At 38.0% G+C, this 72089-nt stretch overlaps 4 protein-coding genes across 9 annotated transcripts in view; 3 read left to right on the top strand and 1 right to left on the bottom strand.

The window, feature by feature from the left end:
• The window catches only part of LOC307004208 (nuclear GTPase SLIP-GC-like), a 6765-nt gene extending 983 nt beyond the window's left edge, over positions 1-5782 (top strand). Inside the window, exons 4-15 of the mRNA XM_079623314.1 lie at positions 76-254; positions 428-458; positions 669-752; positions 881-974; positions 1117-1253; positions 1343-1516; positions 1600-1754; positions 3578-3701; positions 3947-4055; positions 4671-4804; positions 4887-4971; positions 5110-5782. Coding sequence (XP_079479440.1) covers positions 76-254; positions 428-458; positions 669-752; positions 881-974; positions 1117-1253; positions 1343-1516; positions 1600-1754; positions 3578-3701; positions 3947-4055; positions 4671-4804; positions 4887-4971; positions 5110-5156 — 1353 coding nt within the window. The 3' untranslated portion in view covers positions 5157-5782. The remainder of the gene's footprint in view (positions 1-75; positions 255-427; positions 459-668; positions 753-880; positions 975-1116; positions 1254-1342; positions 1517-1599; positions 1755-3577; positions 3702-3946; positions 4056-4670; positions 4805-4886; positions 4972-5109) is intronic.
• A 2081-nt stretch (positions 5783-7863) lies between these two features.
• On the top strand, positions 7864-14017 carry LOC307004529 (uncharacterized protein; the record flags this gene model as incomplete). Its single annotated transcript, XM_079623848.1, has 7 exons — positions 7864-8707; positions 9383-9666; positions 9773-10107; positions 10302-10721; positions 10847-11001; positions 11128-11388; positions 13960-14017. The coding sequence occupies exons 1-7, from the start codon at positions 8100-8102 to the stop codon at positions 14015-14017; spliced, it is 2121 nt and encodes a 706-aa protein (XP_079479974.1). The 5' UTR covers positions 7864-8099.
• A 27196-nt stretch (positions 14018-41213) lies between these two features.
• LOC307004081 (fucolectin-like) lies at positions 41214-50671 on the bottom strand. 6 transcript variants are annotated; one of them, XM_079623025.1, is made up of 8 exons: positions 49965-50671; positions 44863-44927; positions 44472-44489; positions 44004-44289; positions 42848-42984; positions 42741-42767; positions 42387-42444; positions 41214-41949 (listed from the first exon to the last, which is right to left on the bottom strand). In XM_079623025.1, coding segments are annotated over exons 1-7 (558 nt in total). In that variant the 5' UTR covers positions 49967-50671; the 3' UTR covers positions 41214-41949; positions 42387-42421. The 6 variants fall into 6 exon arrangements, with proteins under 6 accessions (XP_079479151.1, XP_079479153.1, XP_079479154.1 ...); XM_079623027.1 differs by lacking the exon at positions 49965-50671 and adding an exon at positions 45224-45727 and having other exon boundaries at positions 44863-44986; XM_079623028.1 differs by lacking the exon at positions 49965-50671 and adding an exon at positions 45224-45727 and having other exon boundaries at positions 44863-44932.
• A 5303-nt stretch (positions 50672-55974) lies between these two features.
• LOC307004261 (uncharacterized protein) lies at positions 55975-65921 on the top strand. Its single transcript, XM_079623354.1, has 3 exons — positions 55975-56089; positions 56575-56716; positions 64531-65921. Exons 2-3 carry the CDS (start codon positions 56638-56640, stop codon positions 65400-65402), a joined length of 951 nt encoding a protein of 316 aa, XP_079479480.1. The 5' UTR covers positions 55975-56089; positions 56575-56637; the 3' UTR covers positions 65403-65921.
• The last annotated feature ends 6168 nt before the right edge of the window (positions 65922-72089 follow it).

The raw sequence follows: 72089 nt of genomic DNA, 5'->3' as shown, positions 1-72089 counted from the left end.
TTTCAAATCATTATGGAAACAATATAATATTCTGCTACAACGATGTAATCTAAATCACTATTTCCAATCTTGTAGAAACTGAGAGAGTGTTCTTTTGTTTGGATTGTAAATAATATCAATCGAGCAATCACTGACAAAGACCCCTGGGGGATTTTAAAGCACTGTACTAAAGAATTGGGACTAGGCGGAGAATGCAAACGCATTAACTTCATCTGTACAAAGACTGATGAGATCAATCCAGCAGCCTATGTGAGGTATTTTGTTAAAATTACACACATAAAGTGAAGGGGAAGTATCTTATTGTAAGCCTTATATTAATAACATACCGGACCTCTTAGTACAGCATGTTTTAATCTTGTACGGGGAAAATATCAAACTTTCAAAAATAACAAGTTGTGACTTATTTCCTTTGAACATTTCTTTTTAGATCCGCAAGGCTTATTACAGACCAACTCAAGGTTTGGAAAATTTAAAAATGTTATACTGTAGCATACATTGTTCCAAGTAAATTTGCTGGGCAGTGAGATCTTTCATATCATTGAAACTGCAATTTAGTTAATTTACCGAGAGGAATATCTGCCATGCATTATAATGCATAATCAACCACTAAATCAGAATTCACAATACAAAACAACTTGTACTCATTGGTGTTTTTAATCATTCTTCAGGATCAGGAAAAAGTATGCATACTCCATAGAAATGAACATGCCAAGATGAAGATTAAAGAAAAGTTTGAAAATTCTGATATTAAGGTTTTTGTATTTCCGAATTCTCTGTATTGTTATCAGTATTTTGAATTTGAATGGGTTTCTTTACTACATATATTTTATTCTTTACTTTTTTTCTTACCTTTTAAATGTATTCTTATTTTATTTTTTAGAAAATAGTTACCAATGACGATGATTTTCTAGTTTTTACTGTAAGTTCCAAAGCATTCTTTGACCCTAACTTAAAGCTGGAGCCTAGTGAATCAGGTAAGGCATACCTATACCACATTTTACCACATTATTCATGGAAAAAATATATTTCTGATTAATCTAAAGTGAAATACTTTATAAACCAGACCACGCTCTGATCACATTAATCCAAATGTGTTTTTGGAAATGGTACCTGTAGAAATCCCAAAGCTGCAGGATGATCTGAGGATGCTTAACAAGAACATAACCAGACAACTGACCAGAGATTATATCAATGAAGCAAAGGGACTTTTGTCCTTGATCCAGAGTGTCCAGCCAGACACAGACAAGGAAATGGTACGAATCAGAATTGCTGATATTTCACATGCATGTCTACAGAATGCTGCCAATATATTCTGTAATTCACTGTTAAATGGATGTTTTAGGTTAAAATGAAAGAGAAAGTCTTCATGGAATTTGAGGAGAGCCTAATGAAGGCACTAAAGGAGCTGGACATTCGGTTTGACACCATTTATAGTGTTCTGGATCAGTGTCTCTCAAAAGGAGTGGAAAAATCAGTCGAATTATGTGATGCCTCCACAGAAGCAATGATAAAAACTGTGAGTGTGATTGAAGTGTTGTGAATAATCAGTCACAATTTTCTAGCCTGTTTAACACTGGTATTTTTTGTGCTGTCACTTAGAATAAAGTGAAAGTATGTTATCAAACCCTTGGAGCTTTGTGCAGGAATGGTGGGTGCTATTTCTCTAAAGGGAGGGATGAACTCCTAGACCTTAACAAGGCATTGTATAAAAACCTACATGAATGTCTTGAAGAAGATTTCACTCAGATTTTTCCGTAAGCACTGATTCGTCATTCCATTTCTAGTCCTCTTTTGTTCAGCTTAGAATAAAATGAAAAGAAAATAAACTACAATGTTTGGTCAGTGACTTGGGATGTTTAAAGGGGTCATATAATGGTACACGCACTTTTACAAGTTGATTGCACTGAAATGTGTGTTGGCAGTGTCTGTACACAACCATCATAAAATGATAAAAATCCATCCAGTGGTTTTTTTTTTTTTTTTTTTAAATCTCCTTATATGTTTTACCCTGTCTCAAATTGAGCTTTTCGATTTTGTGACATCACAAAATCGACGCCCCTCCCACGATTGTTGATTGACAGCAGTGTTTCTGTCATTTTAATGTTCCTAGATCAGAACTGCTGACGACGCAGTGGCTGAGTTTCGCTTTAGAAGGGAATATTCCCCACGATCAACACAAATGTTTTTTTGTTTGCACGCTAATCATTTTTCACCAGACTGCTTTACAAACGAAGGTCAGTATAAAGCTGGTTTTGCTGAGAAGCTGCTCCTGAAAAACGGATCGGTATCAACTATTCGTGTTCTTGCTGAACCTCCAGAAGAAGTGAGAAGTTATTAACCTTTATATTAATCTTTGCAAATCGCTTGCAGCACGCTTTACGATGAATGCGGCTAATGTTTACACTATAAGGGTACATTACGGCATGTTTTCTATATACAACGTTCTCAATATAATTCATAATCCCACGTTTATTATGAAACGCGTTATGGTGTTATTAAAAAAATTCTACACAGGTGTTAAAGTTAACGTGGTTATACTACACTAAGCTTACTTTTGTATATGGTTTATAACAGTGTCTGTTACTGATTAAGAAGTAATGTAAAAAAAAAACTAAACGGTTATAACTGCATGAACATGAATGTTAACAATACCTACAAAATACTGTTTACATCCTGCAAATGCATATGATTCAAAACTATAAATACTAATTGATGTTTTTCAATATTACGGCGGAATAAGTTATGTAATCTGATCACTTATTTGCTTTTGTATAGGCAAGCACATCTGAAGACATGCTTGCCTATACTGAAGGGGCGGGGTGAGCACAGCTCATTATAATTTAAAGACACATGCACTTAAATGGCGTTCTGAAAACAGAGCTGTTTTTGACCAGGTAAAATGAGAGTTTTCTTACAATACTAATGAGAATTTTTAATTAAAGTATATTACAAACTTTCAATTTAGACCCTAAAGAATCAGCTTGTACAAAAATGGCATTATATGACCCGTTTAAGGAATCAGCATGCTCAGTTATAGATAAGTGCATATGATTATTTATTTCCTATTTCCAATGTTATACGGTTACATAGGTTTTATTTTTGCCCTTACAGCTACACAATGCATAATCCTTTAAACAATCTGTATGATGAGGGGGGAAATTTTCATTTAATTTAGCAAGATGCCTTGATTGTAGCCCAGTAATAAACTGTGTACAGTGTATTAACATATTTTACCTTCCATTCAGAAAATAACAAAATATAAAAGCTCTCTCATATGATTGAATAAATTGTAATATATTTCCCCCTCATAATCCCCTTGTTGTTTGGTTTATGCTTTGAGTAAGTTTAAATGTTCTGGGAATTTGGTTATTGAAAATTTTATATTTTAATTGAACTCTTCCTAAATGAATGACATGACTTGAATTAAGATTGATCTCTGAATATTGTTCAGAAAAATTAACCAATGTCAGTAAAATAATCAAAAATTACAACACTGTTTCCTTCATTATTTCTCAGGGGTTACAACCATATTCTGTAAATGTTTTTAATTGAAACTTTTGTTTTCTCTTGGCTTCAGTGTGAATAGACAAACAGGGAAGTCAGTGCAGGAACAGATTGACAAGTTCAGTATCATGCAGACTCACTCTGATTATTTCAGATCTGCCATGTTAAATCACATTCAGAAATTCCTCCAAACAGAGGTGAGTTCAGTTGTCCGTAATCTGGGCCTTTTCCTCTATGCCTGTCTTTACTTTCATTGACAAATATGTGAATTTGTTTCCATCCTACAATTAAACATTCAGTTTTTATAAACCAGTTGGTGTTGTAATGTACAAACTGTTAATGTACTAAAGTAAGCAGGGTCCTTGACATAAAAAACACTAACATCCTCTCGATGTTTCAAGATTTTTCTGACTTATTTGTGGCTTTTCCCCCTTTTTGAAAGGAAACTAAACTGAAGGCATCGCTCAACAAAGAAGTTATTGATAAAAAGAAGGACATCATCCTATCAATCCAAACAACTATTGAGAATGTAATGGCGTCTTACTATAAACGTAAGATAACATTAAGGCCTGGTTTCATAGACAGTGTTTAAATTAAGCCAGGATTAGACCTTAGTTAAATTAGGACATTTAAGTAGCTTTTATATACATACCTTTTAAAACATTACTGGTGTGCATCTTGAGAAAAAACAATGGCACTAACATTGACATATTTTAAGTTCTGTCAGTACAAGTTGATTTCAGTTAAAACAGCTCAAACATGCATTTCAGACTGAGACTAGATTTAAGCTTTGTCTGTGAAACTAGACTAGTTTTAATTAATCACAAACTATTTAAATTTTTATTCAAAATCAATTATTCTAAACACTATCTCTTTTTATGTAAAGTAAAAAGCAGGAATTAAAATAATCACTATAAGAAACAAAACCATGAAGGAAAAAATTTAGTTACACTTGAATGCATTGTGTTCACAGAAAGATAAAAGCCAGTTCAATTTCATCCCTAGTATTTCCCCTAATGATTCAGTCAGACCAGTAGCTTTTACTTCATCATTTTCACTACTATTTTCACAACTATGTCCACTCGTTTTATTGTAAACACATTTCTTTGTTCTGATGTGTGCCCATGAAAAAGAAATGAGTGAATACTGAGTGTTGCTGATTTTAGAAGCTGCAGAAATGAGAGGAGACGGAGCCCGGAAGAAAATGCAAGATCTGTTAATAACCGCAGTCAATAATATAAAACAAGACATGTTCAACATGGCAAAAAAAGAAGTGCTTAAAAAGTTCAATAACTTAAAGGTATTAATCTCACAATCATTAAGACAAACATGCATTAATTTGTACAATGACTAAATGGACATTTCTCTTGTTCTTTGTGAAGCTCTACATAAAGAATGCTCTTGAATCAGGACTGAAGACATCAATAAAACTCGCACTGTCCCAAACCAGCAAAGTCTCATTGATGGGTAAGAGAGAATGCCATATTACACCACAGAAACTAGTAAAGAAATATAGAATGATTATTCCCAATGACGACCTCATCTCAATCATAGCTCATAAATGTTCATGTAAAATTAACAACATCCTGTATTATGGTTTTCTAGATGTCTCCAGAGAGATTGAACAGCTGGAGAGCCTGACAGAGCAATAAAAAGCTCAAGAGAAATGACTTGATTAGCAGAAGAAACAAACACATTAGTTTTACAACAAATGTTATATTTATTTCTTTTTGTTTTTCTCGCATTTATTTGTCTGTGTTGGTGGGGGTTTTATCAAATCTTGATTTTATTTTAGGTGACAATGTCTGATACACAAATAATACTCTATTGATTTATCACAACCGTTTTACAGCAAGAAACTGAAACGACATTTCAAAGCTTGATATAGCTGTCCCATTTTCAATATCCTTAATTGGTGATATAGATAGAAACAGAAATTTCCAAAACCTATATGTAATAGAATCAAAGTAACAAATCTGTAGTTTCTTTACAGTTAATGTAAAGAATGTGGCTTTATTCTTATCTCATGTACATCTTTTCTTTTCTTTTAGCATGAAAGTAAATGCATATCATACATTTTTTAATCCAAAGAGTGTCTTAGCAAATAGAAACACTCATCTGAATAGGATCAGGAAGGCTGAAACACAGCAGTCAAGACAGAGATGACATGATTAGATTTCATGTGAGTGACAGTGACAAGTTGATATTTTGGTATACACATTTTTTTGGAACTAGTTATACTTAATTTTCATTAGTTTTAACCCTCTGGTGCTCTTCGCGTTTTTTTTATTTCAATGAAATTTAATGGACTATATATTAGTTCGATAATGTTTTTTATTTAATATTTTGTATTTTAAGGTAGCCTGGCTCCGCACTCCTACGTGCTTCTGCTCAATTTTCATTTTCCTTCAGAACTACATCTGGGATTGTGGTATATTCTTGGGTTTTCTCCGGTCAATTTTTAACCGGTCCAATCAGCGGGAGTGGCTGAGAACGATGCCGTTGAGGTCGTACGCTAGTTTGAGTCGTCATACGTCACGACCAAACGTTAGCGATTGGTTAAGGCAGATCCTGAGTGGCTCTGGGCAGATCCAATAGTTTTAAACTTAAACAGAGGACCCCGCCTTCAAGGAAGTTAAAGGATTAGTTCACTTTTAAAGTGAAAATTCTGTCATCATATACTCACCCTTAAGTTGTTTCAAACCTGTATGAATTTCTTTCCTCTGCTGAACACAAAGAAAGATATTTAGAAGAATGTCAGTAACCAGACAGTTTTTGGTTCCCATTGACTTCCATAGTAGGAAAAAAAATATACTATGGAAGTCAATGGGAACCAAAAACCAAGGGTGAGTATATGATGACAGAATATTCAATTTAAAAGTGAACTAATCCTTTAACGCTTGTCAATGGAGAGAGGCCAGACTCTCTGTACAAATGAAATGTACGAGAGTCTGGTAGAACCAGGCTAATTTTATGGTACTAAATTATATTTACACTGTATTTATAATCCATTTATTCACTTTTTGAGCATAGACCTGAAAATTACATTTCCAACTTCTCCTTACTGTCGTAAATCTTAAATGCTTTAGAGCACAGAAAGTCAAAGTTTGATCGCTTTTTAAAGACGACACTTGGTAGATTTTTGCTGAAGTGAAAAAAGTTTTAAAAAGTGAACTTAAAAAAACTCACAGAATATTACGTTTATTATTATATAAAAAATATGCAAAAATACTATTTTAAATTTGAAATATATATTTTCAAAAACATGTTTTACTCTAAACCTGTGAGAAAATCAAACCATAAATCGAAACAAGTTGTGTTCAACATTTGATCCTGATATCTAATAAAATTTGCTTTCAGTAAAATTTTGTTTTGGACGCAGTACCAAATGTCTCCACTAGATAATTGTTTTGTGTGTGTTCACATGTGCCAAAACCTTTACCAGGTTTCGTACCATTCCAATGAAGAAAACATTTCAAAAATAAAATGTAAACATTTAAAAGACAGAAGAGCACCTGGGGCAGTGGAAAAAACAAAATGTAGTTTGTCATGATTTTCATGCATGGAACGTCGGCCTCAAGGCAACAACAGGCCTGTCCAGATACCCACCCTTGCGGTCTCTGCACTTGACCACTTGTCTAATTACATGACGTATTTCCTGTATTTGGCCCAAGTTGTCTTGAAGACGCAAATGTTCGTGAATTACTTTCGATTACCTGATGGGACACACTTATAGTTTTGCAAAAATACATGTGTTTCCAGAGCTTTATTTTGATTCTCAATACTTAGCCTTTTTAAATAAACTTCTAAATGTCTGTTCATTAGTACCTATGTTACAGAAAAATCTATTTAAAAATTGTAGTGATTCTGTTAGATTCTGTTAAACAACACTGTTAAAATACATAATGTAATGTATATTATGCATTATAATAAATGCCTGCAAATTTATATTACTTATACATTTATATTTCTTTACTATAGAAATGCTACAGCCACTGTAATTTCTTGAACAAGAACATGTGGATCAAAACATGCAAACTCAGCGCAAGGGATTGAACTTTTATTTCAAAATCGCGTTGAACACAATTCTCATATTTAGAAACATTGGTGTTTCCTGTTCCTGTGTAAGCGTAATTTTATAAATTATGCTATATTATGATTTTAATCGGTTTTAATAATCTCACTTATCAACTTCAATAGCCAAGACTTTCACATGTGTGTGAACATATGTGACCCGTCACGGAAACCAGGGACACATGTCGGCAGCACAACTTACGAGCAAAACGAGAAAATGTTCGTTTTTAAAAAAAATGGTGATTTTCGCTTTTTTGCAGAATCTGTTAGTTGAGATCACGAAGAAGCATCTCCATGTTTGAGATAGCAGTATTGGTATATTTAAAATCAAACATTTTGATGTTGAAATCGGCTTGTTTTGCTGAGCTTCTATCGTGCAGTAGGGGCGTGTCATTGTCTGTGTGTATTTCCATACTGGATAAGCCGGCTTTTGTTTCTTTTGTTATTGACCACGCCCTCCAAGGGATCAGCGTGGCTACTTATGCAGTGCTCTGGTCGGCTCTATCTGATATCAAACTTCAATGAAGATGGACGCCGCAAAGTTTGTCGCAGACGAGCTGAACCGTGGCCGTTACACAAATGTTTTGAACTACTTCTTCGACAAGCCGGATGCTTATGAACAAGCGCTCACTGATTCGGAAGACGATCTGAGCGACGATGAAAGCGGCATGATAAGACTGAATAGTATCCCTAATCTACAACTGAGCGAAGATGAAGACGAGGAAGAATGTATCGGACTGGCGTCAGACGAGTTGGACCGTAAGATATCAGAGGCTATATCGATAGTAACATTTGATGGGGATACAGACAGAGAAATGGGGAAAATCCGTAACTTTGACTGTAAATGCTACACGAGGAGAAAAGAGAGCTCTCTGCATGGGAGACAATCCTGTAGCCAGAAGCTTTCTCCAGACATTATCTACAACATACGGCTGGATTCTTTAGCTGCGGAAAAAGAGTGGCAGGACATGCGAATTATTGGACATTTAGAGGCAAACAGACGCACAGTGCAAACTTCTGAGATGGTTACATCCACAAAGAAGACCCCGACAAAGAGAAAGTGTGCCCGAACGACTTATTTCATCGGAGGCAACGAGATCTGCAAGAATACTTTTCTGTTTCTTATGGGGTGAGTTTCCACATCAAAGTTTGACGTTTTGTGTTCATTCTAAGAACACGTACACGTTATCTCATGTTTAGACCTTCCCATACTTAACGTTACCTATTGTTATTAGCTAGCTCAGGACTGTCGTGTTAATCGTTAGCATCATATCACTTGCCAAAAACCCCCATTACTATAATGAGCTTTTAGATGGTAATGTGAGCATCTGCTATTGATTTGAATAATGCTTCAATTACTTGAATTGACTGGTGTTAATGACTTAGCCCACGTAAACCTGCCTGTTAGCATTCTTGAATTGAATGTGATGCTAATAAATTTAGCCAGTGGTGGAGGAAGTACTACTAAATATTCTTACCAAGGATTTACTAACGTAATAGTAAATGTATCACATTAAATTCCTACTTGAGTAAAAGTATAAAGTATCCGTAGTCGTAAAATGTGCGTTATAAGTCAAAAGTAAAACCAGGTCTAACCACTAACTGAGGTCTAAACCAAGACTAAACCAGGAAGTACAGATACAGACTCTAAAATGTAGTGAAAATAAAAAGTATTCGTCATAAAATTTACTTCAGTAAAGTAACAGTACCTATAATTTGTACAATCCATTCTGATATAGGTGACAAGATGCCTGTTAACAAGACCATGATGTTAAACATTTTTTCTTCCCCCCCTTTTTTTCAGCATTGGCAAAGACACCCTGGCTGATATAGTCAAACACTATGAGGAGAATGGGGCAAGACCACGTTTGAGGAAGAGGCACTCCCTGCCACGTCCACCAGCCAGGTTCATCAACCCTGAGGATATCAACAGAGTTGTGGACTTCATAAAAAACTACGCAGAAGACAATGCCATCATGCTGCCTGGCCGACAGCCTGGGCATAAGGATTGGCATGTGAAGTTGCTGCCAACCCATGTGTCCAAGGCCTTAGTGTGGCGTCTCTACGTGAAGACTGCTAAGGAGCTTGGTATGTGTAAACATTCATTTAGAGTTGAGTGCTTATAATGTGAAATAATGCGAAGCACTATTAGCAATTACAATACAACTAACCATAAGCAATATCTGTTTTTCAGGTGAGCGTGCAGTTTGTAAAACCAGCTTCAAAGCACTGTGGAACCGACTTCTCCCACACATCAAAAGTTGCCGGCCGCGCACAGATCTCTGCTGGCAGTGCCAAAGCAATAACGAGCAGCTGATACGAAGTGCAAACCTCCCAGATGATAGAAAGTCTGAAGCAGTAAAGAAGCAACAAGATCATCTTTCCCTTGTGCAGAAAGAGAGGGCTGTGTACAACGACATTACTGCTGCCTGCAGAAAGATTTGCTCTGGCTCTAACCTGTCTTTTGGACCGTCCCTACCAGCAAGCAAGAAGATTAGGATGCATTACAGTTTTGATTTTGCTCAGCAGGTAATATTTCACACACATTTACATTTACTTTATTAATGTCCCTTAAAGGGCGATTTGGTGCATGAGAATAAGCAGCCTGATAATAGCGGAAATGCAGAATAGCATCAATATAGAAATTATCTTTATTAGACAGTTATGAATAGACACAAATTTCATTCTAATCCAAGTTCCCTCTCTCCCTCTGTCTCCTACAGTTACACTTTCCCTCAAACCCTCTCCAGCCAGGACCAATGTACTTCCTGACCCCACGGAAATGTGGCCTTTTTGGTGTTTCCTGTGAAGGGCTGCAGAAACAGGTGAATTACCTGATTGATGAAGGCATGTCATCTACTAAGGGAAGCAATGAAGTCATCAGCTACATGCATCATTTCTTCGGCAACATTGGAGTTGGAGAAACAGAGGTGGATCTTCATTGTGACAACTGCAGTGGGCAGAACAAGAACAACTTCATGCTCTGGTACCTTGCCTGGCGGGTTGGACACAAGCTTCACGATCAAATTGAAATCCACTTCGTTATTGCTGGCCACACCAAGTTTTCCCCAGACTGTGGCTTTGGACTCATCAAGCAAGCCTACATGAAGACAAGAGTCAACACTTTGGCAGACATCGCTGAGGTACTTTAACTTTACTTTGCTTTAATGACTTCAGTGCTGTTTTCTGTTCTGCTTCAATGGAACATTTAACTGAAGATCTTTTTTTTTTTTCTTTTTTTTTTCTCTTCTTTTTTTTTTGTCATCAGGTTGTGGAAAACAGCTCTCCTGTGAGTCACCTCAATATCCCACAGCTTGTTGGAACGGCAGAGGGCAAAGTTTTAGTTCAGACCTTTGACTGGCAGCAGCATCTGACTCGCCACTTCCGTAGACTCCCACAGATCAAGAGTTATCAGCACTTCAGGTACTTATTGAAACTTTCACATTGTGTACATACAATATAACATAGCAACAACATACACATGACAGTTTTTTTATGAGAAAATACTTTGCCATGTTTAAAATGTCTTATGTGCTTATTCTGTCACAGCTTTGACGCCAAGAGACCAGGTGTGGTGCTTGCAAAAACTCACTGTGATGCACAACCTGTCGAATATCAGCTACTGCGCAACGGAGCAGATCTGCCCCCTATTGACGGTCTTCCTGTCCTGGCCCCACCTGGACTGAACATTGACAGGCAGACCTATCTGTATGAAAAAATCAGGCCATTCTGTGCTGACGAGGCAAGAGACATCACATGCCCAGCGCCAAGGGTCACAACACAGAAGAGTCCAGAGAAGAGGATGCGAATGTGATATCATTTGGACTGTGTCACAAAGACCTTTGTCTTATGCTGCTATTACCAAGTAAAAGTGGTCAAGAGGGCCAGCTCTGTTTTGATTGAATAATATATTTTATATTTTTATAATACATTTTTATTTTTATTTGTGTACTTTATGTAGCCTAACTAAAACTACATTTGGTGCCTTCTGCACTGTTTTGCACTTTTTACTGTCTATGGCATGACGCTAAGTGAGATATTTCAAGCCTTTATTTGTTATAATTTTGATGATTATGGCTTACAGCTTTTTGAAAACCCTTTCACAATATTCTAATTTTAAATTTGGGGGTTCATAAGCTCTAAGCCGTAATATAAACAATGCCTACTTAAAGTCTCTGCAGCTAGTGTACTTGAATTTTATTTATCTGCAACATTGTTGTATAATTACAGATTTTCCTGACCTGTTTGCTCCAAATATTATCAGATTTCCATGTGTGACACATCGTTGGAAAGCTTGGAGACTACACTTTCAGAATCTGTGAATAACTCAAAATGTCCCAGAACCGACTTGTGTCCCTACTTTCCGTGACTGGTCACATATATAGGCTTCCTGAAAGTGATGCACAGGATTCATCTTGGCTTTCCCCCCGCTTCTCAGCGCCAGACAGCTGTTGTATTTTCCTTGGCAGAGTTGTTGTTTTTTAGCAACGGAAATGGTGCCCCCCTGGGAGTTATGGGATAGAACATAGCTACTGCTTTTTTTCCCAGTGAAATCAAAATGGAAGCAGAAAGGGCATGCTCCATTATATGTAAAGCCGCTGTGTTGCACAAGATCTGGAGCCGCAGTAGTAGCCGCGTTTCCACTGTCGGGCTAGAGCGAGCCAGGGCTTTAAACGGGCCGTGCTGGGCCCAAAATGATAAACAAACAAACAAACAAAATTTTTGTTGTTTACTTAAATATTTAATACCCAAGCATCAATGTTTACCACAGGTTTACCTTAAAAAGTGATACATTGATCGTAATTAATTTATTTGAGTCAAAATTGCACATTAGTCACACAGAAATAAAGTGAATGTCTGGTTTAAAGAGAGTATTTGTCAAAACCCTTTGCTATTCTTAATTTTGACATTAACCTACATTTTTACACCAGACATAGGCTATATATCGGTTCAAAAATCGGTCTACTTGATATGTAATAATCGGCATCGGTCCTAAAAATCACAAATCGGTCGACCCCTACCACGCATATTGTCACGGTGTGGGTTTTGTTCCCTGTTGTCTGTCATGTGATTCCCTGTTTGCCATGTGTCTTGTTAATTGTCTGATCATTGTTCCCATGTGTTTCTGATTAGCCACGCCCCCTTGTTATCTTGTTTAGCTTGTTTGTCTGTGTATTTATACCTCTGTGTTTCAGTTGTTGGTTGTCGGTCGTTGTTTGCTGTTGCTTAGCTGTTTCCATGCCCCATGTTTCTGTCCTGAGATCCGTGTTCCATTGTTTGTCCTGGATTAACTGTTTGTTTCATTAAAGTGCTTGCAATTGGATTCTCTCTCCGCTTCGTCCTTGCCTCAGCGTTACACATATTGCCTTTCCGAACAAAAAGTGTTTTACAAAATTTAAATCAATGTATTGTTTTATGTGAATGATTAGGCAGGATGATTTTCAGATCATCCTGCAGAACTCTAGGTGACAACATCCATTAGTCAAAAGTCTTGTGGACACATATTTAGTATGTGTTTTGTGGCGTTATTTCAGACACTTTAATTTTTTGTTTTTTGAATAACCACGCATAAACATTATTCTCTCAAAAATACAAACATGTACATACATGTTGCTCACATATTATGGTAGCCCTGTTTGTGATATATAGAGTGTAATTACACCGTTGCCATTAATATGTTTATAAGCAACTGAAAAAATCACAAATGTCAGGGCATGTCAAAACATCTCAAGGATCACAAAAACACCTTAGACCCCAGAGGGTTAAAAAGGGAAACCTTAAAAGCCACATGAAAATTCACACCGGAGAGAAGCCGTACGTATGTCTTGCAGATTGAAAGGAAACCTTCAAAATCAAATGAGAGTTCACACTGGGAAGAAGCCGTAAGTATGTCTTGTAGCGACGGAGACAGATCTGACACAGATATTTGATATATTTAACAAAATACTTTTTATGACCCTCTTAATTCTCATTGAAAAGGACAAATAAACCCTTGTATGTTAGATTAGTCTGAGTGTTTAGTTTAGTTAATAAAGTTTTGTTTGCGTCACATATAAAGTTGTTTGTGGTTTATTATGCTCATATGATCATGCAGATTTTGGCAACATGCTCTGAGTAGTAATGTACAGTAAAAAGATTCCCCTTTCCCTGGAAATGAACATTTCTTAGAATTAATAAATAATTAATACTGAGTGTTTGCTGGAAGAACATGTTAGTTGATTGTGATATTAATTTCCGCTACATCAATTTAATTGTATTAATTGATTCATATATTTATAATTAATTATGAGTTATAATTAATAATTCATATTTCCTTTGAGCTAATTTGTTACAGTCTTGAATGTGAGTTGTGTTTCAAATGTCTTTTGTGTTCCCGGACAGCAACATAGTGTCAGCCCAGATCCGGTCCATGTGTGGAATCCACGTGTACCAGATCTAGGTCGACACTATGTTGCTGTCTAGATTATTGGCTCTGTAGTTTAAAATGGCACCAGAAAATACTAGCGATGCACCGAAACAAACGCACCTTCAGAGAAGATCTAGCGATATTTCGTACACACAATGTGGATAAGGTACAACAGTAAACATGTTATCTGTGTGGATGTTCAACCCGTTGTCATTCCCAGGGTGTCATATACTTACGCTTTTGTCACGTCCGTCGGCGCCTACTACCAACGCACATGGCACACTTTAGCGTCAATATGAGACGCACAGAGCTTTCCACTAACTCAAATGTAAACCCATCCGTCGTGGTACTATTGGACGCCCAGGGCATGGCGAACTGAGTGTTGACGTAACCCCCCGGAAGTGTCCTTACTGTCAATTCAAACGTTTTTTTTTAGATTTAAATTTATATTATATATATATACATATATCATTTTATTTGGATATATTTCAACACAAAAATGTGACTGATAATTCTACAATACAATATAAAAATGTTATGTTTTTTTTTTACTTTACAACAGCGTCATGAAAATTGATTGGTTTAAAGATTATTTTATTATTAATATTTATATTCCGCCTACCATTAGCCACAAACGTTACCATTCCACCATTAATAATCAATTAATCTCAATAAAATATTTGGCAGAAGAGAACTACCCATAGTCCGTTGCTATGGAGACACTGACAGGGTCAGTGGATTCACCCAATCAATTGACCCTTCGCAGGGAGCTTGATTGACAGGTGATCTGACCAATCATACTTCGCCATCCGCCATTTTGTCCGACAAAGGATATGAAAGGATTTGAAATTGAAAAATGGAGTGTACTGACACATTTCCGCGGTTAAAACAACATTCCTTCTTATATTCATTCATGTTTATTTGATGCTATAAATTAACTAGAAGGAAGAGATGATCGGTTCACGAGCAGCTTTTACTGATGCTCTACAAGCGATCTGTCACGACATATTAAAGAGCCACAAACCGGTATTTATTGTTTAAATTTCTTTTAAAAAATGACCAAATTTGAAAGGTGAGACTTTGTTTAATATGTTTAATATCAAAAGTTATCGAAAAGTAACCTGGCCTGTCCTGTCTGTCAGCGTGTTGTCAGTGTCCTCTCTGCTCCGCGATGTGTTTTTCACTGCTTGAGAGCGGCGTAGCTTGTCGGACATAGCGACAGTAACTAAGGGGGGCGGGTCTTTGTGAATGGTCAATTGCAACCAAAGCACCAGAGTTTGATGGGAGTTTTTTCTTCGTGAGCATTTTTTTTTTTAAACTGGTAAGTCAAACTTTGGCTATTATTTAAGGTCTGAAGGTGATATACAGCTGTTTTAGAAAGACAACGTGTCTGGCTTGATTTGCTAAAATCTCGCAAACCTTTTTCAAGAAGTAATTTTTTTTAATGCAAATCTTTGACTCGTTCTCAAAGTAGTTTAAGCCAATTTAAACTATTTTCAGCGCCAACTACCAAGCAACACCAACGCACAGGTAAAGCAAAAACACATTTTGTGATTAATGAAAAACTAATAAAGATTGATATTGACATGGTTTTAATCTCCATAACCTTATTTAAGTCTGTGAAAAGGAGTTTCAAAGTTCCAGATTGTCTTTCTTCTCTCCTTATGTCATGTTGAAGGTATTGCAGTCTCATCAGCAATCCCATCAGTTAATAAAACAGAGAAAATGTTATTGTCAGAATTGTACTGAAAACTGAGTCTCCCTTATAAAAGCATGCCTGTCTTTGCTACCTGTATTACCTTTAAACAATTATTGTTAACAAAGAACAGCCCAGATGTGCGGCACCTACTGATGTTGTTGCCAGTGTCAACCTAACAAAAGGTACATAATTAAAGCATAGTGTATTGTAATTGCCTGAATAGATTATACTTTTAATTAGTCTAGATGTCATTTCTTGACAGGTTTGGTTTAGGTAGAAATGTATGAGCTGTTGTCAATTTGAAACAATAGAGTTGGTTTATTGGCAAAGTTTATTTATTTTATTCTTTTTCTGTTAGGATCTGAAACTGAGGTGCTTCGTCAGGAGCTCCCTGAGCTGCTTGAGGATGGAGTAGACGACGAAGTAGACAGTACATTAGAGGATACAGCAGTGACTTGTGAGGCGCACCTGAGTCAGCTGCTACTGACTGGGAGATCAGAAACAAAGTGTCCTCACAAAAGTGGAAAGAGGCCAGGCCATTTCTTGTTGAAAATATGCTGGCTACCTAAAGGCGCTTTCCCACTACACAGTACCAGCTCGCCTCGACTCGCCTTTGTTTGGTTTTCCACTGTGTAAAAGTTGTACCTGCTTCCAGATACTTTTTTTCGTATCACCTTCGGCGAGGTTCTAAGCGAGATGAGGCGATACTAAAATGTGACGTGAAACACAGGAGACTGCTGATTGGTCATAGAGAATTGTCACTATTCACTGCGTCATCATTGCACGCGCCAGACGGAGTATCCTGAATAACCCCGACATTTTTAAATAGTTTGGCCAGAGACTGCGTGATATACCCATTACTAATATTATGTAGCAGCATACACTCGATTTCCTCCATTGTCCTGTGTGTGTGGGTAGCGGGTGTGTGTCGCGTCGCTATGACGACCAGGTACTATTGTGGATGTACTATCTGGAATGGAAAACGGAGCGAAAAGCGAGCCGAGCCGAGTTGAGTTGAGTTGAGCTGGTACTGGTAATGGAAAAGCGCCATAAGATCCACATCCACATTGTGGGTACCAGTGCGGCAAACAAGCTGTTGTGAGGTGTCTGGACTGCCTGCCTTTCCCGTTTCCTTTGTGAGGACTTTGATACTGTGTTCATTCACGCTTTGTCTTGCACAACAGAGAGTCACTAACTGGAGGGTTTTTGCAGCCTTTGTCAGAGTTGCGCAAGCAAATGGGTAAGACCATTTCCAAGTATTATGCCTTACTATGTATGAAACATGTGCTATTCCTGTTACTGGATTCACATTAAGAAACCAAATGTTGATGTTTTTCAAATTCTCTATGCAATGCATCTTTTTAGTTGAAGAAATACTTGATATTTCCAGAACAATTTAGTGTGTGTGCTTTTTTGGGTATCTAAACAATACACAATTTATTTATTTTTGATAGCTTGGCTGTTACCTATACAGAGACCAGACCATGTGTGTGGCTGTTCAACAGGAAACATTCATGCGTCACCTGGCAGAAATGTGGCGTTCATTACCATAAATAGTAAGTGGACATTTTACACATGGTAGCTTCACTTTAATCTTGAGAAGCTGCAGAGTTGCAGTCTCTATTATTTACTCACTGTAACTTACCCTGTACACTTACAGAAACTGAGGCATATTGTTGACATTTTTCTATATGCTCTGCTCGCTTGCCAGTCTTGTGCCCGCTGAGAATTGCATGCACATCACGGTTTCTTGTGATATTTAAATAAAAAATCCTGGGTATATTCTAAGTACTGTTTAAAAACGATATAATAGTCTTTGCGCGGTTCATCAATGGTGATAAATGATTCAACCATCCCGCGAGGTGCGGAAAACTCTGCACAACACTGACACAGCTGGTGCTCCGTCTCTCTTTCTCTTCTGTCACACACACTACGCCCACAGGTGGAATACACTTAACAGGGCTTAGGCCCAGGCAGTTAGCAGACTACGCCACGATGGGATTTACACCCAAAGAATTTGTTATTTTGTTCTAACAAGGCACTCAAGTTCGTTGAAGGATAAGCCAGAGACTGGTCTGTACTGGTGCAGTACAAAAATATAATTTTTATTTTTCACTTTCAGACTCAATGAACACACACATAATATTCACTCCACACAAATTATTGGGATTTCACAGCAACCAAAATGCACTGTACACCAAACCAAATAACAAAACACACACACACACACACACACACACACTATACTCTATTCGCAAAACACACACACCCCCGAAAGAGGAGGAAAATAGGGTGGAATCTTACCAGTGGGAGGCTAGTGGCTCGAGCAATGAGCATCCATGAAAAACACCCCAATCACACGTGCCGGATTTCACACACGCACTGCAAGGGAAATGACCACACTTGGTGAACACGCAGCCACAACACACTAAGGGACCCACCACCGCAAGGGGCACTGCTCTCACTGGCAGTTCTCAGCACCTGGACAGAGGGCGGACATGTGAAAGTTAAACAAAGTTACACACACAAAATTTACAATAAACCTATGGGCGACAGTGTAGGGAGAAGGATAAAGCCATGCCAGCCAATCAGAATCGACACGAGAGAACCTAAAACCCCGTTTCTCCCAGTTGACACGGCAACACATAACCGGCGTTTTCAGAAATCTTCACTTTGGCTGGAGTTTTTAGAAATAATCGTTTTCTGGGATAAAAAAGGGTTTTTGTGTAAATGAGAGGGCAAACCGCAGGGAAATATCTGCGTTTTCCTTTCATGTAAACGGGGCTTTAATTGCTCTTTTGTCAGGTTGTTTGTCTTCCACCTGACTCTATTTGATGCAGGCGTTTCAGCAGCTTGTCCTTATTTTTTAAAGGGGTCATGACATGGTTTTTTTTATTTTATTATTATGTTCCCTTAGGTGCAATTATAGTATTACTATAGTTTTTTTTTACAAAAAACTTTTAAAATGTAGTGATTTATGACCTTTTCCCCCCTGTTTCTCATCCTCTGATTCAAACAGTCTGTTTGGGGGGTGTTTCCCCTTTTAGAGTTCAGTGTTAACGCCCACTGTTATGATTGGCTAACGTCAGTGCCTGTGCATCAATTATTAACGCCCCCAGCCAGAACATTTGCGGATTCGGCGCAACTGTTTAATAGCGGGTGATGCATGCGAAGCGATGGCTCTTGCAATGATAAAACCTTATTATGTTTGAGCCGGAATCAGAGGAAAATGAACCATCACCACAACAACGAAGACTGGATCAGCTCGTGTCCACATGGAAAGTGAAACTATTTTGAATTAATAAAAAAAAATTAACCCGAGACACTTGAAAACGGATTATTGTTGCATAATTATCCTATAGCTTAATTTGCTAACAGTTTAACATTATTTAACTAATCACATGTAGGCCTACTAGAAAGGCGACATATTTTCAAGATTCTCTTATACAAATCTGTTTATATTAGCCATGGTAAAAAGTAAGTTTGCGTTGTCGTTGTTGAGCCCAGAATAGTCGGCACGGACTTATCTTTGAGCAACAGTTTTCTGGCAAAGCCAAGCATCATATTGGGATTTTTTCCTCAAAACAGTCATCCTTAAATGTATAGAACAAACGCTTAAACTAACACTGCCGTGACTGGGACGTCCGCAAAAAATAAAGTGCATCCATTTTTCCCTGACGACTGGATCTTTCAGCGTATTTAAAAAGTAGTTTAAAGTTTTAAATACATTACTTACAGTTTGCGCCGTTGATGTTGAGCCCAGAATAGTCGGCACGGACTTATCTTTGAGCAACAGTTTTCTGGCAAAGCTCAAAACAGTCATCCTTCAAATGTATAGAACAAACGCTTAAACTAACACTGCCGTGACTGAGACGTCCGCAAAAAATAAAGTGCATCCATTTTTCCCTGACGACTGGATCTTTCTGCAGCGTATTCAAAGATGTTGTTTGTCCACAGCCAGGAACAGCACATCTGCGGCATCGTAATTTCCCTGTACACAGACCCACTCGCTGTCCGTCGACTGAACACTTGTGAGGCGCGCAGCGCGGGCGCGACAACGATACGAAATGAGCGTAGTTGCCTTGCGCTTAAAGCGTAACTGTCTTCTGCTGGAGGCGGTCATTATGCAAACGCTGGTACGTCACTTCGTACCGTGACGTCACTTCTTACCATGGATCCAGAACGAGCTGTATTTAGAGCTTGATTAAATAAATGATTCGTTTATAATGGGGAGGACGTCTTAAGCTATGAAACTTGCAGGACGTTTAAATGGTACAAAGACCTCTTATATACCAGAAGATCAAGGCAAATTTGGTTTCTCATGTCATGACCCCTTTAAACAGGACTAAAATCATTTCCTTGCCTTAATGACATACATAATGCATTAATAGAAATGTAAAAATAATTACATTCTGAAATGTTAACTGCTTACCACTCAGCTTCAAAATAATTGCTGGAGAGCTTACGGGACAAACCTACGGGACTCCTGCAGGTATATAAAATGAAATGTAGAGGAATGTACCTTGTCCTGTAGGATTTTAATTCTGTCTTGCAGGATTTATTTTTGTAAGGGCAAATTCTTCATAATCAATGCAGAATATTAGATGCCATTGCATTTAGTTAGGCAACTTGATGTTTTCTGCTAGATTTAGCAGTTGTGGCATCTTGTGAAAGGGATTTTTCGGGGTGAAGTCCTTTGGTGGGGTGTGGCATTTTGGACAAAGTTTCATTAGATTGATTACATGATCTTCTAGTCGTGAGGTCAGATGGTTTAGTGTAGTCTGCTGGGTCATTCTTGGGGCAAGTGAAAATGTCCAAAAGAGTGATGGTGGTCTGTCGAGCTGTGGTGAGTGTAATGTTTCCTTTGAAATTTCTTGTTGTGAGGTTGGTGAAGGTGTAGGAGTGATCAGTTTGGATCAAGTCGATGTGACTCCCACAGTGACAGTTCTATAGTTGACGTTGAGTCAGAAAAAAAGCAATTTTTGACCTCACACTCTGTCTCTCTAAATGTGACTGTCCTGCTGGATGCTTCAATTCTGTAGACAGTAGCTTTTAATGTGGAGACCTGCAGGGGATAAGAGATATTCATTAACATGTTGAGTGTGTTTAGTTAACCCTTAACCGCATACCTCGGGTCTTTAGTGACCCGGGACATCATTCACTACCCTCCTCCTCGTTCATTTTTAAAGTTAGACATCAACCTTTTTAGTATTTCTCAATCAATTCATTATAAACAATTTAACAATACATTTTTTTTTATACAAAGAATGCCTGTTTTCCCATTCATTCCCACAGAAATTGTATAGGGTTGCTAACGACCCAATGTGTGTAAGTAACAGTGTAAGTATATTTTTTCTGCACAAAAATAATTTAATCTTTGATGACTGAATAAGTGCAATTCACCTTTATTCCACAAGGTAGCAGTGTCTGATATACAACGATGAAGTGACATTTCACTCATTGGGTCTCATTCATGAAACATTCGTAAATATACGAGTAAATATGTGAGTGATTTGCGCGTAAAGAGACCTTCCCGAAAACTCTTCTCCTGATTCACAAATACTTCGTAAACGTCAGATGTGATAGTGAAATGTGTGTGTGTGTTAATGAATTCCAATCAGGCATAAATGGGACGCGCGTGCACGCTCATTCTCAATTACTATAAATCCCGCCCATTAAATCCGACTGACAACCATATATGGGCATCATGACACCAAACGAAGGATTTTAACATGTCTTCTTAAAAGCGAATGAAAAGAAAAAAATTCTCATTATCAGATAATATTTTATTATCAGAAGTTCATTCAAAACGTCACATTTTATTTTCAAGCGTACAGGTCCTAAAAAAAGGAAGCTTGGCAGCATATCACAGATGCACTGGAGTTTCATCTGTTAATCGAACAGTTCCAGAAGTGAAAAGAAAATGGTTCGACATGAAGCTCGACTGCAAAAAAACGAATTGGTTCACTTCGAAAAAATATAGCCCAGCCCTATTAAAAGCAATTCATTATTTGATTAAAGTGTTCCGTTTGCATATGTTATTACTGGCTCTCATAATAAAAGTAAAAAGAAAAACCGAATGTAATTACTATATATCATATTTTTTCAAAATGCTGTGTAAATATGTACCCGATTAAGGTGAATTAAAATGCAGCCTTAATAATGAGCAAACGTTCGGATGTTAAACGCACTATTTACGCGTGGCTGGGAGCAGGTGTAGATTTCTTTCGTACCAACTAACATTTGGAAAATACGAACATTTTAATGAATCCGAAAATTTACGCCAGAACCACTTTACACACGATTTACACAAGAATTCGTTCTGCTCGTGTTTCATGAATGAGACCCATTGTCATGATCAGGTTGTGTAAACACACACGAAGAAAGTAAATAGGTAATCTTTAATAATCCACATAGGTTAAGTCCAAATTAGTTACACGATCCAACACAACCATGGTATAGACGAGACCACACAAAAGCCCTATTCGCACGGATTAGTATTATCTAGGGACCTCTAGTCATTTGTAATAATTGCGGAGGTTGTCTGTGATCTTAATCCTGTGCGAATCGGCCATGTCTGTGAATTGTAAAGTAATAATTCCCCCGCAAATGTCCGACCATATTTTGCCGAACACCGACGTTCTGTGATAATATTAGTCCCGTGCGAATCGGCATCTCTGATTTTGTCCAGGATTTGGCGGGGCTGTATATAATCTTTTTCAAGGTATTTCTTTCCTTTGCGCCTTTTTATTAATCTTTTGCAAAGAATGGAAGCTGCGTTGGAGTGTTTTGACAGTGTTTTGGGCACTGGGTCATATCGCACACCGACACCATGTACAATTTGCAGAAAAAAGAGAAAGCTAAAAACCACCACAGAAGAGCGAAGACAAAAATAATGATTAGATGGATGACATATAACAGCATGCGTGAAGTAACATTCTTCTGTTTATGATATATCATGCGTACATCTAGAGATAACGACAAGCCATTTCCAATAGCCTATCAAAAATAATGCACAATCAAGCAAGGGGGTTTCACATCATAATTCGAGTTTAATGTTACAAATAAATCAAACGTAAACCTTGAGCTATTAGATTTTAACCTGGTGAAATGTTTTTTTTTTTTTTTTTATCCATCTAACCAGACCCTCAACCATACGCAAAAAGCCATCTAGTCGCCCACTGAAAACCGATTTCCACTGAGCTAAAATAAATATAATATGGGTATAAATAATTTTTTTTTATATCCGGGTTCCGGGAGAAAAGGCAGTAAATTCGAGTAGAATCACAGGCTTCGCGCCACACGAAATTCAGATGTCTGGGGTAATTTCTAAATCACATGAGGTCCTTAGATAATACTAATCCCGTGCGAATAGGGCTAAAGACACACAAACAGTGAGAGGAAACGAGATTATTTTTTAGTGTACAGCTGAAACTAATGAGTGTCCATTACAACAAACTAACCTTTCGACCTTGCAATGTGTCCTCTGAAGGCAGAAGTTTTACATTTTCAGATGCAGCCATTATTATCGCAGGCAGAAACAAAAGAATAGAAAGTATCATCATCAAAACTTGAAATGGCTCAGAGATTTACTGCAGAGCAAGTACTGAACGCAATCAAGTTGTCAAAATATTGATTTTTAAGAGGATTGAAAATTATAGTTTTTTGAATGTGTTTGAGATGGTGAATATGAGCCAGAATGTACTGGGAAATGAGCTCTGATGAGGACAGTGATGATGGTATAAAACATCTCTAAAAGGTAACAAAGTATTCTTTATTTTATTCTTCTGTAATTGTTACTATAATATCAGGAGGAGTTTTATTTTATCGTGACAGGCAGTCAATATGTCATATTTCGGTAACACTTGTTGTTTAAATGTTAACTAATGAAACCTTATTGTAAAGTGTTACCCATATTACTATATTTTATATCTTGTATTGAAAACACTAATCTTTTAACATTATTGATGCATCTGTAATTTAGCAATGTGATATGAAATTTTAAATGCATTTCAGTTTCAGAGGTGAAGAAACTAATCACTTCATTACTTACCCAGTAGGCTTCAGCCGTTAACTAAAGCCCAAGCCAACAGCAAAGCAGATCTGGCTTCTTAAAAATATTTTTAAAAATTAAAAAACGACACCTCGCCACACACACAGACACCAGTGTAAGTGTTCCACTTTTGGAACAATGTGCTTTGAGTACACAATTGTGAACAAGAACATTGTATATGTAAAAAGAGTTAGTGCACACTTTCCTGTACAAATTACATTTCTAAATGAGGATTGTCAAATATTATATTTAAACATATATATGCATGCTTATCAAAGAAATCAGGGCACAGATTTTTTGACAACTAAGACAGTTCTTGTGTCACATCATTGTGACATATGCCATCAAAGAACCGCAAAAGCAATTTGCACGGCTCAGTCGTAGTTTCTCCAGAGTGGTTACAGAGCTGTGATGACAACACCGCTTATCGGCTATAGGCCAAAGTCTTATTACATCTCATTGCTTCACTCATTTTACTTTCAGAAATCTTAAATGCCCCTTTCCACAAGATGTAATATAAATCTATTGTGACCCCAGAATGTGTCTGTGAAATTTCAGCTCAAAATACCCCACAGATAAATTTATTATAGCGTGTAAAATTTGTCCCTTTTTTGGGTGTGAGCAAAAACGTGTCGTTTTTGTGTGTATGGCTTTAAATGCAAATGAGCTGCTGTTCCCCACTTTCAGAAGAAGCCGAGTTTCGTTCGGATACAATAACAAAACACGGGAATCTCATTCACCCAAAATCTCAGAAATCGCGAGTGCAGCCTTATGGAGCTAGTATGAACTAATGTAATATAACTCAGTATGACTGCTTACAGCCTAGTGTTGTCAAAGACCCGGTACTTCGGTACCAAGTCGGTACAATTTTTTTTTTAAAATGATACGGTACCAGGTTTTCTCAAACCCGGTACTTGATGCGCGTGCATGTACAAAGCGCGTGCAGTTGCGTCCTCTTCATAAAAGCGCTGAGACATGGTGACCGGCGGTGCTAGTGTTGTGGTGGCTGTATATCCACTGGTTGATAAGAAAGGAGGAAAGAGCCACCTATGGAAATATTTTGGATTAGGCTAATGTCACGTTGCCATAAGGGGCAAATTCGTTTTCCAGGTGCGCCTGTTTATGATTGCATAGCAACGACATACGCAACGGGAGAGCACGCGCTTGTGGAAAGCGGTGCAAACTGCGCTCTCCATGACGTGTGACGTCTCAATGTTAGATAAGGCATTAAGTAATGTTAATGAATGGTATCTTATTGTAGTGTTACCAACTATACAGGAGGTAAAACATGTTTTATTTGACTCGACTGTACTTTTATTTAATCCGAAACTGCGTTCATATTTAATTTTAAAAGGGCTTTTTAAACTTGCTAAGAGTTATCCAGCCAAGAATAAGCCTAGAACTGCTTTTCTGACAGACTGATTGTCACGGAAAGCACACGCAAACAGGTAGATCCAAGTGCAGTATATTATTTATTAGGGTAAATCCAAAATCGTAGTCGTCCAGGCAAGGTTCAAGATCCATTTAAACAATCCAACACAAGAAAAAAAAACCCCGAGACAGGTGAGCAAGCAGACCTCAGAGGTGTTGTGACATTTAACAACGACTCCGTAACAACCACTAAAACAAACGGTATAAATACACACAGAACTAACAATCATGATGGGGAACAGCTGGGTACAATGAACAGTGATGAGTGCAGACAAGGATTGTGGGGAATGCAGTTCATAATGTGGATGACACCGTGGGGAAGAGGACCTCTAGTAGACACCAGGAATACACAAACCAGACACTGTGACACTCAAATAATGACATAAATAGGGATGCACCGATACTGATACCAGCGGTGTCAGTCCAATACTGTGCTCATGTACTCGTACAACTAGCCAGATACAACCGCACCCGATACCACTTTTAGGGGCCGTTCACACATCGCATTTTTTGCGCGTGCAAATTTGTTATTTCAAATGTAGATGCACGGCTTATAATAAAAACAATATTTTCCGGACGTGCCTATTGCAGCAGCAAGATGAAGACATCTCAACAGGTCATGTGACAAAAAACAACTATTGTTTATTTTTAGGTCATTTTATCTAATGTTATCTAACAAATGGAATCTTATTCTAAAGTATTTTTAATACTACATTTTCCATCTTTGTAACCGTGATATACACTTTATATACATTTATATGTAAAGTTCATCTAAATTAAGCTTTGGTACCGAGAACTGTGGATTTTCACTGGTATTGGTACCGAAAACTGAAATTTTGGTACCGTGACAACACTATTACAGCCAATATCAGCATTTCCTCCATATCAGCATTTGAACGAGTGACTCTGGACGGGAGTTTATCACGTCACTTCAGCACTTGACAGCAGCAAGCAGGCTCCTGAAAGTTCAGATTTTTCAACTCTGGCGTCAGACACGAATTCGTTTCAAACTGCGCAAAAAGCACCAAATAAAATCACTTGCACGTATCACGCCAGACGCTCAATTTGCAAATGACGCGAAATCGCGTGCGCCACGCTAAACGCGCCACAGGACCTCCAGAGGCGCGTAAACGCGTCTTTACATTGACTTAACATGGAAATCACTCGCTCCACACGCTCTATTCGCGTTTGGTGTGAACACAGCATAAGGACTGCATCACCGTTATACGGCTTTGTGCATCGTCAAACACATTGTAACCTCTCATGTGTCCATCCACTTTACAAAGAGAAGCTTCCCGTCTCTGAGTCTTAATGTGGTTTCCCTTTGGGCTCCACTGATGTCATTTGACTTTGTTCTGGGGAAGCCCCGCTGGTTGGTGCATATTGTGCCACACGCCAGAGTCTTCTTAGTGAGCAGATCCGTAAAAAGGCACAGGCTTGTGTAAAAGTTGTCCATAAACAGCTGGTAGCCTTTGCCGAGAAGTGACAGATCCAGGAGCTGCATGACAGAATCATAACTGAGCCCTTTTCCAGTGGCCAGGGAAGATTTGCCTTCATAGACGAAGAAGTTCCATGTGGTCCACAGGCAGAATCCGCCAGTACGTAGAGTTTGTAGCCCTACTTGGTCGGTTTGTCTTTCATGTACTGCTTGATGCCGATTCCCGCCCTTGAAGCCACCATCCTCTCGTCCACTGCTAGCTGTCTGTCTGGATTGAAGAATGTTTTGCATGCCGTGATGATGTCGTTGTACAAGGGCTTGATTTTGAAAGGTCTGTCGTAGGCTTGAGTCCCCTTTTTTCTTGAGTTGTCTCGATCATCCTCATGATCGCAAAGATGCAGGTTCCAAGAAATGGCCTGAAATCTTGACCTCGACATAACCGATTTTGGGGAGGGCAAGCAGTAAATTTCTTTACCAGACCAGTAATCGATGGTATTTTTGGCACCGAGTAGCCCCATGTAGATGACAAGTGTATGAATACAGTTCCTGTGCATTTAAAGGCAACCAAAGGAAACGTTTTCCAGCCTCTGACCTCATTCTTGCAAAGGTGTTTGTGTTCTTCACAATGGTGTCCACCACAGAGCCTGTGAAGAAGAGCTGCAAATGGGAATAGATCCTGTTCCTGTCCATTACAAGCTGTGCTCCTGGGTTTCGTTTTGGAAGGAAATTTGGTAGCGCAGGAACCTCATCCTCCACACTGCAGTCATTCCAACTTTCTGTGCCATCATTCACTGACATTGCTCTTGCTGACCTTTTTGTCCCCTGTCCAGAATGAGACCTCCCTCTGTTTTGTTTGCTGGGAGTTCCAGCTCTGTGTGGCTTCACAGAATCACCAGTAGAGGATGTGTGCTGGTGGGAGGTGGACAACCTCCTTGCTTGGCAGACTTGCTGGCTGCCATTCTTCATCCCGGTCTAGACTGCAAAACAAAACAAATGTATAAATCCCCATTGCAATCCAGAAATACATGCTAAAATTACATGCACAAAACAATTCAAAAATACACGTAATAGTTACAAGAATATAATTCGCTTAACCTGTTAGCCAGCACGAGGACGCTGACGCATGAAATCGTTCTTTGTTTAAATAGTTCTAAGTTACTATTAGATTTAATGTTATTACCTTGACAAGCTATACATCATTAAAAATATCTACGACTCAAGTTTCAGTATCTAACCACTATTTTATTCTGAGAAACTTGTAGTGACAATTATGTCTTAAGTTGTCTCAGAAGTTATGTAATGAAAAAATGAGTCGATACCTTTAGTATGAATTATGAGCATCAGACGCTCTCATTCAGAAAAAAACTGCTGTGCGGTCGTTTGTGCATTTTTCTGCACAAAAAAATGTGCAGAATTAGAGAAATATTGATAGATTCTCATAGGTTTCTCATAATACTATTTATTTAAGTTATACCCAAAATGGGCCGATGTAATCATTATGAGCGCTGGTCTGGATACTCTGATGTACCGTGTTTTCAATTCACACTGGCAGCCTGAGGGCGTCCTATGCACATTTTGTCCATATATGGTACACATGATGAAGAGACATATCATGTGACATTCCAGGACATTCCCTGACAAAAATAAAGTTTCCAGAGATCGCTGTAACATGCAGATAAAAACGTTTTGGAGACAACATGATTGCAACGATTTATGATTTATCTTTGTTCTTAGAGCCATGTCAGGTATTTTCATAATAATAGATTATATTTACACTGCAATGCTAACCAATACATACTTTATCATTGTGCAGAATACTATATAATTTCTGTCTGATTTTTTTAAATCCGAAGCTAAATCAGTTCACAGAAGGTTATTTAAAACACTCGACTTGCGTTATAAAGTAAGTTTGGAGCAAATACATTGTTCATAAATTGTTGTGTATTAATGATGTGCTAAGCTAACATGCTAGCTAGTCCTAAGATGCACCTGCCACCTAGCTGTTATTTTTATGAAATGTTTTACATAGGAATGCTTACTGATATGTTTATTTTTTTAAATAATGGGATTTGATTTGTTTCAAATGTGAAGTGATAACTTTGATAAAATAAATTAGGGATTGAAACAGCGTGAATAGCCAGTCTTTAGTAATTATAATGAACGCATAGAAAAGAATAATTAGAGCCATAACCAGGCCGGAAAGGTGTGAATGTGAGCAGGAGAGACTGACACTGAATGGGGCTCGTTTGCACCACAAAACAATAGAGACAATAGACTGAATAGATGCTAATAGATGACAATAAACACAGGTTTGCATTTTAGAGTCTAATCAAAATAAAGTCATATGACATGATCTTGAAAAACATTTAACTAAATACAGAGTTTTAGACTTATCTTCAAATTTTAAATATAACATGGTCAGACATGTGGCTTTAGCTGCAGTGCAATTCTAGATTGATACAATGCCAACTTGCCAAATACATTTCTAATAACGTTAAAAAAAGTGTCATTATGAAAATAATTAATTCTAAATTTACAATAAACTGCCAAGTGTCTGCTTTCAAATTAGATCATACTTGTGCTTTTAGTGCAAATGGTTCGTGAACTGTATCCGTTTTAGTTTGGGTATGCCATTTCTGGGGATTTTTTTTAAAGTGGGGATGCTGGTTAACAGGCGAATATTGTTGGTTAATAGTCAGTCCTTATATATTCTCAAATGCAGGTCTAGATTTTTGATGTTTCGTTATGGTTTGCAGGGACACTGATTTGAAAGGATTCTGTGGAGTTAAATTCAATTTGTGTCAGGTCCGTTATTGTAATGTGCTTGCTCTGTTTTTATCTAGTTTTCACTGTGTTTAGGTTCTGTTTTCTCTGTCCATATCATTTTGACCCAGTTTTCCAGTGTGTCTGATTAATGATTGCGTTCACCTGTTCTGTTGATTATCTCATACGTTCTCCTTGTTATTTAAGCACAGTGTTCCTTCCCTGTTTTTTTGTACACATGGACACATCACAGCTAATCTAATGTTTATAAACTTATCTAAGTCAAATGCTCATTTCATTATCAAAGTAATAAAATAAAATAAAAAAACAGTATATGCAGTTTTAAAAAGTCTCAGTCAGTCACATTTTGAGAACCATCTCTTTCCCCACAGAAAGCACAGATCCTTCAGGTCATCTAGTCAAGATGGTAGGAGCAATGTTATCATAAAACATGTTCTGAGGTTTTTAGGGGCAATTATATATATACAAACCTCATGTTACCCTTACTCAAAATCAACTCTAACAATTACTATTTAATGACTTATCAAATAAGTAATACACTGCTGCAAAACCATATACATACTATATACATCTCCATTTCACCAAACAACTGTTTACAGAAGAAAAGTTTATAAAAAGGTACGTAAATGAGGGGGAAAAAGGTCACAATATAAAGCGTTATAACCTAAATGTTCTTCCAGAAGTTTGTGTTTGGATGGGTTTCTCACAGCTCTGTGCCTTCAGACTGTATTGGTGGGCTGTTTATTCAATGATATTTTGACTTCTTTACATTTGGCCTGGGAATACTGCTGTTTCTTTTGCACTTCACATTTTGTTAGGCAATTCGCATTTGTCTCAGATTCATCTTCTAAATCTGAAGAGAGGAGCAAACTTGAAAGCAAAAAAGACAGTGAACAGAAGGAGAGACAGTCTGTCCTTTGTCACGTACTAACTATCGGCCCATTCATTACAGAACGCCTCGTCACATTTCTTGATGCACTGAATGAAAGACTGAAGAAGAGAGAGGGCTGTTGAGGCCTTCTCTGTATGTCATCATTTGGGACAATGTTGCCTTCCACCACTCTCGCCTTGTGAACGAATGGTTTGCAGAACAGCCCCGTATGATGATACAACTCCTCACTGCAAACTAGCCTTTTCTTAACCCAATTGAGGAGTTCGTCTCTGTTTGGAGATGTACGATCACTGACCATATGAGCATGTTTCACTCTGAATGCTTCTTCAATCTTCATGTTTCACTCTGAATGCTTCTTCATGTAATAATAATAATTCATTCAATTTGTATAGCGCTTTTCTCAACACTCAAAGCGCTTTACATGGAAGGGGGGATCTCCTCAACTCCCACCACACACCAGTTTACTAGTGGAGAGGAGACAGTGATGAAGCCAATCAGTATATGAGGATGATTAGGAGGCCATGATGGACAGAGGCCACTAGGCAAATTTGGCCAGGATGCCGGGGTTACACCCCTACTCGTTTCGAAAGACATCCTGGGATTTTTAATGACCACGGAGAGTCAGGACCTCGGTTTAACGTCTCATCCGAAGGACGGCGCTCTTTGACAGTCAGAGGTGGAAAGTAATTAATTACGAATACTTTCGTTACAACTACTTGAGCAGATTTTTGGATTTTTTTTTCTACTTTCTACGTCACTAATTACAGTAATGAGACCGAAGCAGCAAGAGCCATGAAAGACAAAAGCTGAAAAGCATAATTGACCATGATTTTACATTTGTCTCATTTACATTTGTATTCCCACACACCAAAAAGCAAACGAGATTCATTTTAAACAATTACCTTGTTTAATTCGTACTTTCTAAGGGTACGATTTAATTTTCACCAAAATAATTATCTTTTAATTTCATGTCCAATCATCAAGTTTTTTACAATCGCTAGGACACTTTTTAAAACTCTTCACACAGTTCGCAAAAAACAACTTTCAGCTTCACAGCAGTTAATTTCACATTCATAATGCACTAAAACTACCAAAACACTTTCTTTATGTCTCAAATCAACTCATTCTTCCAGAACACTAGCAAAGGTTTTCTCCCAACAAAAACACTTACATCAGATAGCATTATACTGTGTTTTGTGTGTGTAAAATTTCTTTACAAAACGAGATTGACACTCAGCTGCTTATAATTCACTGCAGTTATATGGTCCATGTTTACATTACAGTGCACAATTCCTAAGTTTTCCCTTTTGAATGGATGGTAATGAATTGAAAGACGAACACTTGTGACTTAAGTATTGAGAAATGTGTCCTAGCGGTTGTAAAAACAAATTCAATATTGCCTGAACTTTTAACTGAGAGAAATTACATCCTATGTATGTTTAGTCCAGTATGTTTAGGTAAAGTTTCCTGATCTGAGCGAAAACTCGACCAACTCCATTCTTGAAGAAGTTGTGTGTGTTTGTGTTTGCAGCCTGTTCTCACGCAAATGCGTCTCTATAGCACGCAGTGTGTTTATCGTGCAATTTATACGCGAAAATGAGTTTTTACGTGGATATGATACGCAGTTTTGCGCGTGCATATGATACGCACTTAATTGCGTGATATACACACGCACCCCACACCACTAATCCTACCCAAGCGTATAATACACACGCACCCTACCCCACCCTAAACCCAACCATGTGCTATCCATGCGTATACTATGCACGTAAAAACTCATTTTCGCGTATATATTACACGATAAACACACTGCGTGCTATATAGACGCATTTGGTGAGATCGGGTTGGTGTTTGTCACCCTTTTGCTACAGGACCGGACGTGTGAGCTGAGCAAGTGGCAATCAGAATCATGAATGATGACGTAGCTTAGTGTTTGTGTTAAAGTATATTTGCTGCTGTATTGATTATGTACGAGAACGGTCTACGAACTCCTTGTGAGTGTTGAATCTGTTGATGGAAAGTTTGATGCATGCTCAGAACCACTGATTTGAAACAAAAGATTCGTAAAGGTTTCGAAGCTTCATGATGCATGTTTCAAAAGTGTCCATCACTAGTAACAAGTAGTCAGTGAAATATAAGAAGTGTACACCCTTCTGTATATTCAAGAACATAATACCTGTTAAACTCTTAAACCAGTGGCATTGTTATACTACTCAAGAATTATTTAAAAGTAAGCTAATTAAAGTAACTTAAAAATAAATGAATATACACAATTGTATGTGGCAAATATGGGTGGTGTGCTGGGTCCGTCAGATTGTTGTAGTTTACAAATTTATTAGCAAGAACAATTAGAACAATGAAAGTAATGATGCAGAAGGATCAAGAGTATCAGAGACAAAAAAAAAAGACACCATGATTTTACAGCTTCAAGTCACACTTTTACAAGACAATTATTTTGGTGTAATTATTTAGCCTTAAAAAGTCAGCAGAATGGTAAATGTTTAAATTAATCTCTTTTGTTTTAGGTGTGTGGAATACAAATGTAAATTGTGAGGCTTTTCAGCTTTTGTCGTTAATGGCTCTTGCTGCTTCTGCCTCATTACTTTAATTGGTGTCGTTGTTGATGCTGATCAATACCTGAGTTTAGTGTGAATGAATGGATGAAGGTGTGACTCTTCCTGATGTCTATGATAATCACTGCTATAGTTGAGCTGAGCTTGTGAAATGTCCTGCAACTGCTTACATCCTTTACGTGCTTTGTTTGTTTAATCTTCACCTGTAAGGACGGCCCCCTGAAATCTGTATAAAACCACAATATTTCACTGCTTTAGTCACACTTGAAGACGCAGCACTACTGGTGAAGCGACTGAGATCCACGTGACACTGTTATAAAGATGGAGTTTATTAAAGAGGAGAGTGAAAACATCAAGATTGAAGAAACATTGAAACATGAAGACGTGAAGATTGAAGAAACAATCAGAGTGAAACCTGAAGACGTGAAGATTGAAGAAACATTGAAACAAGAAGACGTGAAGATTGAAGAAACATTCAGAGTGAAACATGAAGATACTGAGGAACAAAAAGGTTGGTTTCATTCTCAAAGCTGAACTCAGTCATTTGATCCTTATTAAAATGTCCAGCTCTACAGAAATGAATGATTTTAGATGAATGTCATACGAGTGTCCTAATTAATGAGTTTTTATTTAATTGGGTTACATGGTAAATACTAACGCTGCCTTTAACCTGAGAAGATCCCACTTCCATGTTGGACATTCGATATTACGACACATTAAGAAAAATAATACAGAAGTAGCCCAAACAAATTATTATGTGCAACATTAAACCCAAATTAACATCTAAGTGAAACGTATTTAAAACCATTATATCTCTTTTTTATGCAACTGTATCTAATAAAAACATTAATTTGGCATAAACCGTGAAGTTTGAGAGTTGTCGCTAAGCTCTTCTGTACAAATCCTCTTAATTATATTTAAAAAACCATATGGGAGATTACAATAACTTTGCAAAATCATTCATTACTACTTTTCTTTCTCTTTAGAAAAAGGCACAATAACAACTACAATCAACAGAAGAACATTCGTCATACCACAAGGTAACACATGCAATATTAATAAACAAAATATAATCATAATTCATATAGTGAACACAGTAAAAGCAAGTATGTCTTCTCTCTCACAGGTCTACAGGTCTGCTTCCTCACAGACTCAATGTGTCGGGATATTGAGGACTACTTTCCAAATGCTCAATGCTGGGTTCATCCAGACACAACTCTCCTGAGATCCGTTCAGCAACACATACAACACTTTGAGAAACTACACAACTACACAATAGTGATTCTCCACATAGGAACAAACGACATCGCAAGTGGAGCGCCTGCATCGACTGTCGTCCAGCGAATGAAAACTCTCACAGCAAGAATCTCATTGGTCAATCCACACGTTCTGTATTTCGCAATCAGCGCTATTTTACCACGAGTGAATGACGACTCCACACTGAAAACTACAATCAAACAATGCAACAGCTTGATTCAACACTGGACTTCACAAACAAGAAATATTCTATATCTAAACACTTCAAAAGCATTTCTCAAAAATGGAAAAATAATCCAAAACCTGTACAAAGATGATGGAATTCACCTCAATCAAGAAGGAAAACACAAACTTTTTTCATACTTTCAGCGTTTCCTCTGGCACTTTTGCCAGTTTCCACCGCGTGCAAAACATACTTGAAACATCTCATGAAAATCTTTCAACACAAACTTGACTTGTTCAATAGATTTGTGAAGCAATTACACAAAGTTCACTTAATAAAACCTCACATATCTTCCTGCACTTCATCTTTACCAACACAAAAACTGCAACAAAGTGACGAGTGCATAGCACATTTGGCCTTTACCATTGTTTATTTTGAAGTTTAATTTGGTTACTTTCAACATTAATGTTATGAATATCAACTGTACACATGATATGCACATAATAAAACTATATTTTGATTCTAACTAGAGTTCTGGGTGTTTTAATTCTTTACATTATTCACAGATAGACAGTAGATAGCTATTATATATATATCCAATGCAACCTACACAGTGCAAAATTTAAACGAGACAGGACAACTGAACACTGAAAACACAAGAACTTAGGGTACATTTACACGACAATGATATGCATAAAATGGAGAAGTTTTTCTTTTTGAGGTTTTCACGTACAGGCGACACCATTGTCAAAACGATCCACTTTCAAACGGATCCACGAAAAACGACTAAAAACCCTGTATTCAGCTGCCAGGCCATTAGATGGCGATGAAACACTAGACTGAACTCGTAATACGGATGTGCATGACGTCATCGTCTTCAGAGATTCACGTTTTTGTTGTTTACATGGAGACCTACGGTGGCCGAGGGAGACCTACGGTGGCCGAGAGAGCTCAACGCGCTGCAACTGAAGAAAACACATGCAAATACAAAAAACACCCGCAAATTAAGAAAATCTTCATCCGTTTCACAACACACGTGTGCTCCAAATAGGGCATAGGGATGCTCACGAGCAATTAGCACGCCCCAGACGGGTTCGTCACTTATTTGGTTCCCCTGGAAACATTTCCGTTGTGGTCTGTGTTATTTGCAGCGCGTTTCTGTATTTGGTTGTGTTGTGAGTTTTTGCAGCGCGTTTCTGTATTTGGTTGTGTTGTGAGTTTTGGGAGCACACGTGTTGTGAAACTGATGAAGATGTTTTCTTAATTTGCGGGGGGTTTTTTTCTATTTGCATGCATTTTCTTTAGTTGCAGCGCGTTGAGCTCTCTCGGCCACCGTAGAGACCGCATTCAAAAGCTTGCACTTTCAAACCAATTTTCAAAACTTTGCATTTTCAGGCACCCAAAACGCTGTTGTCGTGTAAACGGCCCCTTAAATAATAAGGTAAATTAGGTAATTTATGACACACAGCTGAAGGAAATACGAATCATATTTGGAAAAGTGGGGAAACCAACTCCTTGGATAACCAAGGAGAAGTGGGGAAATTAAACAAAGGAACACATGAGCTAATGAATACAAACTAAAAAGTCCCAGAATAATGAAACTAACAGAACATTCATGAGACATTACACTCCACTCCGGAAAGGCGCGACCTTGTGACAGCGAAGATGAGGGAGGGGGCTTAGGTGGAGGACAAGTGATGGTGGAACGACGAGACCCCGGCGGAGTCGAGGGAGGAGCCTAGGTGTAGATGTGCGTTGACAATCATGCACGAGCGAAAACTCAGATGCGCGAGAGCGAAACAGGTTAGCGTAGGTTGAAGTTTTTGCCTGACGTCATCATTAACCTGCTGTACAGCTCTCTTCTATTAAAAACAGGATTCATAGCAATGTGGTAACGGAGACGCGGCTGTTTTCAAGTGTAAGTACTTTAGAAAACACTTTTTGTTTCTTTGTGGTTAAATTGTATTTGTTTAACATCATATAAGTAAACGATTGACTTGTTAAAAGTTTAAATCATGTAATTTAAGGTGTCGTTTTTCAGCGAATTCAGAAAAAATATTGTTTTATAATTATTATTACGGAAAAGACCGAGCTGATATAAATCAGCTAACGTTAGCTAATACTGCTTTCTTTAAACAAAGACGTTCGTTGTTTAGCAGTTTAATGAGATGGTTACAAAACTTCTGTAAATAAAACGATTATATTTCTCCTTTACCAGTGTTGATATTATTAAATATTTGTTGGCTACAGAGCAAGCTACTGTTAATAAGTGTACCTCAGCTTGTCCAAGTAACATTAATAGATTGACCATGGCTCATCACTATTGTTGAATTCTGTGTTGATTTAGCAGGGACTGATGAACACACCCGTGTTTTAATTGAGTGGAGAGTGGCTAATGAAGCCCTTTTCACTGGGAAAAGAAACGCTGCAAAAAAAGGCTTTGAGTAAGTATACAAGACAAATGTAATATTTAATTTATTCAAGTGCAGTATATGCAATGGTAAGTTAGTTGTAGGTGTAAATATTTCTACTCAAGCTCTTACTGCATTCCTTTTATGAGTTTTTATCACAGAGCAGAGGCTAGAGGGCAAAATGTCTACTAGATCATCTTTTTCAAGCTATTTTTTACATTTTGCTGATACCGAATGTATTAAATCCAACTTGGAAAACCTTAAACAGAAATACAAAGTAAGATTTTATTTATTTGTTGTAGTTCACCCCAAAATAAGATTTATGTCATGATTTAATCATGCTCATGTTTGGCCCTGTAATGTAATTATGTAACGAAGCATAATATAATTGACTGTCTTGATCTTCTGTTCACAAATATTTGTAGGATCTGAAATGTCCACAGACTGGGGTGAGCACTGAGGATGGGGATGTAAAAGCAGCATCCTGGAAGTGGTATTCTGCCATGGATGAGGCAATAGGGGGCAGACCCTCCATCACACCACCCTTACCCTGCCGCTCCATCCTCAGTGAGGTCAGAGCGTGAAAGAGTAGGGAGGAAAAGAAAAGACGTTGAGGAGATGATTTGAGAGATGGAGGCGAGGGAAGCTGAGAGAGAAAGAGATACCATTGAAAGGGAGGAGAGGCGATGGAGAGAGATGGAGGAAAAGGAGGAAAGGAAAGAAATAGAGCGACGAGAGCATGAGAAGAGACTAGAACAGGAGGCCAGAGAAAGAGAAGAAAGAAGAGACCGAGAAGTGCGAGAAAGAGAAAGGGAGATAAAAGAGAGAGAGGAAAGATTCCTTCAGCTGTTGGAAATTATTGCAAAAAAATCATTTGAATAAAGAAATTAAATGATACTCACTCTCTTTTCATTTATTTGTTAGTAAGTTCACGGTGTCATGCTGTTTTAGCCAGTTTGATTACAAAACACTTAATTCCCAGGGATTTACAGTAGCTAGATTGTCAGTTGCAAAGTGCTTATTAATATGTGGCATTGAGTAATTATGTTGTGTTTGTGCTCCTTTTTTGTAGTAGATTCCATATGTTTTTTTAAACAAACAAATTACGGGTATATATCTAAAAACGATGTTGTCTGAATATAAGTGCTGCACTGTAGAGAAATACCCACACACTCCGGACACCATTAAAATGTATTTTGCTTTATTTTTGTGTATTTAACTTTTAAATGGATACAGAATACAAAGCTTAAAACAAAATCACATAACTTTGGCATAAAGTAGTATAGAGCTTAAAGCACCACCAAAAGGAAAAGTGTTCAAATATTTTTATTATTGTGTCATCATGAGGAAAGAAAATGAACTTCAGCAGCTTCAGTAAGGTAACTTTCACAGGTTTCAAAAAGATCTAAAGGGACTTTGATACTAGCAATCTCATTTGTAGGGCATCACTTTAAAATAATTAAATGTATGTTTCTTTCAAAGAATGTGTACAAGATGAGGACTTTATATAGTTCACCCAAAAATGAAAATTCTGTCATCATTTACTCACCCTCAAGTTGTTTCAAACCTGTATGAGTTTCTTTCTTCTGTTGAACACAAAAGAAGATATTTTGTGATATTTTGATATATAATGTTGGTGACCAGACAGTTGATGGACCCCATTGGCTTCCATAGTATCTTTTTTTCCTACTATGGAAGTCAATGGGGTCCATCAACTGTCTGATCACCAACATTCATCAAAATATCTTCTTTTGTGTTCAACAGAAGAAAGAAACTCATACAGGTTTGAAACAACTTGAGGCTGAGTAAATTATGACAGAATTTTCATTTTTGGGTGAACTATCCCTTTAAGCCTTGGATAATTTTTGGATTTCCACGAAGTAAATAATTTGTAAAACATTAAGCTCAAATAAGTGATATGTAGCTAGAATTTCAAAGATTTGGTGTACAAATTCACACACAGCCTAAGGCAGTGTGTCAGTGGTTGGTGGGTGTCACCTCTAGGGGTCACTGTAGCTGCGGGATCCTGTGTCGATTAGCCTGCACTGCAAAAAATGATTTTCTTACTTAGTATTTTTGTTTTGTTTCCAGTCCAAATATCTAAAAATTATTAAATCAAGAAGCATTTACTAGAGAAGTAAAATGACATAAGAAATTATATTTTGTTTTAAGATAAAAAGAAAGTAATTTAAGTAATTTTTGCTTAAAACGAGCAAAATTATCTGCCAATGGGGTAAGCAAAAAAATCTGAATTCGAATAGAAAACAAGAAAAAAAATCTTAATTCAAATGGAAACCAAGAATTTTTTTCTTACCCCATTGGCAGATAATTTTGCTCGTTTTAAGCAAAAATTACTTAAATTACTTTCTTTTTATCTTAAAACAAAACAGAATTTCTTATGTCATTTTACTTCTCTAGTAAACACTTCTTGGTTTAAGAATTTTTAGATATTTGGACTGGAAACAAAACAAAAATACTAACTAAGAAAGTAGGGTCTGCAATATCCCCAGTTACCATGTGCAGCCGCGAGGAGGACTGACAGGAGTCTTGGTGATGGAGAGGCTTTGTCCAGCGGCAGTGAGCTGTAAGCAAGAGGGGTGCACACAGATAGCCATGCACCTCTCTAACTACTACTACTGCACTGTACGCATCACAGCACACACACACCTAACTATTTACATAATAACTAACATAGACAAGCTGGAACAATGTCAGTCTGAGAACAAGAACTGATTTTTAGTGTCTTAACCTGTGTCAAGTGTCCTACAGGTAATCGTGCTCATGAAGAGCAGGCACACAGATGCCTGGTGCAGACACCGCTGCAGTGAGATTGTCCCGCACGTGCTCTCCTGCGCTGGCTTCTGTGTTGCGGGGTTCAGGTGCGCCATCGTCATCCTCTGCAACTTCTGGATCAACAATGTCCCCATTGAGGAGACAGAGGTTGTGGAGCACCGTGCAGCATGCAACAACATCTGGCACAAAAGCAGGGCTGACTTCCAGGGCCTTGAAAAATAATGTAACGCCAGCGAGTTTTCAGCATCCCGAAAGCCCTCTCGACGATGTCCTGTGCACGGGAATGCTCCTGTTGTAGCGAGCCTGTACAGCATTCTGCACAGGCTCTCTGTGTGGGGTCATGAGGCAGATGGGCGCACTCAGGCAAGGATACCCACCATCTCCAAGGATGCACTTTCCTGCAGGTGGAAACAGGCGGCCAGTGTACACCGGGCTGTTCTTCAGCACCCTGGCATCGTGCACTGACCCAGGATACCAAAAATACACAAAAATATCAATGAACTTCCCCTTGTGGTCAGTGATGGCCTGCAGCTGGACAGAATTGAACAGCTTCCGGTTGAAGTAGCACTGGCCGTCACTTGCTGTTGGTTTGATGCGAATGTGACAGCCATCTATTGCGCCAGCTACAACACCGAAAGCTGGAGACCCTGCCAGCTGGGCAAAACCTGCTCCCACTGCCTCCAGGTCATCTGTGCTGGGGAAAGCGATGAGCTGCCTTACAATACAGATGACCGCCTTGCTCATTCTGTGCACAATGTCGTGCACAGTGGACTTTGGGATGTCAAAGGCGAGTGACACTACCCGGTATGATGCTGCATGGGCCAGCCAGTAAAGGAACACCAGCACCTCGACATCCTTTTCCCACCCATGGTCACAATCGGGCTTCACTGCAGCAATCAGGGACTGGATGGAGCGCCGTGAGAGTCGGAGGTTGGGGCGGAGGTCAGCTCCATCTTCAAAATACAGCCGAAGAATTGGCACAGCAGCATTCAGGTGGCAGAAGGTCGTAGGGCTCACAATCTGTAAATGTATATACAGTTTTATTTTAAAAAACAATTTGAATCAACAAGACACATGTTTCCTGTGTTGGCTTATTTATAAATATAATATGTATGTATTTATATGTATATGATACACACACACACACACACATATATATATATATATATATATATATATATATATATATATATATATATATACACATACATACAGCATATGTATGAAGACTTCAGATGTAAAAGCCTCTAAGTGCCCGCCATCTGAAATTTTCTTCTAAAGTGAACATTTTATCACGCTTGTATATTTGTGTTCAGTTATTTCACTGTAAAGGGAATGAAAATTACCTATTGCCATTAAAATGTAATTACTGAACCTAAACATTATATATGCGTGTGTATCTCTTGATTCATTCATTGATGGTAATATCTCAAGCTATGCGTGTATACACACAGGCAATCAATTAATGAAGTCGATAACGTTACACACACATACATGCATCTCTATTAATTCATTCATGTTTATGGTAATATATCACAGTTATCATATCACAAGCAAATAAATTACTTTTTCCTTGACAAAAAAAAAACATCTGTAATTTTTCACAAGTTTGTGTTTTTTTTTTTTCTGAGGTAAAATTTATTAGCTAAATAAATTAAGATACTTATGTTATTTGAGAAATTCCGCAAAAGCTCTCGACGAAGGCGTGATCTGCGAGTAGCTGACCGCCGCCGCCTCTGGATTGTGAGCTCGAACGAGGTAAAAACGCAGATGAAAGCAGAAAGCAGAATTAAAAACATCGCTCGAAGTTGGTGCAGTCAGTGGAATGGACTCTTTACATTTTCGCGCTGTTATGCCAGCGTATATCACGTGAAATCTCCAACATGGCGCATGTAGTACGTCCGGACTCCATTCATACTAACCGTATTCATACTATATAGAACGTACTTTTTTAACGGTCGCGAAGTACGTTCTAATTTAAATGTAGTACCTACTCACATAGTACGCGATTTCGGACGCACCCTATGAGTCCTAAACTTAGGACTGACACGGCCATTATTTTAAAGTTTCTCCTAAATCGGCAAGTTAGGAGTTATTTCCATCCTTAAGATGTTTTGTGAATATGGCCCCAGACCATTAGCAACAAAACTACTTGCAATTCTTTGCAGTATATTTAATGTATTGCTGTATCGCCATCCCAGGTTTGAGAACTGGTAGCTTCTCCACTTAACGTTTTCTCGACTGAATCCCTTTAGTTTCACACCAAACATACTCACTGAATTACACCTCGAAGATCACTGTAAAACATTTATTACTGAAACAGATCTTTAGCATAAACAGTGCATTTTCAATATATTGAAAATAATTTGGTTAAAAAAAACTGCACGTTACACACTGAAAATTTTGAATATGAAATTTTATTCCCGTCTTTTGCTGTTCTGGTGCCTAATCTTCATCTCATCCCACTTCATCTGACAATGAAATCAGAAAAAAACATGTAGATAATTTACAAGCAGAAACACACAATATAGATACACACTTAATTAGAAGCACCACAATTTATAAATTGGACTACTGAGCAGACATTTAGAAAATCTATTTTAAAATGCAAAGTATTGAGAGAGAGAGAAAAAAAAGCTCTGGAAACACTTGCATTTTTGCAACACTACATGATGGGACTACATGATGTGTCCCATCAGGTAATAAAAATTCTACACACACTTGCAGACTTCACGACTACTTGACCACTTGGGCCAAATACAGGAAATACATCATGTAAGACAAGTGATCAAGTGTGGGTGTTTGGACAGGCCCTTTGTATACATACGGCCCCTGGTCTAATTTGAAATGTGCCTAAATGCATTGAGTTGCTGCCATGTGATATTAACGTGCAGTTGAACAGGTGTACCTAATGAAATGGCGTGTGAATGTATATCCTCTTCATTAACACCTCCAGTTACGTCTGCCTGTTGAAGAGACACACGATTTAGCTTTGCTGAAATTTAGAGATCACTTACATTTTATTCCAGTTTCAAACTTCAACCATAGTTTTTTTTATTTAAGTGAATGTCGTTCAAGAGGTTGCCTAACCAACAAAGCAAAAGCCTTAAAAAGTAGAAATGACAGAAATTGTGCCCTACTGTGAATGCCGGGAGGAGTTGTCATGAGTTGCGACAACATTGCGATAAGATATCAAATGTTTGATGTCTTTGTTATTTGTAACTTTCAGTAGCATTAATATCTTTACAAAAAGTTCACTCACCTAAAACACAATTGGTATTTTTCGGTTCTGTTAACAAGAGTTTTTCAGATATTAATATGTAGGCCTACAGAATAAATTCAACCACAGAATATTATTTTCTCACTTACTTGCAAATACTTCAACCTCACACAAAATGAGAATTTTAAAAATCCCAGGTAGAACAATGTTGACATATCGCCCCTTAATAGGCTTAAACTTGTACGTTTCTGTGCCTCCATTTCGGATGGACCAAATTGTTGCAGCCCTGTAGACACACACACACACACACACACACATTGGTGCAACTACATTATGAGGACTCTCCATAGGCGTAATGTTTTTTATACTGTACAAACTGTATATTTTATCCCCTTACACTGCCCCTATCCCTAAACCTACCCATCACAGGAGACATTCTGCATTTTTACATTTTTAATAAAACATTGTTTTTATGTTTTTTAAAGGATAATTCCGGTATTTAACACCTTGAGTCTATATTGTAGTTTGTTTTGGATGAACAAGAGTGGTGGACAACATTTTTTGATGTTTTTCAAAAATAATAGTTTTTGACTATAATAGAATTGGCCATGGACCCATTTAACATTGGAGTCAATGGGCATGTCCGAAAATGTCATTAAAACAGCCAATAATGTTCGTTTACAAAACTGTTAAACTCACCGAGTGGTTAGTGGTGTTCGTTGATGATTATAAACAATATATCGTCGCAATATATGATTCCAATCCGTTTATTTAGCTATAGTGGAACTATTTTTTCAACAATGGGATTTTACAAAATGACGAATAAAACACGACAGAAACTGTATTTCGCAACACTTTTTGTTTCTGGAACATTAACTAACACCACTAATCACTCGGTGAGTTGCACAGTTTTGTAAACGAACATTATTGGCTGTTTTAATGACATTTTCGGACATGGCCATGGACCCATTTAACATTGGAGTCAATGGGCAATTCTTTTATAGTCAAAAACTCGAGAGAGGAACCATTGTCAAAAAAATGTTGTCCACCACTCTTGTTCATCCAAAACAAACTACAATATAGACTCAAGGTGTTAAATACCGGAATTATCCTTTAAGCTATTTGAATTACGAGGACTCATTAAATGTCCTCATAAACCATGTTTATGTTGTAATACCCGTGTAATACGCATGTCATTATACAAATTTGTTTCCTCATAAATCACATAAACAAGCACACACACACACACGTTAGATAATATCTCTTTCCCCCTTCTGGAGTAAAATGAGAGAGAGCAATCCTTACAGCTGATTGTTGTTGCCGTTGCTATGCAGGCTGTTGCCGATCCGGATCTGAGCACCTGATATCCACTCTCCACAACAGTCTCCACGATTAGTGATGGTAACCTCAGTTATGCTGTAGACATCCATTAAATCTACTCTCCACCAGGGATTGTGCTCCAGTCTAGTATGAGTGCATGACCCATGCAAATAATTTGGATCACTATTTCCATCAACAGCATGGTTAGCCGATCCAAATAAAGGAATAAATGTAGAAGATTGGACAGTTTTAGCTCCAAGAGCAATATTCCCTGTTTACCATGGGGAAAAAACAAACAAATTACACATTTCTCTTTCCTTTTGTTGCATTATGGGTAACATTATACAAATCTATGTTATCAACATGATGTATTAATTCAAATTTTTGCCATATTTTAACTTTTTGTAAGAATATATGCTATATGTAAACACTTTTATCATTAAGAAAACTCACTTTGGATGTTTGTCTTTTCTGCAAAAAAGAAGAAAAAAAGTACATTGAATCACTAACTAGAACGAGTTGGTCTCAGTTAGGTCTCTTTCGTCTTACAGAACAACGTACTAGATGACAATCAGACATTGCACAGAGAATTCTGTCATGAGCCTGTACGTGGCCCTTCAAATCAAATCAAAATGTATTTGTCCACTGTGCCGTGCAAAACCTTGCAAAAAAAGACAGAGTTAAATAACAGTTTTGACCCCAATGCAATAAGAGGGAGAGTATCAAAAAACACTGATGAGTGATGTATCCTTAAACTCTAGGGACAGCCTGGGTAAAAAGACCATTAACACCATAAACACATGCTGTTACACTAACAAATGTACATGAATTATCATAAACGTACCGGTCCAATCAGAGTCACAAAGGCCAGGCAGAAGAGCAAGCATCAAAATCACCAGTACGTCCATCCTGACCTCAGAAAGAAGAATACCGCATGTTATGGAGAAATTAGTTTGTGCCTCATCCTCCTTTTGACAAGAACAGATTATTATTCCTCATAATATTATAGAAGAACCCCATCAGTTCTGCATGACTTATAGTATTAATGTCCATTTTGCAGCTTGTTATTCAGTCAAATGTTAGCAATAATATAAAAGCTTTATGCCTTGAGAATAGGCTCAATTTTTCCTTTTCTTTTTTTGTATCCAGGTTTTTTCACCTGGAACATTTTTCTTGCTTGTATCACTTACAGTGAGGATCCTTACCTGTCAACTCCTCAGGTTATGTGTCGTTGAACCTCAGATCAAAATGACTCGTATGAGTGGAGTGATCTCTTTTATATATGTGGTTTATTCTGTGCTCTTGTATGTACATGTAAGTGTTTGTTCATGTGGAGGATGTGTTGCAAAATTAGATAACTGCTTTAGAAATGACTAGGCTGTACTGACTTCTCTTCTAAACGAGTATTGGAAACACCCACTTCTGTTTCAGCAGGTTGTTTTTCATTTAGAAATGGCTAGGTAAGAAAATAGCTGAAGTCATGCTGTCGTCTTATCTCCAAAAGCAGCATTTATTATTGCCACAAACACTAGTGACATGCACAAAAATAAAAGCATTGCCAAATCTTTGTAGACCCCTAAATGTGATTACTCTCATCCGCTGCACTGTGGAATATAAATGAAAAGGACTAAAATATTTGTATTAGTTGTTGGGAAGTATAAGCACATCATTTTTTTTGGTCTGGTTCTCAAAGGGATCACCTGGAGATCCTGCTTGGTACACAAACTTTACGCGGCAGACTCATCCTACAAGCTGTCGTCATCACTTTCCTCCTGACTGCTCTCCTCACTATAACACAATTTTTTCACTGTAGAAATGAAATATAGATTAAACTGCATTTTTTTATTTTAGTAATACTAATGATCTGTCAGCAGGAATATTAGGCTGCTGTCACTTTAAAGGGATAGTTCAACCAAAAATGAAAATTACCCCATGATTTATTCGCCCTCAAGCCATCCTAGGTGTATATGACATTCTTCTTTCAGACGAATACAATCGGAGTTATATAAATGTCCTGGCTCTTCAAAGCTTTATAATGGCAGTGAATGGATGTTTCTGTTTTGAAGTCCATAAAGCTCTGCGGGGGTTAATAAAGGCCTTCTGAAGTGAAGCGATGCGCTCGTGTAAGAAAAAATCCATATTTAAAACTTTAAACGCCATACGCAGGTCGACTTTCGTCAAAAGAGTAACACTTGAGGATGTAGGATGTAGGAGTAGCGTAAGCTTTGACGCCTCTCGCGCTTCAAACAAACTCAAGCTCCTCCCACATTTCTCTTGTCGTTTTAGACTTCTAATTCGTGACTGGTGTTTTGTTTTGCTCTATCCTCTGCGCTTCCGCGTTCGTCAGTGCGTCAAGGCCAAGTGTTACTCTTTTTCTCCGTAAATCGATGCGTACGGCTTTCTGCCGGAAACTAGTTATTTTAGTAAATAACATCATGATTGCCATCTCACCAGAGATGGAGAAAAATCCTACTCCAGTAAGTAAACGTGTCCCTGTCCCCAAAAATGTTGGTACTCAAAAGCGCTTCCCTCCACGTTTTCTGCTGCGCATCATTTATTTTTACCATGCATGCGCACCGGTTAGTCGACCCAGCTGAGAGAGACAGAAAAGTCATGGACAGCCATCTTTACCTGTTTGGGTGTGAGCTGTCGAAGATGAAGCCTTCAGTATGACACTGACACTAATTTCAGCACAATTTCAGATCTTGACCTCGATGAACTGATTAATTCAATTATCAGTCAAACACCTAACGCCGGAGGCAAGTGTACTTGGGTAGCATCTTGTATATAAAATATTAATATGATATCTAATCATCATTTTGATGTCAAGTGCACTTATACTGATGTTGCTGACATTGTTCAATTGCATTATAGCTAGTCTCAGAAGTAGAGAACTAATTGTAGAGGACCCTAAAGAAGACATATTCGGGAGTGACTGGCAGCAGTTGACACCAAGTTTTTGGGACCGTACAAGACATGCAATCAGGAGGAGAGTATATAATGTTAGAGGAACAAATCATCTTTTGTATGTATTACAATGTCATTGGTATGTATCTGTAAGCCGCGCTATATTGGTCCAATGAGGGTTTCCAATAATACGGGGAAGGTTTCTTACGTGTTCCGTCTTTTCTCATGGCAAAGTATTTTGGGTTAAATGCAATACATTTCTCATATGTATTTACTCGTTATTTCATCTGACTCCATAAATGAAAGGTTTTGATATCTATGCATCACTAAAAGTGAGCAAATGTTTGACTATTACTTTTAAACTATTAAATGAACAAGGTCAAAATCAGTTTGAATAATCAAATGTAAACAATTTATTATGTCAAGTATCAGGTCAATTGTATAATCAATTCAAAGATAATCAATACAAAACATGAATAAAGAGAAGAGATGCGAACCCAACCTAAATAAATACATGTTGTCTGAGAGTCTCCATGCTGGGAGTCTCCATGCGCTCGCTCTAGATTCCGGAGATCACTCAATGATTTAACTAGTTTTAAATCGGATGAAACAGCCTCAACATTCCCAACAAAGACTGATGAGGTAAACAGCAGAAACCTTGTGCCATGATCGAAGTTAGAAGACTTTAAATCCCCTAATCACGACCATTACAAACATTTACCATGAATGTACTGTAGTAATTGACCATGGTTTGGGCAGAAATGTGGAATGTATATATCGAATTAGATTTATTTGATTTTTTTCAAATATTTTTAGTCATTTATATGATTTATTTAGTCACATTAGATTTATTAGAAGGATAGAGGAATATATAATTCATTTATGTTGTGAAATTATGTCAGTTTCTTTGTGAAGGTGCGTATAGTTTTTAACCTGTGTTTAACCGGCATTTTTTATACAGTGGGAGTGAGTAGCCTGTGGTTAACAAGTGCACTGTCAGAATATTTTCATTTAAGCATAACAATTATAAATAAAATAATAATTATTTCTTACCAATAGCTATATGAGCTACCTTCAAAGGACGCATCATGTAGCCTTCGTAGGATTTCCTAATTGCGCAACCAGATGTGCCCAATCACCGCTCCTGGCGCCAAGCAACGAGAGTACAGCTGCCATTCTGATAATTCATTTGATATAATTGAGTAAACAGCTATGGAGTCAGAATTGGCTGTCATTTTTATGTTTTATATTTGACTGGAGGACATGGTGTGGATGTTTCACCCCCGGCACGCCGGGTCATGCATTTTCGGCTTAGCCAAGACCATGGCCAGAGCTGGTTAACTGCGTCCCAATTCAAAGGCTGCATCCTGAATTGCCGGATAACACTTTAAACTGTTGGGTGTATTGGGTGTTAACTTGCGTAAATAATGTAATGAAATATGAAAAGAAAACATAACTAGGCACATATATATATGTGTTCAGTTATATCTTTGTCTTGATGTGATTTTGTAGGCTAGTGTATTATTTTAATTATGTACAGAAATGGATTATGGTGAATATATTTAGTAAATATTATTTACACAGGTTTTCAACCCTAATTGAATATAAAACCCAGTTAAATATAAAAAAAGTTGGTCCGAGCGCTTCAGATGCACCCTTTGATATGGGACGCCGCTGTAGTTAGCAACAATTTGTTAATATTGTGACAATAGGCCTACATTTTCTTACTTTACTTTTCAAAATAACCAGTGGTGGAATGTAAGGAACTACATACTTTGTGCACATACAAATGTGAAGTAGCCTACTTTTTTCCCCTCACAGGACAGCAACACTACAAAATTGTTATTTTACAATATGATGTATTGTTTTACATTAAACTACACAAAAGTATATAGTTTAAATGTATCAACCTTGAAAATATTCAGAAGTAAAATGCAATATACGCAGTAATATAAATCCAAAACCATCATAAAAAACCTGACAAGGAGTTTTTTTTCCTGTAGAATACATACCTTTACTTTTACTCTTGATACCTTAAGTACATTAGAGTATGCAAGATAATTTTGCTTTCCCCCATAAGGTATTAGTGGTTATTAAAAGTACTTTTCCGCAATAAAGTATCTCAATATTTATTCCATGAGTTGGTAGACAACTTAGTGGATAGAGGAAATATGCAGTCAAACACTCAGAGACCATCCCAGATGATGTCCCACCAGCAGGAGGCCTTACCAGGGTCTCTATTGTGGAGCCCATCCCGGTCCAGCAGCACACCAGGGTCTCCCTGCTCAGCTGAATTAAAGTCTACATATTATTTTCTTGTTTTATGTACTGTAGTGTAAATTTAAATGTTTATGTTGATTTTGAGATGTTTAACGTATGTTGTAAATAGTTGGAAAAAAGTTTTTTGCAGGACAGAATTGTGGATTATGAAGTTACTCTCCCCAAAATTGCCAGAAACTGTGCCGTGCAGTGGCAGTGCCCTTGTACATGCCTGATTTCTGAAGCATCTTCCATTTTTTGCAGCGATGGAATTCGTTTTTTGGATGAAACTCCGTCTGCCAAAATTTGCAGTTCCCGCAGCTGCGGGACACAGCGACCTCGGCACGGTTAATGACACCGTATACAGATGTCACCGGTTCTTCTTTTTCTTCGTAAGGAGCTGTCGCCAAGCCCAGATAAGAATGACATTTCTTCGATTTGAGTTTCTTTAGTAGTTGTAAGAAAAAGTTCTCCATTAAATTCTCTGGTGCTCAACGAGGTGAACTGGTAGGATTTTCCATAAGAAAGCAATCTAATTTGAGCTTCCCAGAGCTGCAGCCTAATTCTGCCGGTGACGTCCTCCACTTGAGTGCTCTGCATTTCCAGCTGCCTCCCTTGAAACTCTACGTTTTCCGTTCCCATGGTCAGGTGCGCGATCCTTGCCGTGAGTACACCAACCTGACAAAATATAAAGAAGAAAAATCATTAATTAAAATAGCAGATCAAATACAGTAGCTATTAAGTATAATTTAAAATAATATCATTTATTTAAGAACTTACATATTGCCTTTGGGACATTTTCTTCACCTCCTCTACGGTTCATTTGCATTTATGTGGAGGGTCTCTGTACGGAAACTGCAGGTCGTTGACCACCGTTAGATTTGTTCTTCGTTCGCATACTATGTCCAAGCCCTCACCTGAACGACCTAAGAAGAAAAGATAATGCAATAAGACATAAATATACTATTTGTAGGAAAATAAGTAGCGTACAATATCATAGAAAGTTGATTAATACTTACTTGGTTGTTTATAAATTCTGTAGATTTGCAGTTTTGCGTTCGGATGAAAATATTTCTTTATTCTACGCAAAAAACTGCCACTTGATGGAAGTCGTCGTGATCAACCTGCAGTAGTGCATTAAAATATCTAGTTTTTTTTATTATTAAAGCCGATTGTTTAATTATAGACACATTGAGCAAGTATCCGGTTACACGGTATCTCGTCGTCCAGTTTCATTTTCTTCGGTCCGGATGCCATGATGACTTGTCAGTAGCTGAATGTGATACAAGGTGAATTTTACACACTTTTATAACCTACCGGTAACTACATTTCATTTCTTTGGTAATCAAATAAACTCTGATGATCTAGGCCTAGCAATTCTAACATTTTTCCATACATTTAATGCAATGACGTATGCTACTATTTGGACATGAACACGCTTTTAAACACAATATAACTAAAATTTAATTTTGCAAAGTTTCTGTCTTTCAGTAAATAAAAATTAAAAATTGCAACATTAAATTTTTTCTGTCATGCAACAACTTCTTTAACATAGCCTACTATGTTTTTTCCCTCTGCATGACGCATTTTTTGGCTTATGCGACTTATACTACGGAGCGACTTATAGTCCGGAAAATACGGTAATTTGTTAAAAGAACACACTTATGCTAAAAGTTAACATACTGAAGTGCTGAAGGAAACGCTGGTTTCTTAAAGACGTTTAAGCACACCGTCACACCATGAGAACTTTGTACTGAAAATACTGTATCCATATCATAAGCCACATTTCGATAATTGTGCAGATCCACACGTTAGCCTTGTAAATTACATTCATTAAAGGTGGGGTATGTAATTCTCTTTTTTGGCCATTTTTTCAAAATCACTTAAAATCCTATTCCTAACCCACTTACAGCCACTGAGTTAGAAGCACTGAAATAAAAATTAAGCAATTTAATCATCTGTGGAACGGGCAGGACTCGAAAAACTCCAGCCAATCATTTCCAAGACCACCTAGAATCATTGGACAGTAAGTGCGTCAATCAATCGGTCGTACCATCCCCCCCTCCCCCATCCATGTCCATGTTCTTTGAATGGGTGGAGTCAAAGGAAAGAAGGTAGGACCATTTGAGTTGTGTATTTTCAAAATCTGCCAGCCGTTTTGCAAATCACATACCCCACCTTTAATAGTCTCACCTTCGTCCGAACAAGTTCGTCGTCTTCTCTTCTTCCTTAATGGACGATCATATCCAAGCCAAAGTTCAGGATATGGATTTTTCTTTGTTGATTGTCTGTCCACAAAGTGGAATGAGCATGAAATGCTCCCTCCCCCTTTTTTAAAACTGTTTTTGTATAAAAAATATTTATTTATTTATTTATATAGCCTAAATTAAAAAATATATAATAAATCCTCCTAAAACTATAAATCCTAAAAAAAAAAAACTATTGTTGTTTCAAAATTACATTTTGTTGAAACAACACAAGTGTGACTTTTTCCCCCCACACTAACATAAAAAACAGATATTATTAAAATTGATTTACATTTTTTTTGTAGATATAGAAAGTGTTGTCAACCGTGCAAAGTCTCACGCCCTTTGGACAAAGATAATTTTTTATTTATTTCAGCAAACGTCATTTGGGGTCAAAGACCCGAACAGCGCACGAGGGGTTAAAAAACGTGCAGGTTTACAGCGCATGTTCACGAGACTCAGTCGCTATAGAAACAAAGACGCTAAAATGCAATCACGCAATGAGCTTCTCTACTACGAAATTGATTTCTTTATATTTGCTATTAGTATTATCCATACTGCAAAATCCTTATGTTTTTATTAAACTATGTGTGGGCTTAATGTAAAATACGGGACAAATCGCGTCCCTTATTGATTTGATACGGGACGCATCATCTTACTTGTAAATACGGGATGATTCTGTATTTTAAGGGACGGGTGGCAACCCTACGGGGCGGAAATTTCAAATTAAGTGCTGCGAGCCATTTTCTTTTGCCCTCGTCGTCGGATGGCATCCTGTGGAATTTAAACGGAATTTAAACATGTACATTCCGCTCTTGTTGCTGGCTTGTGGTCGTAACACTCATTATCCAGAAGTTGTTTTAGCTTTCTGTAGCTGTTGTGACAGCCTTTAACGGAACAAATCTCCCAGATCCTCCACTATGTGCCATCACGAGTAACGTCGTCTAGCTGATGACAAAGCACATACCATTGGAGAGACGTTAATTCTGCCAGCAGCGAAAGACGTGTGCTATGATGGTAGGAGAGGCAGCGGCTTCTAAGATCGATTCTGTTCCACTATCTGACAACACAATAAGTCAGCGCATCTCAGACATGGCACAGGATGTGAAGGAGCAAGTGTCACAGTGTCTGGTTTGTGTTCCCCGGGTGTCCACTAGAGGTCTCTCTCCCTTACTGTCACATTCATTCTGGAACTGCATTTCCCACGATCCTTTGTCTGTTCTCATCACTCATCATTGCACGCAGCTGTTTCACATTACATTGTTTGGTTCTGTGTATAAATACCCTGTCTGTTTCAATCCATGTCACGGAGTCGTCATATATTGTCGCCACACTTCTGAGGTCTGGTTCTAGTCTGTTCTTGTTTTGTTTATTGTTGTTTTGTATTTAGGATTGCTAACATGGATTTTGAACCTTGCCTGGATGACGACGAATTGGATTACGCTTTAATAAATAATTACCATCATACTGCTTTTGGATCTACCTATTTTCCTGTGTGCCCCCCGTGACCGCAAGTGTTAGACAGCATCAGACACAGACAATTTTTTTGCGCACTCCAGATTGACGAATCCATGGATGTGGCCAGCTGCGCTCAGCTGTTAATATATGTGCGGTATGTGAAAAACATGGACATTCAAAAAGAGTTTCTATTTAGCTTTGCCCACACACACAACAGGTGAACAGATTTGTAACAAATTGAATGAATTTGTGAAAAACAACGATATAGACTGGGAACGCTGCTGTGGTATATGCAGTCATGGGGCAAAATCAATGACGGCTGCCACAGTGGTCTCATATCTAGAGTTAAAGAGGTAGCCCCTAGAGCTGTGTGGACCCACTGCACAATCCTTAGACAAGCCTTAGCTGCCAAGAAGATGCCAAATGATCTTCAGAGTGTCCTCGACGAAGCTTTGAAAATTGTCAACCTGATTAAAGCATGACCTCTAAATGCTCGTCTTTTCCAGATTTTATGCGATGAATTGGGGGCGCATTACAAACAGCTGCTTCTGCACACCGAAGTCTGCTGGTTGTCTTAGACTTTGAATGATTTAAATGAACCTAGGGGTAATTAACACATGGTTACCGAGTCGATCGTTCTATGGGATGTGTTTTCATGATAATCGAATGTAAAGAGTTTTATCTCTAAAAACTGATTAGCTTATAACGCTAGTATATGGGGCATCGAATATAAGTAAAAAGACATCGCTAGTTAACACCACTAACAAGGCTCAAAATAGCCTCACACTAACACGGTGGCATAATGAGGGTCCCTACATGCAAACTGAAGCATTGAGAACTTTGTAAGTGTACAGACCGTTTAATAAGAAGATACTTTATAAAGACAGTACAGTAGGTGGATAAAATGGTGATACATTTTTTACATAAACTACATAAAATGCAGGCCAGGAGCGAGGCCATAAGAGGCACGAGGCCCTTGCCACGGTTCTGTATACACTGTGTTCCAAATTATTATATCAGTAGTATTTCAGTACAATAAGCATTCAGATTATAGTTGTTCAAAGAAAGTGTTTGTTTCTTTTATTTTGCCATATCTTTTGATCTATCTTTTTGTCTAGAGGTTGCTGAAATGCAACACTGCCAGCCTGCATGCAGAGGTTCTTGAGACTCCAGAGACACCAACAGCTTCAAATACCAAAAGTGGCTTTTTTTTATAGCTGTCCTTTTAAAGGGATAGTTCACTTTGAAATTAAATGTTGGTATGTTTTAGCTTACCTGAAGTGCATCCAAGATGTAGGTGTCTTTGTCTCCACAGTAGTTTCAATTTTGATATTTTTAGGTCAAACCGTTGTTGTCTGTCAGTCATATAATGGAGGTCTATGGGTACAGACTCCAAGAGCATGCACAGAGACGTCCAAATTAAACAATTCCCCATCGTTAGTGCACATTGATGGCCTAAGACACGAAACGAGCGGTTTGTGTGAGAAAACGAACAGTATTTATATAGTTTTAATCTATTTCAAGCAACCACGTCCTAGTGATCTGTTTACTTAGTCTGCGCAAGCGCCGTAGGGCGCCGGAATGCTCCGGGAGTGCTCTCTCGTGCATGTACGTCACTCATTGTGTACACAGAGATTTCTGCAGTATTACCTTTCACTGAGAACATCTAAAGTTATTTAGACGGAAAAGAAATCGCAATGGAAGACGATTTTGAGACATCAACAGACAACATTGAATTTTTTTCACAACCGTATTTATTTGAACCAGAATATACAGATCAAGAACTGAGAGCATTTCCGGAGCATTCCGGCGCCCTACGGCGCTTGCCAGACTAAGTAAACAGATCACAAGGACGTGGTTGCTTGAAATAGATTAAAACTATATAAATACTGTTCGTTTTCTCACACAAACCGCTCGTTTCGTGTCTTAGGCCATCAATGTGCACTAACGATGAGGAATTGTTTAATTTGGACGTCTCTGTGCATGCTCTTGGAGTCTGTACCCATAGACCTCCATTATATGACTGACAGACAACAACGGTTTGACCTAAAAATATCAAAATTGAAACTACTGTGGAGACAAAGACACCTACATCTTGGATGCACTTCAGGTAAGCTAAAACATATCAAAATTTAATTTCAAAGTGAACTATCCCTTTAATATAATTTAAAAAAAATTACAGAAACTTTCATTAATAAGCCTTTATCTGACGAGTTCCCTTGTGCTGTAAATTACTCACAAATCTTATGCTAGTTCCACAATCTCCATTCAGTTTTCACACAATATTAGTTGTCTTCATTCCTTTTGCATAACATTACACCATTTCATGATTTCATCCTGTGACTTGCTTAATAATGTGGAACAACCTCTTCAAGTAGGGTTTCCATTCACCCAAGCAGACTTCGCAAACTATTTAACAAACCCGTCTGAGATTGATACCAGTTCTCTAAAAAGATATGGGGAAATAAAACAAACAAATGCTTTCTTTGAAACACTCAAATCTGAATGTTTATTGTACTGAAATGCTACTAATATGTCACTTGCATTATAATTTTAAAAACAGTGTATATATGTTTTTTCAGGTTACTTTAAATTCCTGAAGTTTTAAGTAATAAATTGCAGATATATATTTTTCTGATATATATATATAAATATTTTTTTAAATCCACGTTTTGTAATATGAGAACAACACAATGACAGGTTACTGATATATGAGCTCAAACACGGTTTTGGCACTTTTTAAAATCACATTTGTCACTATTTGCATTTGAATACCGTGATATCTGGAATATCCAGATCCAGATTCCTGGTTGTCCCACTTTTTTTTAATGAATTTATACAGTACTGTTTACTTTATAAATAACAGCACTAATTCAGCAAGGATGTGTTAAATCGATAAAAAGTGATAGTAAAGACTTACATTGTTAGAAAAGATGTATATTTTGAATAAACCCTGTTCTTTTTAACATTTCTTTTTAAGTTTCCTGAAAAAAAAGTATCACAGGTTATAAAACAATATTAAGCAGCACAACTGTTTCCAATATTAATAATAAATAAGCATATTATATATATATTTTTTAAACAGTAATGTCTCCAAACTTCTGACCGGTACTTTTATTTTGGTTTGGAGTTGTGACGTCATATGGCTGCGTCTTTGCTGTGCCTCTGCTCCTCAATTTGCTGTGATTCGGATGAATAAAGGTTTGTGTTTTAAGTGATTAGATCGATATAAACCCTGTTTGGCTGGGTTAGATTGTGATTTAGACTCATTAAAGTGTTGTTCTATACTTTGACTCAAATCAATTAAACCAAATGCTAAGCGAAATGATTCAGTGATTCAATGCGCTCGAATCACCGAGTCTAACGAACACAAACGTGTAGTAAAAAAAAACAATAGCGAATGTTTTCATGAAAGTGCAGTCTATATTAAGTTACATATCACACCAAAAATATTTGTATACTAAGTAATGGAATCATAGTGTGCTAATGATGCATGTAGCCTATGTGTGTTTGTGCTCTTTTATTCATATGGTAGGCTTGCTATTTTTTTAATGACTTTTTGGTTAATGTTTAAGTTAACTCTCACTCTGACTGACTCTATTACCAGTGAAATGAACTACTGAACTAAAGCTCATTGATATGATACGCTTCTTAATGTTAATGTTAATTATTCTCATCTTTAACAGGACAAACACACAGATAAACTCCTGGTGAAGCTGCTGAGATCCACGTGACACACTATTATAAAGATGGCTTTTATTAAAGAGGAGAGTGAAGACATGAAGATTGAAGCAACACTGAAACACAAAGATACTGAGGAACAAACAGGTTGGTTTCATTCTCACAGCTTTAATCCTTGTTAAAATCTCCAGCTGTACAGAAAATAATGATAATTTTAAAGAATGTCATATGAGTATCAAACAATATTGTCAAAGTTTACACCCGGCTCGGAAAGGGCAAAACGAATTACACAATAGAGATTCATGCTGAAGTTTGTTATAATTCTATATTGTTATATTTATTTTTTATTTTATTTTATTTCAATGTTATATTAAAACAATTGAAATATTCTACATTAAAGGGCATCTTGCAGGGTTTTTTTTCTTCTTCAAAATGAATATATAACCTTGTATGAAAATACCATATGAAAAGTAAATGCAGGATTTAAAATAGTTTTGCAAGACATAAGGGCACAAATTTAGTAGAAAACGTGACCGTTTCCTTGACCGTGTTGAAAAAACGCTTTTTTTCACCATCGCGTCATATTACGTCACGACAGGGAGTCGTTTGCCGCCGGGCTCTGAGTCTGCGTTCGCTCAGTGCAGAGTAGGTTGGTATTCAGTTGAAGCGGTCGTGATTCAGTGTGTTTTCGGTGGTTATTGTATTTCAATGAATCATCATCGTCGTGGTAAATGATTGTGAATTATGGCCTGTCAGGACATCGAGTCCACAGGTTTCCCAAGAATCTGAACAAGAAAAAGGACGTTGCTATCTCCCGTGTGCGTTTTGTGCAGGGTAAGAGACGGGACTTCACTTCTGCATCTGCTTTGAAAAAAACGCGGTAGTGTGTAGCGTTCACTATAGGCCGCATGATTATAATCCCGGCGATATGAGTTAACGTTATATGATGACGGCGATATGTGCACACTGTCCCGGATCCGTCAGAGATCACTTATTGTACTTCTGTTTTACAAAATGCATACATATGTACCTGTCTTAATGTGCCTTGTCTTAATTTAATTAACATATCCTACATAAACTTGTAATGGATTTATGTTTGTTATTAGTCTGCAGCCGACACTTATTATTATAAATATAATATATTACGTTTGTTTTCAATCTGTACTCTGAATTTTAATGTTTGTGTTGGCTGTTTCTACATATAAAGCTTTTATACAGTAAGACAGTTGTGATTGTGATTATTTTTGTATTCATTGTCACCAAATGGGGCCATTCAAAACCTTTATAATGTCCCTCTTGAAACTGTCTCCTAATGGCTGACATACACAACACACGCAGGTAAGGGTCTAAATAAAAGCTTTACTTTTGCCTCTGATACATGATAATAATGTGTACAATATTGTGATCTGAGCATAGTGTTATACACATCGTCGGCTAACGTGAATACATCTATAAGCTAACACTGTTCTCTCATCGAGACCCCTGCCCTGTTCTCCTCACACCACAGCTCAATGTGTCTCCTCTGACCGTTGTTTTGTCTAATCCTGACCTGTCTACTGTTGGCTTCATATAAGGCTCATAATTATATGGCTGATGTCCGTCATACGAGTAAACATTTAGGCTACAATTTCCACAGCGTCCGATCTGTCATTGCGATCCATTGCTTTCCTATTGTTTACTTTGACCGCTCTCCCCCGTGCTACGTCACTTCCGGTTTGGCGGTTTTCAAATGCGGAAGTAAAATTTTCTCACAAAAACGACTCCAGAAGCCTAAATAGCGTTTTATAAGTATATGTTTATATTTAAATCTAGTTCCTACATTATTTTTCTATATATTGGCTCACTGGGTACTCTAACCTGCAACATAGCCTTTAAAGGTAGGGTAGGTCAGAATTGTCTAAAAAAACTTTTATTCAAATTTGTTTAAACTGTCTTTATATACCAATACATAATTAAAATGTAAGTACTTTTAAATAGAGAGTATAACAAACTGAGTGACTCTAGTGTATTTAATCTTCAATAAACACAGCTGATTAATTCCATTCACTCCCACCCAAAAACGGGTGCGCGACTGCGCGCACGTGGGCAGAGCCAGTAATAGCGGCGGTAGTCATGGTGACGGAGAGTGACAGTCGCGCAAGCCAATCACTTGATCGTCCCGGTAGGAATTAATGAGCTGTGTTTTTTGAAGATTAAATACACTATAGTCACTCAATTTTTATAATCTCTTTTTCAAAGTACTTACATTTTAATTATGTATTGGTATATAAAGACAGTTTAAAGGGTTACTAAACCCCTGGTCAGAGCCTGACTCCACCCACTGGCAATATTTGAAAAATGCTGGAAAAGTGGGCAGAGCCCAACGGACGAACCGAGGGCGGGGTGAGCGGGTGATTGACAGACCCGCAGTGACGCAGTGATTGACAGCTGCTGTCAGACTCGCTAAGATGGAGAGTGACGCAAGTAGCTTTGCAACAGAGCGGTCATTTAAAGTTGAGGACTTTTCTCACCTGAAGTGGAGGAATTGTCTGTGGACACAGAGCTAAAACCATATCAATTCGAGCCGCGAGCTCAAACTGCGGTGTCGCATCGCATTAACTCCCGCATCGCGATCGGCATCCGACGATGCTAGCGAAGCAGCCGCGCAAGAGAGAATGGGGCCAGTATCTGAGTGTATTATTATTACTATTGACCTCCGTTAAGCATATTTTGCCGCTATGTGAAAAAAAATATCCAGCAAAACGCGCCGGCGGTGGTGGAGTCCATGCAGGAAGAGCAGCGTTTGGCACACAAGTGCATGTAAACACTGGCGCTAATTTCCAAGTTTGGGGGAAAGTTATGCAGTCCAGCAGTGCTGTTGCCACCAGCAACACTACACCTATACCAGCCTAACCACTGTACTAAACACAGATAAAGCGAATGCTAAAAATCTACACTATCCTAACTGATGCAATACTATGCTACTAACTAACTATGCTTCTAACAACACTAACAACTATGCTAAATAACTACCTAGGCTACACGAAATAATCTAAATAACTATAAATGCTATGCTAACTAGATGCTAAAATACGCTATCCTGATCGTTTTCAATACTCGCAATTCCAATTTCCAACTCCTGACTCGCTCTGGTGTTGACGGAACCAGATGCTTTTATACCAGGGGCTGCCAGGGGCGTGGCAGAGTAGCGTCACAGAGTACCCTACGTCAGAGAGTACCCCTACTTCAGGAGATCCGTTTAACCTGAAGAGGGCAGCACTCAGACGTTTTTACACCATATATTTGAAAATTAAAACACTTTATACTCAAATGTTAAAAAAAGTACTCGAATCAATGAACAGCATTTATGAAGCTCCATTCGTACAGATCATTAACTAAAAAAAGTTGGTTTAGTGTTTAGTTACCCTTTAAGCCAATTTGAAAAAAAGTTCTTTAGACAATTCTTACCTACACAACCTTTAAGCAGCATCAGAGTATACATGTATTAAAACATATCAACAAATCCAGTTTGTGATAACTAATTAAAACTGAGCTAAAATAACAGGACATAAATGGTCAGTATGGATAGTAAATTACAAAGACATGAGTCAAATGGTTTATATTAGGTCCGTAAAAATATTCCAGGTCTCTAAGATGTGGGTTTTGTTTTTTAAACTGTATGTTAAATATTCCATGTTCAGTGTGTTGTTTATGATATGCCTAAATAATTCAATTGTTGGAGGATATCCTTTTTTCCAGTTTAGTAGAATACATTTCTTAAATGCATAAGAAATCGGACATATTATTTTGATAAATACAGGGTCTGATATAAGTCCACACCAAAAATATATATTAAAGGAGTCTTGTAATATTTTTTTCTTCAGGGCCATCACAGAGAACTCATGTACAGAATCCCAAAACGTATTTAGTTTTTTGCCGTTCCAAAGAATATGCATAATGGTACCACTATGTGTCTATTGCACAAAGGAGATGCACCAGAATAAATCTTACTAAGGCGAACAGGGGTCAAATATATTCTTTGTATAAATTTGTAATTTTGTCAAATTATTTTGTTACTATAGAGTGAATTAACTTTTGTATATAATATCCCACTGATCATCATCAAAATTACAATCAAGATCTTTTTGCCATAAGCTTTTTAATGAAGTTAATGTTGAGTCAGCTTGATCTCTTAAAATTGTATATATCTCAGATTATGGGACGGTATGAAAATTTAATATCACTAATATAGTGACCAAAATTACCGTGATTATCAATGTTGTCACGGTTTTGTTAAAACGAGATGAAAGTGTTCAAAAAGAACTGTTGCTCACACTGAAAACATTTCAACAAGTTTTATATGTGAAAATCAGCAACAGGTAAAACAAGCAGCTCTAGGCACTTTTTAAAGCAAGATTCTCTTCTGTGGCATTTCCTTCCTTATAATGACCGTCGCAACTGGGCGGGCTGGGACAAAACGCGCAAGCGACCGTGCATAGAGGCAATAGCAACGCATTATAACACTGCACACATCCATGTATCACAACGGACGCACTCTCTCGTTTCATTCATATACAACTTGCCCTCTTGCGTCTCCGTTTTGGATTGTATTGAAAATTAAATCAAAGTTGATTAATTGTTTACAACGTTTGATAATATTGTTGCGATCATCTTGTCTGGCCGACTGTTTTGTACGATGTACAAAATGGATTTATAAACAATTAAGATTTAAAACCTTAATCTCTATTCAATATGTCCCTGTAATTATGTGGTAAAAAAAAAATCGGTGTAGTAAGTGTACAATGAATATACATTATTATTCCTTAAATTCACTCTTAATAGTCTTGTTTGAACTTCGTTCGTCTTTGGCTCAAAGGCACTTGCTGCAAACTTTTCTTAGCGGAAGCTTCACGTTTACTTCAAGTGAGTGAGATAAAATATTTCAACTCAAAACAACATTTTGTGCCCAATTTTGTCCAGATCATGCAAAACATCTTTCCGCCATTTTGAATGTTGTCTTAAATTACAATATCTTTTAAAATATTTCACACATCTACACAAAATTAGGTAGGTAGGGGGGGGTCATCAACAGCATGTCCTGTAGTTACCTGAGAAGTTTGAAAACAGCGCCACCTAGTGTTCCAGAGAAATACAGGTGCTGGTTATATAATTAGAATATCATCAAAAAGTTGATTTATTTCAAGAATTTAACTTAACAGGTGAAACTAATATATTATATAGACTCATTACATGCAAAGTGAGATATTTCAAGCCTTTATTTGTTATAATTTTGATGATTATGGCTTACAGCTTATGAAACTCACAAAATCAAAATCCCAGAAAATGAGAATATTACATGAAATCACACAGTAATACCATGGTCATTGAACCAGGTTTTGGTTCTTTTGGCAGTGTGGGCAGGTGCAAATCCTGCTGGAAAATGAAGGAAGCATGAAGTGCTCTGATCATGTCCTGGTAGACGGCTGCGGTGACTCTGGATTTAATAAAGCACAGTGGACCTAAGTCCTCTATTGCAAATTTTGCATCTCATTGGAGCCGTCTACCAGGAAGTTTTAGAGCACTTCATGCTTCCTGCTGCTGACCAACTTTATGCAGATTTCATTTTCCAACAGGACTTCGCACCTGCACACAGTGCCAAAGCTACCAAGTACCTGGTTTAAGGACCATGGTATCCCTGTTCTTAATTGGCCAGCAAACTTGCCTGACCTTAACCCTATAGAAAATCTGTGGGGTATTGTGAAGAGGAAGATGCGATACGCCAAACCCAACAATGCAGAAGAGCTGAAGGCCACTATCAGAGCAACCTGGGCTCATAACACCTGAGCAGTGCCACAGACTGATCGACTCCATGCCACGCTGCAGTAATTTAGGCAAAAGGAGCCGCAACTAAGTATTGAGTGCTGTACATGTTCATACTTTTCAGTTGGCCAGCATTTCTAAAAATCCTTTTTTTGTATTGGTCTTCAGTAATATTCTAATTTTCTGAGTTCCTGAATTTGGGATATTCATTAGTTGTCAGTTATAATCATCAAATTTAAAAGAAATAAACATTTGAAATATATCAGTCTGCGTGTAATGAATGAATATAATATACAATTTTCACTTTTTGAATGGAATTACTGAATTAAATCAACTTTTTCATGATATTTTAATTATATGACCAGCACCTGTAATGTTATTGCAAAAACGCTTTTGAAATCCAAATTTTGATATCCGTCTTTACATTCCTTGGTATGCTAAAGTCCTTGATTAACTGGTTCAGGTGTGTTTGATCAGGGTATGAGCTGAACTCTGGAGGAAAGTGGATCTCATGAGCCAGAGTTGAGAACCCCTATGACCATATCACTTTAGGCAAGAAATCATACTACTACTGACCTATTTCATTCACCGTATCCTCTATTATCTAACTAAAGCTGTTTTGTTTTCATATTCCCAGTGTGGATCTTAGACTTTTTTTTTTGGGTATGTTGATCTTTCTCACCAAGTTACCCTATATTTCTATTATTAACCCGTAAGCCTGAAAATCACACTACTTTGAGTTTGAACGACCTCATGTGATTAAAGTCGAGCTGACATCGACTAATCGCTGATTACATCATTAGTAAAAACACGAGATGGGAATGCTTGCCACAATTTGCAACTAGAGGCTAAAGTTTGTGAACAAAAGTTGATGTTGGCTTGAGAAGCCAGAACCTTGTGCACAGCTGCGGCATTTGTAGCACTGCCCACAAAAGCATTGCTCCTACTTAAAGGGATAGTTCACTTTGAAATTAAATTGTGGTATATTTTAGCTTACCTCAAGGGCATCCAAGATGTAGGTGTCTTTTTTAAAACAATTATTTAAATAAATTATTAAAATTAAAACAATTCCCCATCGTCCAAATTAAACAATTCCCCATCGTAAGTACACATTGATGGCCTAAGACACGAAACGAGCGGTTTGTGTGAGAAAACGAACGGTATTTATATTGTTTTTACCTCTTGTAACACAGCCACGTCCAAGTGATCTGAGGGCGCGGGCGCTTCCTTCTGTGAGACGTGTATGCAGATTGGTGCATAGATATATATATACACTAGATGTCGCATTAAAGACATTTGTTCCAATGAACTGCCATAGCCAAGGCGACTTCTAGTGTATACATCTATGCACCAGTCTGCGTACACGTCACACAGAAGGAAGCGCCCGCGCCCTCACATCACTTGGTCGTTGCTGTGTTACAAGAGGTAAAAACAATATAAATACCGTTCGTTTTCTCACACAAACCGCTCGTTTCGTGTCTTAGGCCATCAATGTGTACTTACGATGGGGAATTGTTTAATTTGGACTCTTTGGACAGTGACCATAGACCTGCATGATATGACTGTCAGACAAGAACGGTTTGACCTAAAAATATCAAAATTGAAACTACTGCGGAAAAAAAGACACCTACATCTTGGATGCCCTTGAGGTAAGCTAAAACATACCAAAATTTTATTTCAAAGTGAACTATCCCTTTAACAGCTTATTTTTATCTATTCGTTTGTGTATGGGTCATTATTTCTTACAGATTTCTGCTAGTTCTAAATAATAAAGTATAGATAATATTGCACAGCAAAACTACATTTGAGTCCAGTAGTAAGAGAGCCTGTTGAGTGTGTGAATTACTCCTACCTGTCTGAGCCGTGTCTCTACTAAAAGTGAAACTGGGTTTTACTTCTTTCAAAAAACAGAAATATATGCTAAAACTTTCATTTTTGTAAGCTATTTTATTAATCACAGAACAGCGGTGGTGATACAGTGTGTGCGTTATTCAACATAGTAGCGCGTTTGTTTATAAATGTGATTACTTGTCTTTACGAATAAATGTTTAAAACATGCATTCACCTGATCAATATTGAGTATCCAGATGGTACAAACAAACATATATTGTGGAGTGCCATTAAACTGGGCTTAAACTTGTATTTATTTGTTTTCACCTTAGACCCGATGCTGCTGGAAGAGGAGATTCAAGACCTGAATGTTGTAAAGAAAGAGAAACATGATTTCATAGCTGGGGAAAACCATCCTAGCTGCTCAGGAAAGACTCCCTCACGAAAAAGAGCTCAAAAGACGGGGGGCAGACGTTATTTCACCTGCTTTCAGTGTGAAAAGAGTTTCAGTAAACGTGAAAATCTTAAAGCTCACGTGAGAATTCACAGTGGAGAGAGTCCTTACCCCTGCCAACAGTGTGGAAATAGTTTCACTACAAAAGGAAACCTTAAAGTCCACATGAGAGTTCACACGGGAGAAAAGCCCTTCACCTGCCAACTGTGTGGAAAAAGTTTTGCACATCAAGGAACGCTGAATGACCACAAAAGAATTCACACGGGAGAAACTCCTTTCTCATGTGATCGATGTGGAAAGAGTTTCAGACGTAAACTATACCTTAATAGCCACATGAAGCTTCACTCGAGAGAAAACTGCTTTAAATGCCATCAATGCGAAAGAATTTTCACAGACAGCAATCACCTTGAGTGGCACGTGATAAGTCACATTGGAGAGAAGCCTTTCATGTGCCATTACTGTGGAAGGACTTGCTCAAGCAAATCAAACCTCGATGTTCACGTGAGAGTTCACACTGGAGAGAAGCCTTTCATCTGCCAACAGTGTGGAAAAGGTTTCAATGAAAAAGGAGTCTTGCAAGTCCACATGAGGCTTCACACTGGAGAGAAACCTTTCATGTGTCTTCAGTGTGACATGAGTTTCACATATCGAAGAGACCTGAAACTTCATTTGAGAGCTCACACTGGAAATAGCAGTGTTGTGATTGCTCTACCGGTTACAGCGCGTAGAAACAAAAAGCCCATTATATGAATCTCAGCTCTGGAGGATTTCTAAAATCAGCATTGGTTACTGGAAATTACTTTAGAACAGGCAGTGAAATTGTCTTCATCAGTACTGTATTAGTGGCAGGTTAGACATCAATATTGGCGTATTCGGGCCAATTGTCTCAGTTTTGGATCAGTGATGCGCGGGTCTATGTATAAACAACCCGCACCCGACCGACGTTTTCAACTAACCCTCCCGCAACTCGGACCGCAAAAAAAAAAAGAAATAAATATTGTACCCGACCCACTTCCTGACCCGCATTTTTTAAAAGTAGTTAGTAAATGCTCATCGTAGCGTCATTGGGCCATAGACGTAGGAACTAGGTGCGGGTGCAGCATTTTTCTGAATGCTGTATGATATAGCCTAGTGTTATGTAATATAGGCTGGATTTATTCATTTATCGTTTAATTTTCTTAACAATTAAGATGCTGCATGTGTTTATCCAATCTAATCAATTGGATAAACACATGTGCGTCTCCGACTTTCCCAACAAAAATCCCGCCCCCTCTCAGAAAATACAAAAAAACTGACATTAGCTATATGCGTTTAAAAGTAGCCTATTAAAAAGGCACAATGGCATTGCTCAGTTCAACGTGTTGGGAAATCGGGCATTTTGTCCCGTGTCAGCTTTTATTCAAAAGTTAATAACGCTCAACATTCAAAAGGTAAATAAGGATTTCCCACTTTCATCTCTGACTGCAGACTGAGCTCGTGCGTCATCCTCGCGCCAGTTATTCAGACAATAAAGTGTAGACCTATGTATTTCATAGAAAATTGTGTCTAGTACTATATAAATTACAAAGGTTTAATTGGCATCTTTATTTCAAACGACCCGACCGCGACCCGAATATCATTAAAAATATTTTTGGATGACTCGTAACCGCAGGTGACTGCAGGTACCCGCTCATTTTGGATCAACCCGCGCATCACTGTTTTGGATTCATTTGTTTTCCCTTATTTTCCTGTCACTATTTTGTTTGTTTTTTACCATGGATTTTTTAGTAATTACATCATACCTGTTAGTGTTCAGTTCCTTTGTCTGATATTATTGTGTTATACATGTAGTTTCATTGCTGTCCGCCTGTGGATTTAAAGCTCTTCGGAATGCTCTTCTGTGTTTTCACTGTTATATGGTAGGGGGCGCTATGAAGTCTTCTGAAAAGAGTACAGAATCACCAGATCAAAACACAGGCGAAAAAGATGTAGAAACAAGTGATATTATATGCATATGAAAAATAATGCAATCATCAACAATAAACACCATATACACTACAGTAAATCAAAACTGCTTAATGTTGCTGAATGAAATGTCGACCCAGGATGAGTTTTGAGCTGTGAAGCATTAGAGGTCTTGATGGACTTTATCTACTCTATCTGTGTTTTGATCGTCGTTCTGAATCCCATCTGGACGTGTAGTCTTTGACAAAAATTTGATTTTCTCAGCAATTTTGCTATTTTTTTTATGAAACATACCAACATTCGAATGTTTATAAAAGAAGAATGCATGAATCTAGAATAAATCCTTTTTTTTTGCAGATAGTCTGTACTTTCTTCTGATATATTGCATGTTCAGATATTCATACAACAAAATATTCTGCGGGCCATGACATTTTTGTGAAAATGACCTAAATCGCTGGCGGTGGCTGGCATCATTAAAAACAAAACAAAAAACTGGCGGGGAAAGAGTCAACATTAAGAACATCACTACATAGAAAAATAAATATTGTTTTGTAAGCAATGGCTAAAAGGCATTTACATTCAGGTAATCATAAATTACTACCTTATTTTTGTATTAGTAGTCTGTCTCAATTGTCTCTGGATTTACTGGAAAAATCAATGTGCGCATGTCAAAAAAATCACTTCTGATTTGAAACTTGTGACATATAAACGCACACATCAACCCGATTACTTTATTTATCGTTCATGTAAACACTGTATTCGGATTCATAAATCGTATTGATTTCATTCCGATTGAACCAAAAGGTGTCCATGTAAACGTAGCTATTGACAACTAATCTTTTAAAACACAACAACCAAACATGCATCAAATGACAGAGAAAAAGGGAAAAAGGGCTATATATACAAAGATATACCGGTACATATAACTTCATTTTCTTTTTCAACATCTTAAGACAATGTTCACAATTAATATTAGCAGTTTTTTTGCATTTTTTGCTGAAAAAGAGTAAGATTAATAGATGCCTACTTTCTACAAAATCAGAATGTCCTGCACCATGGGCGGGCGTGTTGGCTTTAGGACAAACTGACTAAATGAATACAGATCCAAGTCAAAATATAAATATAGCTGCAAGCAGCGATTACGGGCCCAAGCCGGTGGCACCGCCACCCTGGTGCCTTTAGTTACACTAAAGGCACCGGGCTGGCGCTGCCACCGGCTTGGGCCCTCCATCGCTGCTTGCAGCTATATTTATATATATATATATATATATATATATATATATATATATATATATATATATATATAAAAAGCCGCCACCCCGTTGCCTTTCGGGTTCCTGTGCACGACGGGCAATAACGTAACCCCGCTTTGACTGTCGAGAAGAAGTCTGCTTTAGAGCTTGTATCAGTGTGAGTCTTTCTGCTCCCCTCCAAACACACACAGAAAAGGGGGGGGGGGGGCTGTCTGTGTGTGTGCCCTCCCTCCCTCCCCTCCCCCCCACTCCACACACACACACACACACAAACACAGAGAGAATGGCAGGGGGAACTCTGTCAGAGAGAGACAAAACCACATTCAAACCAAAATATCTGACTTCCTGTTGGTTGGAGCTAATGACTGTAAATGAGAAAGTTGTCCGGATCGATAAGCACAATATACAGACCGAGTTTTGTGACTGTAGGTAAAAATAACCCACCCACTTTAGTCAAAAGTATCTTGAAAGTAACACGCTTCCTGCTGCCAGTTGGTGGCGCTATAACTTTGACTCACAATAGTCACATCCATGTGATCGCCCTCTTACAACAAACACACTGCTGAAGTTTCATCAAGATCAATAAATGTATGAAGACGTTATAACACATTGTGTTTTTCTTTTCTCGCCATAACTTCGTTTCCTCGCCACGGCCAAACCGTTCGAGATATCAAAAATCTGTCCGCAATTTAGCATCCTCCATGTCTTGACTTCATGCTGACCGAGTTTGGTGGCGATAGGATAATTTTTCTTGGAGGAGTATATCAAATTCCAGGGGCATGCATTTTCATACAGCCCATAATAGCCGACTTCCTGTTGGACTGGCGTAAAACTTAGAGCACGAAAGTTGTTCGGCCCGATTAAATCTATATGTGTACCGAGTTTCATATTATTACATGCAAACGTGTTTGATATATGGACCAAGTTTTTCGGACCACGTTCAAGGGGGCGCTGTTGAGCTCCCCTGCCACGCCCGGGTACCAGCTTCAGCCCAGCCCTGATGGCCGCAGGTTCTGACCTGTGTGCAAAGTTTCAAGAGTTTTCGAGCACGTTAAGGGCCCCAAAAGTGCCCGAGAAGTCCCACACAGCAGAGAAAGGGTTAAAATAAAGCCCCCCTCCTCTCTCACACACACAGACACTGAGAGAGACTGGCAAAATTCCCATCAAATCACATTCAAACAAAAATATCTGACTTCCTGTTGGTCGGAGCTAATGACTGTAAATTAGAAAGTTGTCCGGCTCGGGGAGATAAATATAAATACCGATTTTTGTTACTGTAGGTAAAACTAATACCCCATTTTTGACTAAAGGTGGCGCTACTGAGCCCCTCCACCGCGCCCGTTTCTGAAACTTCACACATGCCTAGTACCTAATAAATCTGATATGTATGTTGAGTTTCATGCAATTTGAAGCATGTTAAGAGCCTCAAATGCACCCAAAAAGAATATAAAAGTTTAAAGCGTTGCCATGGCAACAGTATTTAAGATATCAATAATTCTTTCACAGGTCTACATCTGCCGTGTGTTTACATTATACACATAAAGTTTGAAGCAAATCGGGTAAAAATAAGACGGTGAATTCAAAGCATTTTGAAAGTGACACACTTCCTGCTGCCAGTTGGTGGCGCTATAACTTTGACTCACAATAGTCACATCCATGTGATCGGCCTCTTACAACGAACACACTGCTGAAGTTTCATCCAGATCAATTAATGTATGAGGATGTTATAACACACTTCCTGTTTCCAATATTCGCCATAAATTCGTTTCCTCGCCACGGCCAAACCGTTTGAGATATCAAAAATCCCCTCGCAATTTATCATCCTCCATGTCTTGGCTTCATGCACACCGAGTTTCGTGGTGATTGTTTGAATCGTCTAGGAGGAGTATTTTAAATTCCATTGCATGTGTTTTTTAAACTACGCCAAATAGCCGACTTCCTGTTGGGCTGGCGTAAAAAGTCAGAGCATGAAGGATATATGAACCGATGAGATCTATAAGTGTACCGAGTTTCATATTATTCCATGCAAGCGTGTTTGATTTATGGATCAAGTTTTCGGACCGCGTTCCAGGGGGCGCTGTCGAGCCCCCCTGCCACGCCCGGGTACCAGCTTCAGTCCGGCTCTAATGGCCGCGGGTTCTGACATTTGTGCAAAGTTTCAAGAGTTTTTGAGCACGTTAAGGCCCCCAAAAGTGCCCAAAAGGTAGTAATATAATAATAATAGAGAAGAATAATCCGGAGGAAAACAATAGGGCCTTCGCCTTTTCAAGGCTTGGGCCCTAAATATAGCTGCAGGCAGCAACACGGGGCCATCCCCTGCAGGCCAGAGCAAGCAGACCAAGCATGGCGCACTAATAGCACAGCCAGCACATCATGTACAGCAGCACAGCAAGTACTGCAAGCACAGCAGCACAGTAACAATTTAATCACCTAGAGCAGTGCGGAGCCATAAGAGCAAAACATCTTAAATGTTATGAACATGTTAATGTACATAGAGCACAGCAAGTACTGTAAGCACAGCAGTGCAGCAATCATTTATGCACCAAGAGCAGTGCGGAGCCGTAAGAGCAAAAAATATGACATTTAATGTACATGTTAATGTACATCAAGCACAACAAGTACTGTAAGCACAGCAGTGCAGCAATCATTTATGCACCAAGAGCAGTGCGGAGCCGTAAGAGCAAAAAATATGACATTTAATGTACATGTTAATGTACATCAAGCACAACAAGTACTGTCAGCACAGCAGTGCAGCACGCATTTTAGCACCAAGAGCAGTGCGGAGCCTTAAGAGCAAAAAATGACATTTAATGTACATGTTAATGTACATCAAGCACAGCAGTGCAGCAAACATTAAAGCACCAAGAGCAGTGCGGAGCCGTAAGAGCAAAAAAATCTGAAATTTAATGTACATGTCAATTTACATCAAGCACAGCAAGTACTGTAAGCACAGCAGTGCAGCAAGCATTTAAGCACCAAGAGCAGTGCGGAGCCATAAGAGCAAAAGATTAGAACAATACAGGAAAAGACACAACATAATACACAATTTAACATAGTCATCCCAAGCAGGATTCGAACCCACGACCAGAATGGTTCAGGATTCACAGCACATGGTTTAACAACTTGCGCCACTCAGAGGATGCTGGTTTAGGAAGCTGCAGAGATGGTTCAGTGTAAGAATGAGCACACAACAGCAAGTTAACAAGGTTAGCATGCTAAGCTAGCTTAATGCTAATGTAGCTAATTACTTATGATGTGGTACATGGTACAAATTATATATCCACGGATTCGTCATGATGCAAGGAGTCGATAGACACCAATTTTATAATTTTCACTTCAAATGTTTACAAGTTACAGCCTCTGAACCAATTTAGGGTCATCCTTGTTAACTTTGTGACACCATAACTTTTGAACAGAGATGAATATGAAAAATCGGGGACAGTACTTCTGTGCGGCTTTGTCCAAAGATCATGTGAGCAAATTTTGGACAATTTTGAACCAATTTTGAAAGAGAAGTAGCAAAATAACTGTTTTACATTGGTTCCACTATGGCGGCCAGTCACATTGTTGGAAAATGACAAATGAGACATCGTTGGAATCGGCATACGCCAAGGAATCTAATGGCATAAAGAAATCAGCAATGTTTGCAAAAGTTATAAGCGTTTTTCCAAAAAAAACATTATATCTCTGGAACACTAGGTGGCGCTGTGATAAAACTTATCAAATACCTTCAGGTCATGCTAATGATGATCCATACCAAATTTGGTGAAAAAATTTCAAATAGTTTAAAAGATATTGCAAATTACGACAAAATTCAAAATGGCGGACACATGGTACCGCCCACCATGGCAAAATCTATATCGACAGATTCGGCATGATCCAAAGAATCGATTGACATCAAGTTTATAATTTTCTGACAATCCGTTCACGAGTTATTGTCCAAAATAGCCATTTTCCGTATCTCATGACCAGTAGGTGGCACTGTTTCCAACTTTGGCATGGACCCTCACATCAAGCTTCCGATGAAGCATACCGATTTTCATTTCAATGCATTAAAGTTTGGCCGAGATACAGCCTCTGAACCAATTTTGGGTCGACCTCATTAACTTTGTGACGTCATAACTTTTGAACAATGACGAATAATAAAAATCGGGCACAACACTTTTATGCAGCTCAGTCCAAAGATCTTTTGAGCAAAATGTGGAACAATTTGGATCAATTTTGAATGAGTAGTAGCAAT

Source organism: Phoxinus phoxinus, assembly GCF_949152265.1.
Source record: "Phoxinus phoxinus genome assembly, chromosome: 9".
Lineage (NCBI taxonomy): Eukaryota > Metazoa > Chordata > Actinopteri > Cypriniformes > Leuciscidae > Phoxinus > Phoxinus phoxinus.
Note: the sequence above shows the minus strand (reverse complement) of the source record. Positions and strands in the feature narration are given on the sequence as shown.

What these genes read in the sequence shown, in the direction of transcription:
- LOC307004261 (XM_079623354.1), top strand. Translation starts at nt 56,638, where the DNA reads ATGGCTTTTATTAAAGAGGAGAGTGAAGACATGAAGATTGAAGCAACA. An exon ending in AGATACTGAGGAACAAACAG is followed by an intron (nt 56,717 to 64,530) that starts GTTGGTTTCATT and finishes TTTTCACCTTAG; the next exon opens with ACCCGATGCTGCTGGAAGAG.
- LOC307004081 (XM_079623025.1), bottom strand. An exon ending in AACGGCAACAACAATCAGCT is followed by an intron (nt 42,985 to 44,003) that starts GTAAGGATTGCT and finishes GTGTGTCTACAG; the next exon opens with GGCTGCAACAATTTGGTCCA. An exon ending in TGAGGTTGAAGTATTTGCAA is followed by an intron (nt 42,768 to 42,847) that starts GTAAGTGAGAAA and finishes TCTTGTTAACAG; the next exon opens with AACCGAAAAATACCAATTGT.